The 72,089-nt window shown below is 39.4% G+C and overlaps 1 protein-coding gene, 1 long non-coding RNA gene and 2 other non-coding genes across 15 annotated transcripts; all 4 read left to right on the forward strand.

Moving 5' to 3' along the window:
• The first annotated feature begins 2,588 nt into the window (after window positions 1-2,588).
• LOC128604610 (uncharacterized) lies at window positions 2,589-34,353 on the forward strand. 4 transcript variants are annotated; one of them, XR_008385220.1, is made up of 12 exons: window positions 2,589-4,413; window positions 16,451-16,568; window positions 16,835-16,996; window positions 17,099-17,217; window positions 17,418-17,543; window positions 21,403-21,589; window positions 23,899-23,987; window positions 24,132-25,015; window positions 28,863-28,982; window positions 29,093-29,273; window positions 29,386-29,548; window positions 30,959-34,353. It is a non-coding gene; the product is annotated as an uncharacterized LOC128604610 (long non-coding RNA). The 4 variants fall into 4 exon arrangements; XR_008385219.1 differs by lacking the exon at window positions 30,959-34,353 and having other exon boundaries at window positions 24,132-24,797; window positions 24,872-25,015; window positions 29,386-29,689; XR_008385218.1 differs by lacking the exon at window positions 30,959-34,353 and having other exon boundaries at window positions 24,132-24,797; window positions 24,875-25,015; window positions 29,386-29,689.
• trnal-uag (transfer RNA leucine (anticodon UAG)) lies at window positions 22,061-22,142 on the forward strand. The gene has a single exon. It is a non-coding gene; the product is annotated as a tRNA-Leu (tRNA).
• trnas-acu (transfer RNA serine (anticodon ACU)) lies at window positions 22,647-22,728 on the forward strand. The gene has a single exon. It is a non-coding gene; the product is annotated as a tRNA-Ser (tRNA).
• Window positions 34,354-37,825: 3,472 nt separating the features above from the next.
• Window positions 37,826-54,772, forward strand: LOC128604608 (piwi-like protein 1). 9 transcript variants are annotated; one of them, XM_053619743.1, is made up of 10 exons: window positions 37,826-38,398; window positions 42,427-42,489; window positions 44,041-44,092; window positions 44,286-44,350; window positions 46,488-48,323; window positions 51,154-51,270; window positions 51,709-51,823; window positions 51,938-52,119; window positions 52,561-52,617; window positions 53,496-54,772. In XM_053619743.1, exons 6-10 carry the CDS (start codon window positions 51,188-51,190, stop codon window positions 53,638-53,640), a joined length of 582 nt encoding a protein of 193 aa, XP_053475718.1. In that variant the 5' UTR covers window positions 37,826-38,398; window positions 42,427-42,489; window positions 44,041-44,092; window positions 44,286-44,350; window positions 46,488-48,323; window positions 51,154-51,187; the 3' UTR covers window positions 53,641-54,772. The 9 variants fall into 9 exon arrangements, with proteins under 9 accessions (XP_053475718.1, XP_053475715.1, XP_053475716.1 ...); XM_053619736.1 differs by having other exon boundaries at window positions 37,829-38,398; window positions 44,286-48,101; window positions 48,189-48,323; XM_053619735.1 differs by having other exon boundaries at window positions 37,829-38,398; window positions 44,286-45,424; window positions 45,503-48,323.
• Window positions 54,773-72,089: the final 17,317 nt, after the last annotated feature.

Raw genomic sequence — 72,089 nt, forward strand, 5'->3', positions numbered from 1 at the left:
CGTTATTATCTTACTCAGAGTAAGGTCAATAATTAGATTACTGCTGTCCATGTAAACATAGTCAGTGTTGCGCAGCAGTAGTGTAGTAAAACTGAGAGTTGAATTACTTCACAAACAGTGATGGTAACACCTCATTGCTGAGAAATATAATGTAACTTTTCACCAGCAAAGCTATTTTTTTTTGTTAAAGTTGCAGACAGCGCCGGCAAGAAGTGTCTGTGTGTACGAATGTGTGTTCACGAATGTCTCTGTATGCTCAAGTGTCTGTGCGTGTGTGTGTGTTTGTGTGTGCATGTAGGCTGCGCGTTGATTTAGAAATGCTCACAGTGATCAAACTGACTGGAACTACCTGTGCAATAAACGGTTATAATGCACACCTTCCAGCCAATCAGAATCCAATATTCACACTGACCATGGTATAAATGTAATTAATGCTTAAGATTCATAATAACCTTACGATATGTGTTGCTTTCTTCCAATGTTCATAGAAACCTCTTCACGGCTAATGCTGCAGAGATGGAGGTTGAGGGGACCATGAAGAGGTGGCTCCAGCTGGCATCAGATCGAGAGTGCGGGCGCAAGAGAAGACTTTTGAAAACTTTTGCAAAAAGAAGGTATTTAGAGTGTTTTAACTGTGGTGTCTTTGTTAATTTGTTAAAATGTTCATATTATAGTCTATTTTTGATTGTTTATAAAAGACCTTGCTGTTTTTAAATGGTTGAATTTGTGTGTGTGTGTGTGTGTGTGTGTGTGTGTGTGTGTGTGTGTGGGTATACAGTTGCGGTCGGAAGTTTACATACCCCTTGCAGAATCTACAAAATCTTAATACTCTTAGCAAAATAAGATTGATCATAAAAATCCTAAGTTTCTTATTTAGTACCGCCATGAATAAACTATTTCACATAACAGATGTTTACATATAGTCCACAAGATAATAGCTGAATTAATCAAAATTACCCCATTCAAAAGTTTACACACGTTTGATTCTTAATATTGTGTGTCGTTACCTGAATGATCCAGGACTCTTTTTATGTGTTATGATAGTTGTTCATGAGTCCCTTGTTTGTCCTGAGCAGTTAAACTGCCCACTGTTCTTCAGAAAAATCCTCCAGGTCCTTCACATACTTTGCTTTTCCTGCATATTTTAGCCCTTTCCAGTAGAGGTTATATGATGTTCCGTTCCATCTTTTCACACTGAGGACAACCGAAGGACTCGTACATGACGATTCCAAAAGGTGCAAACATTCACTGATGCTCAAGAAGGTAACAGCATGCATTAAGAGCCTGGCTGTAAACGTTGTAAACAGGATGATCATGTAAATTTTTTTGTCTTCTGGGATACTTCTTCTATGCTGTATTAACCATCTTTCTGTAATAAACCTTTTTCACCTCAGAGGATGAGTCTGCGAGTGTTGTCTAATTTCCACGACACAACTCAGTTTTTACATTTTTTAATTTTTTTTTTAAGAAAAATAATTAAAATTCAATAACCTTTTGACTGTATGAGGTACCGGTAAATGAGAAAAAACATAGTACTACTTTCATAAAATGTCATGTGCAGCTTGATGCTAATTATAGTAATGTATAGTAATTCTGAGTCTTGAACAGTAAACTCTCAAGTGTCATTGTCATGTCACAGCAAACCAGCGACTCCGTTTCCCAGAATGCACCTCAGACTACAAACATGGCAAACACAAACTACAACTCCGAACCAACACACCGACATTGTTAACCTTCTCCAGAATACTAATCAGACAAACCTGTTACCAATGAACCCACTGCATTAGAGAAGGAAATACTGGATGTGAAGTGTATTAGTGCTAGTGTGTGTGAATAGACTATCAGTTTAGATACTGACCCTGAACACTCCTAACATGCAGTCCTTTCTTGGGGTGGTGCTGAAGTTGGAGTTGAACTGGTAAGAAAGATATTAGAGAGAGGCTTCTTTACACTCCTGAGGATGTTCAATTAGAACCTGCACCAAACTCACCTGATTCAAGTCATCAGCTAATTAAGCGGCCTGCACGAGCTGAGGTGGGTGCTTTAGAGCAGATAAAACACCAAATGTGTTGGATAAAATTTCAGAGCCTGTGTTCTAGACACATGATTTAGAGTGGAGACTTAGGCTTAGACCTGAGCTTTGGAGTTATTCTGATTATAGGTTTCAGTGAGGAAGTGACTGAAGTTAAGGAGAGGAACTGAAAATAAAGTTATAGTCTTTCTGAGTAAACAGAATAAGGCTATATTATTGTTCCCGGGGGAAAAAAAAAGAAACTCGTAGCAGTGCTGATGAAATACATATACATAACAAAAACTGCTAGGAAAAAAAACTCAGAACATTTGCTTAGCCTAATACGTTTTTTTCCATCTGCACAAAGTTATTTTAGCAGCCGCTTTTGCAATAAAAAGACTTAAAGTCGAGGGTCCCTGTAAGTATCTACGGGGAGAGAGAGAGAGAGAGAGAGAGAGAGAGAGAGAGAGAGGAGCAGTGAACCATTGACATCATGTACAGAGTTAGCATGAAGGTGTGATCGACAGTTTTTAGAAATCACTTCCTAATCCTATGCTAAGATGAATACTACTAGGCTACTACTCTAATAATAATAATAATAATAATAATAATAATAATAATAAGGAGAAGAAGAAAGATATAGATTAAAGGGTGAGGAGTAAAATCAATATAAAGTGGGGCTGTTTTGTCTTCAGCAAGAATACCTAGTGCTAATAAGTAATTTGTCAACAACATTGTATATATCTAGTGCCTGGTAATCAACCTCCTCACCTGGTGAGAGGACAGTCCACTCATCCTCACATTTCACACAGTATGAATAATAATGATAACAAAAGGAAGTAAAGCTAAATGAATGTTTTAACTGAGAGCAATACTTTGTACCCATATTTCCAATTGTATAGTAGATTGCACACAGTTTTTGCTTGTTACGTTTAGACCCGAGGGGATTGCAAACTTCAAAAGCACCATCGTCATTATAACATTCTTCCTCAACTTCCTCAAGCAGATGCTGAGGATCATCAGCCATAGTCCGTTGTAACACAGTGTGTTTATGCTTTTGTTAAATATGACATCTAAAGGACTCATACTTTAAAAAGGTCCTCTGACAGTCATTAAGACCACAAGTTATTGAAAAATTTGCCTCATGTGCATGAATGAGACCAATGTGCTGGATTAATTTGACAATCGTTCTCCGAGAGCATTTAGGACAACAGAATAGGCGAGGCATTTTTGGCAGATATTACTGTAAGAGATTGATTACTCTGGTAACTGGAGTAGGTAGAGGCTTGTCACCATCCACAGTAAGTTTCAATACATATTGCTGAAGAGAAATCAGAGTGTTCTTCAAATGAGATGGATATGTTGAATTGAAGACAAAATAAGCACAAAATGAAGCAAGAGCCCTTTCATCCACACCGCTAGCCCAGCAGATCTCTATCCCATCGACTTTGATGACTGCAGTGACTCTTCTTGTAAACACAGTTTTGCAGTCAGTGACTTCTGGTGCTTGTAGCGGTAACAGCAGACTTTCTATGCCAGCGACCCGCCTTCGAGCCTCAGCTTCATTAACTGTTTTTTTTAAGTATTGGGTTTTTTTTCACTGTAGAAGTTCACTAGAACTGTAGAAGTTGTAGAATAAATTCCCCATGAACAACACTGACTGGAGCACATGCCAATTAGAAAGATTCAGGTGATGGACTATTAGCAAGTTATTGTCATTCATTTGTATAAATCCAACAATTATTATGTTTTTCACTATTTAGCTGTCTTTTTACTTTAAAGGATCTAATAAATTGCATATATGAAATGATTTTATTTACAAGTATCATGTTTGTGATTTTAGATTATTCGTCATTTAGTACAGCTTCTGAACATTAAATCAAAACAGACTTGTGATTTGATGACATAATGCTTATTTATTTAGAAACAGAAGTACCTAAATACAAACATGCTAAATACTTTATATTTTTATATATAAATAACCAGGTGAAAAAGAAGACAACCTTCCAATTGTGAAACTGGTTATTAAAGCCCTTAATTAAGTGTATTGTCCATGCAGTGTGCACAGATGTCCTTCTCATCTAGGGATAAAATGTTCCGCTGGCCCTTTAAGAAGCAGGAACGTGAGTTCCCGTTCTGCCCAGGAGTATCGCGAGAGTTCACCTGCGAGCAGCGCGATTTACAACGCGATGCAGGTGCTTCTTATGAAGTGTGAGAACCGGGAAGTTCTTGTGCATGAAGCAAGACTTTAAGTTTAAAATCACAATGGAGCCACTGAGCAGTGAGACTAAGTATACTCGTCAGGCTTACATCTGAAGACCAAACATCTGTGGTGAAGTTCATCGCGGAGTGGTTATGAAGAAGCTCGTGAATATGATCTGCCATACGGTTGTATAACTCCGGTAAGCAGACGAATGTGAAATAAAGCCGACTCGGTAAAGTGTAGCGAGACTCAAGGTGTATTACCAGTCCCTGAAATCCCATGTCCTTCACTACAGAGCATGGTTGATCATCAAGCGCCATAAACTCCAATACTTTGAGTAATTTCTAGAGTTTTTGTGCTGTCAGATTATCAGATGTTTTTAAATTATTGATAGATGAAAAATAACCTTTCGGTATCGGCCGATACATCGGTGCATCTCTAGTTAAAACCAAGAATATAATGGGTAATTGCATATTTCATTTTAATTGACTCCTTTTTTTTTTTTTTTTTTTTTTTTTACTGAAGCAGCCTTATATGGTCTTGCATGTGTACAAATATTATATTTGTATGTGTATGTTGTATTTCGTACTGTCGATAAGGAAAGGGAAAAGGAGACAGACTCTCATTCTTGGTTGTACAAAACCACACTGTAACTTCAATTCAGTTCCATTTTATTTGTATAGCACTTTTTACAATGGACGTTGTCTCAAAGCAGCTTTACAGAAACATATAAACACGGGATACAGATTTTAAATGTGTGAATTTATCCCAGTTGAGCAAGCCGGTGGTGAAAAACTCCAAGATGTTAAGAGGAAGAAACCTTGAGAGACCCCTGGTATAACTAGAAAATGTTGAAAAATTGAAAGTCCCAGGTATCCCAAGGGTTCCTGTATAAGGCTGTCCTTAAACTTTTCCTGTATAAGGCTGTCCTTAAACTTTTCCGAAGTGCAAGTTTCTTCTACGTCCCAGGTATCCCAGGGGCCCAATAGCTAATAACCTAATGCTTAATTATTCAGAAACAGAAGTAAGTAAATACAAAATGCTACTTTGAATTTTAACTTGGACAGCGTGCTTTCAGTTGATGGACGACCCCATTTATTTTTTTGATGAGCTCCAGAAGGGTGTGGGTGTATGTATGTATGCATATATGTATGTGTGTGTGTGTGTGTGTGTGTGTGTGTGTGTGTATGTATGTATGTATATGTATATATATGTATATGTGTATATATATATATATATATATATATATATATATATATATATATATATATATATAAAATGATTAGACAACTATATTATATATTTTTGAATTTAATATATAAAATAGTTTTATTCACAAGTGTCATCTGTGATTTTTATTCGCCATGTAGAACATTTAGATCAAGCAATGTCCAGAAATAGGTGTATGAATTTTCTCACAAAAGTCATGTTGACCAGTTTTGTCTTGTTTTACCTCTCTTGCAACTTCAATCATTGGGCACCAGACTGGAGGCAAATAAGACCTTGTCTGTAAACACTACAGCAAAATTAAAGGTTAGTCACTCCTTTAAAGGACAGGAAATTTACAGGATAGGCACTTGACTTTTCCCACAAAAGTTATGTTGTCCTGAATTTTTTGAAGTGTCCAGAAGTATATGGACGGTGTTAAGGGTCTGGGTGTTGTGAGTGGCAGAGCAGCTACATCGTTGCAATCCATTGAAAGTCAATCTTTTGTTTGGGAGCCCTGGCTACATGGGTAGCCCTCCTGGACCAAGTTCCTCTGGATGTTCCAGGGGGACACGTCAGAAAATAAGAAGAGGTTTTTTTTTTTTTTTCTTTCTATCATCCAAGGTGCGCCAGGGGCAGAGCGTTTAGACATGAACCCCCGGTATTCAATTGAATTCCATTTTATTTGTATAGCGCTTTTTACAATAGACGTTGTCTCAAAGCAGCTTTACAGAAACATATAAACATGGTATACAGATTTTAAATGTGCGACAGTCAACACTGGAACCAGCAACAAACAGGTCATTACAAAATTATGGATAGACGGAATGTTAGAAAAAGAGCAGTAAAAAAGGTCAATGTAATGCTCACTTCATTTGGATGTCATTTAAGAGAAAATGATCTTGGTGCTGCAGTGCGAGATGACGAGATAACTTCATCTGATATCCAAAATGTTGCTGGTGGCACATATCATTATTTTGGTATTCTTAAAGCTTTGTCCAAAACCATGGAAAGAATCTGGTCTTATGTTCTAGAGAAGTATGAATTCAAACTTCAACTGAGCATGGATGGCTTACCACTGTTTAAAAGTTTGTCTTTGTAGTTTTTGGCCCATTATAGGGTTACTGCAGGGTTATACTAAGAAACCAGTTGTCATTGCTCTGTTCTGTGGTAAATCAAAGCCAACATCACGAACTGACTATTTGAAAGATCTAGTCAGTGAACTGCAAGGGTTAAGCAAGGGATTTGCCATAAATGGGAAGCAATTTTTCCTAAAAGTCGCATCTATCCTGTGTGATGCTCCAGCTAGAGCTTTTATAAAGGGAATTAAATCACATACTGGTTATTCAGGTTGTGACAAGTGCATCCAATCTGGTGTGTACATCAACCATAGAATGACCTTTCCTGAGATCAACAGCCCACGTAGGACTGATGAGTCTTTTATCAACATGTCTGATGAAGACCATCATACTGAAACATCTCTTTTAAAAGCTGCAGGAATTGGCATGGTATCATGCTTTCCACATGATTACATGCACCTTGTATGTCTTGGTGTTATGTGAAAACTGCTGGACTTATGGCTTGCTTCAGGGTCTTTATGTTGTCATTTGTCTGCTCGCCAAAGTGTTATGATCTCAGACACACTTGTTAGCTTGAGACGTTATATTCCTGAGGACTTTGCTAGGAAACCCAGGCAATTCTCAGAAAGACTGAGGTGGAAAGCAACAGAATTGCGATAGTTTCTGTTATACACAAGTCCAGTGGTTCTTCTTGATGTGCTGTCAGAACCAATGTACAGCAATTTTATGTTATCTGTTGCTATCTTTATACTCTCCAATCCACTCTTTGTATAGTTCTTAATGACTTTGCTCACAGTTTGCTAGTGTCATTTGTAAAGCATTTTAGTGAGTTGTATGGTCCTGAATTTGTTAGCTACAATGTACATGGGCTAACCCATCTTTCTGAGGATGTCAAAAAACATGGAAGCCTTGACTTCTTGTCTGGGTTTCTGTTCGAAAACTTCCTGGGATGAATAAAAAAAATGATGAGAACTCCACACCATCTCCTATTACAGGTTATACGGCGACTCTCAGAAATGGACTGTTTCATGGTAACTGCTGAACATTTGGATATGAAAATTGTCTTGAAAAAACAACATGAAAATGGCCCAATTCCACCGGATTTTAATAAAGTTGACCAGTTCCAGGAGGTTGTTCTAGGTAGCACTAGAGTTAATCTATCATGTATGGGAGATAACTGTCAGAATTGGAGGCTGCATTGGTGTAGTAATGAATATTCTTCAATGTCAGGAGAAAGTAAAGTGCTTAAAAGACTTATCTAAATGAAAAGCTTACAGCACCTAGTAGTCCCATTCAGTCTCTCAACCAAGTACTAACCAGGCCCAACTTTGCTTTGCTTCTGAGATCAGGCTTTGTCAGAGTGGTATGGCTGTAAGCAACAGATGCCACCAAATGGGGCCTATTTAAATAGTGTAAGCAAACATCTGACTGACTGATTGATTGATTGATTGATTGATTAAGCTTCCCCCAAACCTCTATCCAATCTTCATCCCAAAAGAGGATGTTGTGCAGAGATCAGGAAAACACTTATCCAATTAAAAAGCTTACAGCACCTAGTATTCCCATTCAGTCTCCCAACCAAGTACTAACCAGGCCCAACTTTGCTTTGCTTCCGAGGTCAGATGAGATCAGGCTTTGGTTTTTTTTTTTATTATTATTTTATTTATTTATTTTTTTAATTAAGTATTCAAAAATTCCATTAAAAACATATTGCAGCATAAATACTTTTTCACGTTAAAATACATCAGAATGTACATTATTTTTTAACAATAAATCCTAACTTTATAAACATTTATTATTTACATCCATTGTAATATCAGTTTAAAACACAGTCAGTCCTTAAAAAATAAATAACACTTATATTGCTAATATGATAAAATTACCCTTGTTGTCCTGGCACTTTCCATTGGAAATCATTAAAGCATTAGTTAAAGTAGTAAATGACCTTCTACTGACCTACGATCAGGGTTGTGTCTCTCTGCTTGTGTTACTCGACCTTAGTGCAGCTTTTGATACTATAGATCACACTATTCTCCTTGATAGATTAGAAAATGTTGTTGGTATTAAGGGAACAGTCCTCTCCTGGCTCAGGTCTTATCTGACCGATCGTTATCAGTTCGTAGATGTAAATGGTGAATTCTCCATGCGTACTGAGGTTACTTTTGGAGTTCCACAGGGTTCTGTTTTAGGCCCACTGCTCTTTACTTTATATATGCTACCCCTAGGTCAAATTATTCGTAAACATGGAATTAGCTTCCACTGTTATGCTGATGATACACAGTTGTATGTTTCAGCGAAGCCAGAGGACAGACAGAAGCTTAGTAAAGCTGAGGATTGTGTAAAGGACATTAGACATTGGATGTTAACTAACTTCCTTCTACTTAATTCTGATAAAACAGAAATACTTTTATTAGGCCCACGTGTAGCTAGAAGTAATCTTTCTGATCACATGGTTACTCTGGATGGTCTTTCTGTTTCATCATGTGCAGCAGTTAAAGACCTTGGAGTGATTATTGACTCCAGCCTATCATTTGATGCTCATGTAGATAATATTACTAGGATAGCCTTCTTTCATCTCAGAAATATTTCTAAAATAAGAAACATATCGTCACTACATGATGCGGAAATACTAGTTCATGCATTCGTCACCTCTAGATTAGATTACTGTAATGCCTTACTGTCTGGATGTTCCAGTAGGAATATAAATAAGCTCCAGTTAGTCCAGAATGCAGCTGCTAGAGTCCTAACTAGAACTAGAAGGTACGACCATATCACACCGATATTATCAATACTGCATTGGCTCCCAGTAAAATCTCGCATTAACTATAAAATACTTTTATTAACCTATAAAGCACTAAATGGTCTCGCGCCACAATATCTAAGCGACCTTTTGGTTTTATATAATCCGCCACGCCTACTTAGATCAAAAGATGCAGGCTATTTGACGGTACCTCGAATAGTGAAGGCTACAGCAGGGGGAAGAGCTTTCTCTTATAGAGCCCCACAGTTATGGAACAGTCTTCCTATTAGTGTTCGGGACTCAGACACAGTCTCAGTGTTTAAGTCTAGGCTTAAAACGTATTTGTTTACTCAAGCCTACCCTGACTAGATTCTGTTCTACTACTTCGCAGTCATAATAATCTTTTTTCTCCCTCTCTCCTTTCGCCGAGCCCCACATGAATTTATGGAGATACTAGAGATCCAGATCCTTTCTGCCTCTGGATGGAGCTCAAATCTTCTTTAATTCCAGACTGCTGGGACTACGGCTGCTCCTAAGGCCATACAGACTTCATATGAATCCATAATGAACTTTTTCACACTATCTGTTGTTACCCAGATGAGGATGGGTTCCCTTCTGAGTCGGGTTCCTCTCAAGGTTTCTTCCTCTTAAAACATCTTAGGGAGTTTTTCCTTGCCACCGTCGCCACTCAGTGGCTTGCTCAGTTGGGATAAATTCGCACCTTTAATATCTGTATACCATGTTGATATTTCTGTAAAGCTGCTTTGAGACAATGTCTATTGTAAAAAGCGCTATACAAATAAAATTGAATTGAAAAATTGAATTGAATTAAACACCTTACATACGTCTGGCGTAAAAACGTTATAAAATTCATCCATTTTATCTTCTTGTTTAAAATAGAAAAACAAACATTCTATATATTTTTCCACTTTTCTTTTAAAAACACGCTCTACATCCATTACAATTTTTTCTCTTTTTGCCACAACTCTTCTCTCCCATATTGCACTTAACATCACAAGCAGATTGATCAGTTTATTGTTTTTACACTTTTTATCCACTCCTAACATGACGACTTTATTCCATTCCGTGTCTTTCTCATTTTTTTCCCCTTTCAGATGTTCAATTATTTTCTTACATTTCACATTAAAATCTTTCAACTCTTTGCAGTGTAAAAACAAATGTAAAAACCCTTCTTCATCATCATTACATACTTTACATATTGCATTTTGCTCCATTCCTATTTTGTTCAGTAGGAAGTCTGTAAATATGACTTTATGTCTGATAAAATACTCTAGGTTCTCTAATTTCGTTTCTACAATCGTCCCTTTCATGTTATTCCATATACTTTCTTCTTTAAGGTCATTGAATTTCTGTTGCCAGTACTCATTTACAATAGGTTTTTTTAAAAACTCCATCTCTAAAAAGGCTATAAAACATTTTCACTGTACATTCTTTAAAAGCAAGCAGTTTTTCTCCCACCTTCACATAGACCTCTCTTCCTGTTCCCCCCTCTTCCATGCTTTCAATTCTCTTTATCCACTCTTTGGGTATTGCTTTTTTGATGACATCATACTTGTTTATTATTTCTTGTCTGCTAAAATCCTCTTTCTCCTCCTCCATTGCATCTACTATACACTGTACAGGTAAAAACCCTTCTTTAAATTCATATAAAACATCTCTAACGCTTGTGATTCCCACCTCCCACCATTTCTTAAAAAAAAATCTCTTTTCCTTGATTTAAAATGCTGTTGTTTAAGAATAAAGGCTGAATTAAAATGTTCTCTCTGCCTCGGGGTTTAAAATGTACATTGGTTAAAAATTTCCCCCAGGCGCTCATCATTTCCTTATAAAAATCTGGTAACCCTTCCATCATCCAATTCTTTGTTTTCATCCATAAAATATTATCTCCCAAATTAAAATTCCCACATTTGTTTATAAAATATTTCATTGTTTTTTTTTTTCCCATGCTGCTTTATTTTCATCATCCATATACTTTTTTATTATTTTCACTCTCAAACTGTTTTTCCTTTGCTCAGCAGCCATTAAATCCAAACCCCCCCCTTTCCACCGCACCTATTAAAGTATTGTACGCGATTCTTGGTGGCTTTCTGTCCCATAAAAAAATCTAAAAAACATTTCTTCAGCCTTCGTTCTGACCACAACGGCATAGATGACACACACAAGGTATACCGTAACTTAGACACCATCAACACATTTAAGATTAAAACCTTCCTCAGTTTCCAAAGATTCGGTCTTCTTTCAATACCTCCTAATGTCTTCCCACATGGTTTCCCTTGCTTTCTTTTCATCCGTCCCAATTAAAACACCTAAGATCTTTATTTCTTTTGTTTCTTTGAAAGTAAAATGATTTGTTAAATCTGTAACCCCTCCAGATCTCATATACACTGTTTTTTCTTCATTTACCTTACCTCCTGAGCCCTTATAAAACATCTGTACAACTTCCATGACCTTTTTAACACTCTCCATTTCTTTTACTATCACTGTGGTATCAGCCGCATATTGAAATATTTTGTCCTTTTTCTTTACTTCCTTCAACACCTATTCCTTTTATTTTTTCTTTTTGCTTTATGGCTAGTCCTAGTGGTTCTGATACGAGTGAATATAAAAGAGCTGATAGTGGACATCCTTGTCTTATGGATCTTTTTATTTAAAACACTGTGTTAAAAACCCATTACATTTTATTCTCGTTATTGCCCCTCTATATAAAATTTTAATCCATTTAATAAAATTCTTTCCGAAACCAAAACTCTTTAAAATTCCAAATAAATAATCATGTTCTACCCTGTCAAAAGCTTTTTCAAAATCTAAAGTAATTACATAGCCTTCTTTGTTTTTGAATTTCATGTATCTGATCATATCTTGTATGCTTAATGTTGTGTCTATGTCTTTTCCTTTTACCCCGTACACTTGATTTGTTTTAATTATGCTTGGCATTACTTCTTTTAATCTGTTGGCTAAAATTTTTGCTAAAATCTTTAAATCAGTGTTGAGCATTGTAATCGGTCTATAGTTATTTAGGTCTACCCTTTCTCCTTTTCTTTTATATATCAACTTGATCAACCCCATTCCCATTCTTTGGCTCATCTCTCCTTTCTTAAAAACCTCATCATATACTTCTCTCAGGGTGCTAGTTAAAAAATCCTTAAAAACGATATAAAACTCACTCCCCAAACCATCTATCCCTGGACTTTTCTTTCTATTTAATTCGGTTATAGCTTTTTCAATCTCTTCCTCTCTTATGTCTTGATCACATTCTTTTTTTATCTTCCTCTCCTACTTTTGTTTTTATTTGCTTCAGTAGTAGTGCTTTTTCTTCTTCTTTTACTCCCTCTGAATTAAATAGCTTTTCATAATATGCTTTTATTTCTTTCAGAATTTCCTCATTTTTTTCTACTACTACTTTCAGCTTTCCCTTTTCTCCTTTCCAGATCGAAAAAAAATTTTGTGCACTTTTCTCCTTCCACCATGTACTTTGCTTTGCAACCTTGCACCTTGATATTTATTTTCTTCCATTTCTTTCAGTTCTTCCTCTATTACTTTTAATTTTTGTATATCTTTTTCTTTCTCATTTGATTCTTTTTCCCATCGTTCCCTTATTTTTCTTTCCTTATTCTTTTTGCTTTTCTGTATTTGTCTGCAATATTTTATTGTAAATTTTTTCACTGCATACTTCACATTTTCCCACCATATTCTTTTATCTTCCACATACATTCCATTTTCTTTTTCGTTTTCAATGATATCTTTTATCTTTTCAACATATTCTTCATTCTTTAAAACCGCTGTGTTTAAGACCCATACCCCTGGCCCTCTTTTCACTGTACTCCAGTCTATTTGCATAAAAAGTGGCTTATGATCACTTAGGCTTGTTTCTTCATACCTCATCCCTTCTATAAAACCTTCTATGTTCCTTGTACATAAAACAAAGTCAATTCTTGTTTTGCACATAAAATTCCTGACTATCTGCCTCCTTGAGTATTCTTTTTTCTTTTCATTCCTTTCTCTCCATATGTCAATCATGTTATTTTCATCCATCAGTGATTTTAGCTCTTTTCTCCCAGTGTCAGTTTTAAAAACCATTCCTTCAGCCATATCCAATTTACTAAACACTGTATTAAAATCCCCCATTATAATAACTTGATCGTGCTTCTTTAAAAACCTTCTTAAAAACTTAAAATACTCTCTCTTTTCCTGCTCCCCTGTTGGTGCATGTACGTTGACCACCACCACTTTCCTCTCTTCATATTCTATCTCTACCGCCATACATTTCCCAAATGTGTCCTTATACACTATTTTACATTTTATGTCTCTATTATCTTTTATTAGAATTGCTACTCCTCTGCCAAACTTATCATCGCCATTGTTATAAAATATTTCCCCATTCCATCTTTTCCTTATTTCACTTATCTACCCATCTCTCCAGTTAATTTCTTGTAATACAATCACATCTTCCCTTTTACACATTTCTTTCACTTTTTCAAATTTGTTTACATTTAAAAGTCCTCTTGCATTAAATGTAACAATTCTTAAAACCATAAAACAGAGGAAAACATACATCAAACTCATCTTTTCAGTCAATCCCCTCCAAGTCCTTTAGACCCTCATACCTGTTTTCATGTTTAAGCGCATCCTTTTTAATAACTCTTTTTCTGGCAGCTTCCAAGCTTGGCATTACCTTTATCGATAGTCTTCTTTTCATAGTTTTCACTGTTTTATCCTCCATTTCTTCCCCCTCTTCACTTTCATTTTCAGCACGTTGTTCATTACTCCTTTGTTCTTTTTGTCCTGCTCTGTCCAATGCACTTTCCAAAGTTTCAGTCATGTCTATTTGTGTCCAGATTTCTCCCTCTTGTTCTTTTTGCACGTTCTGTTTGTCGCATTCATCCGTCTGTGCTCCATTTTCTGTGTTTTCTGCTATGTCACTGACCTGTGTTCCTCTGGTTTCTTCTTCTTGCTCCTTCTCGCCGTCTCCTCCATGCCTCTGCCCGTTCATCTGCTCCTCTTCTCCCTCCTCGCTCTCCATCCAGCATTCACACTTTAAAAACTTTCTGCAATCCGGGCACTTCACCGTGTTGCAGTCTCTTGCAAAGTGCCCCCGCTCATCACATTTATAGCACTTAAAATTAGGGCAATCCTTCACCACATGATCCGGGCTCATGCACAGACGACAAGTTTTCACCTGGTGACGGTGCATCACCCGGAAGTACTGCGGTCCTTCTGCCGTTTCCATCTTAGTGCTATACGGGAGGGACGTCACCTCTCTCGGGAACCTTGTTTTTACAAATCTGGTCCCGTCCTCGATGTTCGTGCCCGGATACATTCTCCATTTAATTTTTGAGACGGGGATTACTCCCCATCCCCCCAGCTTTTGAACAATGACCTCATCATCCAAATAAACAGGCAGATGCATGAAGGAGACGACATAATCCCTGTTGTGTAGTCTTTTCACTTCACAGTTTATGCCTTTTAATTATCAGTCCGTCCATTAGGTTTTCTATTTCCTCCTCTCTTTCAAGTGTCACCTCATATTCTTTTAGCTGCTTTGGTCTCACCGCTAAGATTTTCCCCTCTCCGATTCTTTCCGCCACCGCTTTAATGATGTCCTCTGCTCTGGCTTCTTCCACATTTCCCAGATCCACAGTCACCGTTGCTTCTTTCATGTACACTCTCTTTTCGACTTCTTTCCTTTCCACTTTCTCTTTTCCGTTGCCATATCGTTGTCGTTTATCCGGTCCGTATTCATGTCCACGTCGTGTTTCTCCTGCCATTGCCATATCCGTTGCCTTTAAGTCATCCATTTTAAACAAAAACAAACAAACAAACAAAAGACGCAAACTAAGTTTAACCTCCCCCCCAAACAGCCTGTGCTGCTGGGAGGATTAAAACAAACAAACAAAAAAAACAAAACACTGATGAAAATAAACAGGTATTTAAACTCAAAACAAAAAATAAACACACAGATTTTGGTGAACCTCTCTCACCTACTGCAGCCAACACACTTCTTCTCTGGTGCTACTCACTAGCGCCGTCGGAGTGGTATGGCCATAAGCAATAGCTGCCACCAAATGGGGCCTATTTAAATAGTGTAAGCAAACATCTGACTGACTGAGTGACTGACTGACTGACTGATTGATTTCCTTCATTTGTACACAATCTGTCTGACTGTGGATTGGTGGAGTCCAAACACTTCAGATATGGTTTTTTGAACTTTTCCAGCCTGATGAGCATCAACAACTCTTTTTCTGAGATCCTCACAAATTTCCTTTTTTCATACCATGATACACTTCCACAAACATGTGTTGTGAAGATCAGACTTTGATGGATCCCTGTTCTACAAATAAGACAGGGTGCTCACTCACACCTGATTGTCATCCCGTTGATTGAAAACACCTGACCCTAATTTCCCCTTCAAACTAACTGCTCATGCAGACGCCAACAATGTCTGCACCATGCACGCTTCCTTTACGGAATGCGCTTAAGCAAAGTCTTTACAAGAAAAATAGGATCCAAACCCACATGGGCTGTGCACAGCGGATTGGCAGTTCGTCCCCTTAACCTCTTGCTGACATAGCTCACGCATATGAAATTACATCCCAGTGTGTGGAGCAAAAGAGGTTTCGGTGCAGGTTCTCTGCCACTGTCGTCTGGACTGTGGAATGCGTTCTGCGTTGACGGACCTCCAGAGACGCAAGAGCCTTACAGCAGCTGTGGCCAAAAAGCATTGAAATACAGCCCACGGTTGCGGAACATGCAGCCACAGTGCTAGCTTTTCACATTTCTCCATCTCTATCGAGGATATTCAGCTGGCTTGCCGTATTCGAGGAGAACGTGCTTAAATGACAACTCCGTCTAATATACACAAAGGCTCTTTTAAGAGTCACTTCACTTCATTATTGTTGCAATGTAATAATGTATGATACATTACCTTAATCTTTGAAATTTCAACTAACATTAGAAATACATTTCTATTCTCATCGCTGCTCCTACACAGCAAATTGAGCAGAGTTAAATTTTTGGTGTTTATGAACAGAATCATTCTAGCTCTACTTAGAATTGATCTAACTCTGTATGTTGTCTAATCTGTTAGATTTCACACTGTACCATGAAACAGTTGGTGTCAAAATGGAGTGTTATAACTGTTTTCTAGAAATCAACTCTGATAGTGTCACCCCTTTGGTGGAACGCACCATTAGGAGTGACTGATCTAGATCAGACTGAGCGACTTTCCAGTATCGGCAGAAGATGGTCGGTGAGGAGGCATCATCTTCAGTCCTGGATTTGTTCCCTCGTTTCCTTGCTGTATCTGGATTGGTAAGAAAATCTTTAGCTTTGGAAGTAGTTTTGAAAAGGAAATTTTCTCTGTAGTTATTAAATGAGTTCACTGGTACAGTAGAGAAAGGAGTTGTTCAATGATCACCGTAACACCAACAGGCCGGTCCAAACTGAGAAATTCAACATTCTAATCTTTTATATCCCAAATGTATGCATAAATAACACAGCAGATCTTAATTTTTAGTATTTGACCTTTCATCCATTTATGTCCGTTATGTTTAAACCTGTATAAACCTTCTTTATAGATCGACCAGGATTTCTCCATGATGTTTGGTGATGAAGTGTCTCAGAAGTTCCTGGCAAAGTGGTCAACATTCTTCAAGCCAAAATCATTGCAGACTGCAAGACTCTTAAGAATATGGGCGAGCTGCTGTGAGGAACTGAACCTGAACCTGAGGACTACAATGGTCAGTATAAACTGTTTTGTATTTTAAAAATGTTCCAGTCTTTAAAAAAATAATTAAAGAGAGATCATTAAATTATTTTGTGATGTCTTTACGATGGGACAGTGATGTGTCCTCAATCCTTTTGCTGCTGCATCTGTTCCCTCTAACCTCAAGAGGCCAGAAAAAAAACATCCAAGATCAGTTCAGCTCAAGCATCCAGCCATCTTGTGAGCTATTTTAAGGTATGCAAAAGTTAATATTTAAACATCAGATCTTAATTTTAGAAACTCTTGAGGTGTAGACTATTTTGGGATTCTGAGACCTGCATCTCATTTTGCTTACTCCACCTGCAAACAAGATGTGATGGTTCTAGTGATAATGTAAAAAACATGCAAAGAGTTTTATTTTCATATTTATTTTATGTCCCTTTGCTGACCTTCAGGAAGGAGCCAGTGTGACTACCTTCATTGAGAGTGCTGACACAAGACAACCATTCCTCCTCTGCATCGGTGAGCAAAAGAAGGACATCAGAAGTTCTACGTTATTATCGACCAAAAGGCGATCCCATGTAAGGCACACACATCAGTGGCAGCTTTTGATGAACTGTTCAAAGTTCACTATGTCTTCAGTTTCTCATATGATGAAGCTCTTTGTTATTTCTACACATTGATCCAAACCACTATTTATAACATCGATGTCGGAAGAGCAATGTAGAGCCTGCGTGTTAAAGAACTTCGAGCACGATTGCTGCAGCAAGATTAACAGCCTTGAAGATGTTCACATGTTTTGTATGTAAAGCACACCTCAGAACTTGTTTGGTTCTTTGTCAACATTTAAAATTTCAACATGGTTTATATCCTAGCAAAAAGTTACATTTAAAATGTGGAGAGCCAGGTCGCCCGTTATCATTTTGTACTTGTAGTGGCTTCCGAAAACACCTCAGCAAGGTACATAGTCACACTATGGATCAAGAGATTGATACTAATCAGGATCTTTCCACTCGGGGAGAATATGAGGCGGAATGTTCAAATGATCGCCCAAATTCTGTTGCCACTTTACATACTTCACAAAGTTCTGTTGTTACAAGTCAGCTATCTTCAGTGTGTGGATCAATTGTTGCTCATTTGCAAGCATCAGGTCTTTCTGAAAGTGCTGTCCAAACAATTGTTTGTTCAATTTAAGAAGTTGTTAATGATGATAAAATCCAAGCACGAGATGCAGTTCTGAAAACTGATACTCCTGAAAGTACAAGTTCAGACACTTGTAGAAGAATAAAACACTGTTTTGATCAATTAGGTAATCCTTTTTCAGCATTAGACACTGAGTCAAGGAGACATAAATATTATGATGAGAAATGGGAAATAGTTCTTGGGGTGAGAATGGATTTGCGCAGAGATAGAACTACAGGCAGGTTCCCGTAACGGACAAGTGCATGTATGTACCCATTCTGGGTACACTGAAATCCATATCCAAAAACGGTCAAGTTAGAGAGAGCTTTTTACAGGACAAACAGAGTGGAATTGGAGTTTACAAAGACATTAATGATGGGTCGTATTTCCAAAACCATGTTCTCGCAGCACAAGCACGCTTTTCAGATTATACTCTATTACAACGATTTTGAAACTGCTAACCCTCTAGGTTCCAAGAGGGGGATCCACAAACTTGGTTGTATCTATTTTACTCTTTAAAAAAAAATAAAATAAATAAAATCTTCCATCCAAGTGTAACTCTGTACTGCTTAATGTACATCTTGCAGCTCTATTCTACACGGAAGATCTTAAGACGTATGGTTTTGATGTGATACTAAAGCCCCTTATTGATGCCCTGGAAATCTTAGAAACCAAAGACATACAGCTTCCTTGTTTTGAACCACCATTGTTTGGCTCAGTAATTCAAGTAACAGGAGATAATTTGGCTTTAAATGGCTTGCTGGGAATCTTACAGTGCAACTAATTTCTGTAGGCTTTGTTTAATTAGTAAGGAAGAAGTTCAATCTATATTTACTGAAGGTCATTCTGGGTTAATTTTCCGTTCCAAAGAGGTTCATACTGAACATTGTAAGGCACTAAATGAAAATCCTGAACTGCGGTCAATATATGGTGTCAAAAAGTCATGTGTGCTCAATTCATTACAGTATTTCCATTGTACTGATAACTATGCTGTTGACATCATGCATGATCTGCTAGAGGGTGTGGTACAGTATGAACTTAAACTGGTTTTTGAGTACCTTGTTAAACAGGATACAGAGCTTTAATTATGGTTACACAGACCGTAAAAACAAACCAAGTGGGCTAAAAATGGATGATGAGGGCAAGCACCTGGGTTTGAATGCCATACAGTCATGGTGTCTTCTGCACAACACTCCACTGATATTTGGTGGTTATTGAAAGGAATAACAATCACTGGAACTTTCTCCTACTTTCGATACAGATTGTCAATATAGTGTTCTCCTACACCATAACTGATGGGATGATATGTTACTTAAAACATCTGATCTGTGATCACCATACTCTATTCAAAGAATTGTTTCCTGACAAGAGGTCGATTCCCAAGCGTCACTTGATGATGCACTATCTGAGATGCATAAAAAAAATTGGCCCTCTTATCCATATGTGGTGAATGCAATTTGAAGCTAAGCACCATATTTTCAAAAGATGTGGTAAAAATTTCAAGAATCTCATTAAATCATTAGTAAAGCAACATCGTCAATTGATATTTAACTGTGAAAATGATTGTTTTAGAAGGTTTGAATTTGGTCCTACATCAAAAACCATCTGTAACTTGCAAGGTGGGGAAGAACTCAGTCAGACATTATATTTAGAAGACTGTTTAAGTGTTACAAGTACAAAGTGGGTCAGACTTTATGGTACTGAGTATCGGGTTGGTGTGTTCATATGCACTGGATGTACCTATGATCTCCCTGTGTTCAAAAATATATAATTTTTATATATATTTATATATTGATGATATAATAATATATGAAGAGTGTATTTAAATTACAGGAAATTATGAAAGCACTAGGTTCTATGATGACCACTTCAATGCATACTGTATAGAAGATAACCAAATGGATGAGTTTTCTGTCATCTCTGTGAACGAACTGACACACTTTAGGCTATTTGACCAGCAGTGCTCTAATGAGAATAATCAAAGAGAGTACATAGTGCCCAATTGTTATATTTAGAAAGACTTGACCTGAGGGGTCAGTAATGTTAATTAAAATGTTATTTTAATTTTCAGTAGCATATTAACGCTTTATAGTGTTCGAGGCAACTCATTTAATAGTATGCAATTAACACTGAGATTTAATGAATTACTCCTATGAGAATTAATTTCTAACACTACACACTGGTGTTGAGAAACTAACACTTGAGTAATGATTAATTTCAACTATACAAAGAGTTGATGTGAACTCTATTAAATTGTTAAAATGACACTGTGGAGTGTGGACCCCTCCGGACACGTTAAAAGTGTTGAAATGAACTCCAATAGAGTGGATTTGTTTCTGTGGATTTTGCTGTGTATGTATATTTTATAATGTTAAAGTGCACACCTTGATTTCTATTATAACATTATTAATGTATTTCTAATGTTATTAGACATGTCATTCTCATCACTGCTCATAGGTAACTTAGTGTTCCCTAGGTGGCCTCATCTATTTCACTTCGAGAATATCCACAAATAGGGAAGAACATTACCTCTATCTTTGTAACGTATACAATAATGATCATGGACGGGTTAAAAAGGGGACACAGTAATATTAACCATGTAATATTTCTTACCCCACTCGGGCCTAACTACAAATGTACACTTATGACAGAATAACGCTGCTGGGAAATTGCCGTTCCCGAGGTAGGGCACACGAGGGCAGTCAAGCTCCATCCAGCACAAGACACAATGCTGCCTGGAACAGAAGGAAGATTTGGGCTATTGTACACAGACACAGCTCATCAGCGTTATTACTGTGCATTGTCTAGTTTTCACATAAGGACAATACACGGCTCTTCTGCACTGTTCATCATCATCTATAAAACAAACAAACATTATGTAATATACATAGCAGTATATTTATCATAATAAAGTTCACTCATTAATAAAGAATAATAAACATTTCTATACCCCCCATGTTGATAGAAATATAAAGCATTTTTATATATATAAAATATGTAATGTGTCCCCTTCTCTCTGTACCACGTTCTAAATATTCAAACAGCCCAAGAAATAAAATTAGCTGTTTTCTGAGACGAAGAAGTGACTCTTAAAAGATCCTTTGTGTATATTAGACGGGGTTGTCGTTTAAGCACGTTCTCCACGAATATGGCAGGCCAGCTGAATATCCTTGAGAGAGATGGAGAAATGTGAAAAGCTAGCACTGTGGCTACGTGTTTTGCAACAGTGAGCTGTATTTCAATGCTTTTTGGCCACAGCTGCTGTAAACCCACCCGCATCCTAGAGATGAAACTGTTCTGTAATGAGGGATGGGCTAAAATTCCTCCAAGCTGACGTGCAGGACTGATCAACAGTTACCGGAAACGTTTGTTTGCAGTTGTTTCTGCACACCGAGGTCACACCAGATACTGAAAGCAAAGGTTCACATACTTTTGCCACTCACAGGTATGCAATATTGGATCATTTTCATCAATAAATAAATGACCATGTGTAATATTTTTATCTGGATCCTTTAATTAGGTTCTCTTTATCTACTTTTAATACTTGTGTGAAAATCTTATGATGTTTTAGGTCCTGGTAGTGAAGATGTATAGAAAGTTCTAAAGGGTTCACAAACTTTTAAGCACCACTGTAAGAGGGATGTAAGGTCATAGTAGAAGAGCTCTTCTGCAAACACTACCGGTGTGACCGTGGACCATGGGTTCTTAAGCCTAGACAAATCGCGTCCAAAAGACCACGCCTTCGCTCTGTCTTCAGCTGGAAATGGTTAGATGTCTCCGCCAGAGCTGGTTAAGCGAAAGGCACTTGAGTCTCACAACAGCCCATTTGTCGTGCCCATGCCAGATTTCTTGTTGTCCGGTGGAATGACCTGGTCACCTTCTTACCACAAATGGGTATACCAGCACCTTGGCCTGGGGTAGTGTGGCCGAGTGGTCCAAGGCGCTGGATTTAGGCTCCAGTCTCTTCGGGGGCGTGGGTTCAAATCCCACCGCTGCCAGGGTAGTTAGCTTATGGTGGTTGATGTCTTGTCTCCAAAGGCTTTACGCAGGTTTTTCTGCCACGCTTTCATGCTATATACCATGTAGCGTGCTGCCTCACGAACGTCCCAATTCATGCCCCCTTTTTCCACAGTCGTTGTGTATATCCAGGTAAGAATAAAAGTTACATTTCCATCCATTCATCTTCTATACCGCTTAATCCTTTTCAGGGTCATGGGTAAAAGTTACATTTTCCAAAGAAATTTAACTCGCTGAGATGGGCAGTCCATAGGTAGTCGGTACCTAGCCGCCCAAGGATTGGATTGCATTGCGACAGCTCAACTAGGGAATTGTCCCGTTCTGTGAGACCTTTGGGCCGTCTCGCCGCATCGTCACCCTTCAGTTTATATGACAGCACAGCTCGTACCTCAAGACTTGACTAAAATCTATTTGAGAAGCAGTCATCTAGTCAGCTAACATTAAACCCTAATTTGCATAGTTTTCGTTAAACGCAGTAGGCCTTGGACGAGGTGGCCGAGAGGTTAAGGCGATGGACTACTAATCTATTGTGCTCTGCACGCGTGGGTTCGAATCCCATCCTTGTCGCAAACTTGTTACTTTGCCTCCTCTTTACAACAATGGCTGGCTTTGTTGCAACAATGTCTGTCTCACGCCTACAAACAGAAAGCTTTGTACAGGTCCCTGAGCTAGCACTAGAGAGGGTGGAGAAATGTGAAAAGCTAGCACTGTGGCTATGTGTTTTGCAACCGTGAGCTGTATTTCAATGCTTTTTGGCCACAGCTGCTGTAAGGCTCTTGCGTCTCTGGAGGTCCGTCAACGCAGAACGCATTCCGCAGTCCAGACGACAGTGGCAGAGAACCTGCACCGACACCTCTTTTTTGCTCCACACACTGGGATGTAATTTCATATGTGTGAGCTATGTCAGCAAGAGGTTAAGGTGATGAACTGCCAATCCGCTGGGCACAGCCCATGTGGGTTTGGATCCTATTTTTCTTGTAAAGACCTTGCTTAAGCGCATTCTGTAAAGGAAGCGTGCATGGTGCAGACATTGTTGGCGTCTGCATGAGCAGTTAGTCTGAAGGGGAAATTAGGGTCAGGTGTTTTCAATCAACGGGATAACAATCAGGTGTGAGTGAGCACCCTGTCTTATTTGTAGAACAGGGATCTATCAAAGTCTGATCTTTACAACACATGTTTGTGGAAGTGTATCATGGTATGAAAAAAAGGAAATTTGTGAGGATCTCAGAAAAAGAGTTGTTGATGCTCATCAGGCTGGAAAAGTTAAAAAAACAAAACAAAACAAACATCTCTAAAGTGTTTGAGCTCCACCAATCCACAGTCAGACAGACACAAACGAAGGAAATTCACGAGCATGGTTACCCTCCCCAGGCGTGGTCAACCAACAAAGATCACTCCAAGAGCAAGAACATTGTATTTAAAAAAACAAAACAAAATTGTCCTGTGTATTTGTAAATATGTTTTATCTAGCTTGTATTTGTAAATGTTTTAAAATCTTAGTCCTTATTTGCAATACATTTTCAATAACTTACTATAACACACTCTGCATATATTATTTAGATAGTTATTTTAATTTTGACCAACTGTTAATTTCACATTCTTCTTTAACAGTTAATTTTACACACTGAAAGAGTATCGAAATAGTAAATGTTGACAATGCTGCTTTTAAAAAATACATAGATACAATATGTAACAGATAATATAATATAAATATTTGAACCGATGTTTTTACGTTAGGTTCGTCCGACCCTCCTCCTGGATTTTCCGCACTTTCTATTGGCTAGTCAGTGCTCTACACCTACGTGTGACTGGCCCCCGCGTGGCAGGTGAGAATTCTACCACTGAACCACCAATGCTTATCTTAACGGATCAACGACAATGCAGAGTGTGCTTTTCATTAAGTATTGTTCTGATTAAACAGTTTGGTTTCAAAATAGAAAAGAGCATCCTAAGTCTCTTGTGTATTTCAGCAGCATGCAGTTCGTCTAGTTTGGGCAGAAATGATAAGGTTTGTAATGTTCTTTTGGTGAAGGCTTAACGTTCAAAACTAACACCTGGTCTCCCGCGTGGCGGGCAAGAATTCTACCACTGAACCACCAATGCTTATCTTTAAAAGCTAAAGACTTCCCAGAATGTGCTGTTCAGGTAAGTATTGTGGCACTTCCACAATTTGGTTTCAGAATTGAAAAGGAGCATCCTAAGTCTGTTGTATATTTCAGCAGCATGGAGTTCATCTAGTTTGGGCAGAATTGATAAGGCTTGTAAAGTTCTTTGGGTGAAGGCTCAATAGTCAAAACTCTGCTGTACATTGGTCGGGAATTGAACACGGGCCTCCTGCATGGCAGGTGAAAATGTTACCACTGAAACACCAATGCTTATTTTAAAGAACCAAAGACTTTGCAGGGTGCGATTTACAGATGAGTATTGCGTTCCTTCAGCAATTTGGTTTAAAATTCTAAAGGAGAATTTCTTGTATATTTCAGCAGCATGGAGCTTGTCCACTACCCTAGTTTGGGCAGAATTGATGAGGCTTGTGAAGTGCTTTGGGTGAAGACTCCATATGCAAAACTCTGCTGTGCATTGGTGGGGAATCAAACCCAGACTTCAAAGACTTTGCTGAGTGTGCTTTTTTTCAGGTAAGTATTGTGCTGATTCAGCAATTTGGTTTCAGAATTGAAAAGGAGAATCCTAAGTCTCTTCCATATTTCAGCAGCACGGAGTACCCTAGTTTGGGCAGAATTGTTAAGGCGTGTAAAGTTCTTTGGGTGAAGGCTCTTGCACCACAAACGTCTCCAAAACTCAGTTGTGCGTTGGCCTGGAATCTAACCCGGACTTCACAGAGGGTGCTTTTCAGGTAAGTATTGTGCTGACTCAGCAATTTGGTTTCAAAATTGACAAGGAGCATCCTAAGGCTCTTGTATATTTGAGCAACATGGACTGTGTCTGCTACCCTTTTTTTGGGCAGAATAAATAAGGCTTGTGGAGTTCTTTGGGTGAAGGCTCAATATTCAAAACCCAGTTGTGCATTGGCGGGGAATCGAACCTGGCCTCATGTGTGGCAGGTCAGAATTCGACCACTGAACCACCAATGCTTATCTTAAAGGATCAACAACAATGCAGAGTGTGCTTTTCATTAAGTATTGTTCGGATTAAACAGTTTGGTTTCAAAATAGAAAAGGAGCACCCTAAGTCTCTTGTATATTTCAGCAGCATTGATAAGGCTTTTAAAGTTCTTTGGGTGAAGGCTCAATATTCAAAACTCTGCTGTGCATTGGCCTGGAATCAAACCCAGACTTCAAAGACTTCGCAGAGTGAGCTTTTCAGGTAAGTATTGTGCTGATTCAGCAATTTGGTTTCAGATTTGAAAAGGAGAATCCTAAGTCTCTTCCTTATTTCAGCAGCAGTCACACACTATATTTCCAGATACTGTATAATATAATATCTCCTCTCTGCTCAACACGCATGTAATACAGTCTACATACCGTAGAGCAGTGTTTTTCAACCACTGTGCCGTGGCACACTAGTGTGTCGTGAGAGAGCGTCAGGCGTGCCGTGAGAAATTGTCCAATTTCACGTAGTCTTAAAAATTTTTTTTAATTAAAATTTATTAATTATTATCTGCAAATAATAAGCCATGGCTGAGTGTCTGTGCTGTAATATAGTGACTGGCAGAGTAAAGTAATATTCATCTAGGTGGCAGTAGGTAATTGCCTCCTACCTTCTTAGAGACAAGAGAATTAGTGACGCATGCGACAGGTCGTGGTGGCAGTGATGGAGAAGTTTTTAAAAAGGAAAAATGCAAACTCCAAACTGGGCCCTGGACAAGATTGTGACCCAGGTGAAGGGCCTAGTATGAGTGGTGGTAAAAAGAAAGCAAAGACGGTGACCTCGAGGCAATACAGCGAAAGTTATCTTTCATTAGGATTTACTTTCACCAGCTATGAGATGACCCCGACTCCATTATGCTTGGTGTGTGGCGAGAAGCTGTCCAATAGCGCCATGGCGCCAAGCAAGCTTAAACGCTATCTCCAAGCGAAACACCCTTCGCTTCAAAACAAGCCGATGGACTATTTTGTTTGCCTGCATGAACACACCGAAACAGGCAACATTAATGAGAAAAACCACAAAGGTAAATTAGAAAGCCCTCAAAGCTAGTTGCTGAACTTGTAGCTAAATGAAAGAAGTCCCACACTGTGGCAGAGACGTTAATACTACCTGCCTGCAAAGACACTGTCAACGAGATGCTCGGCCCTGACGCGGTTAAAGACATATCTAAACTCCCGCTCTCAGATAACACAATCGCCAGACGTATTGATGACATGTCTACAGACATTGAAAGCCACGTTTTGGAAAAGATACGCATCAGTAGGAAATTTGCGTTGCAACTTGAGTCTACGGATATTCTCAGCTCTTGGCCAATGTGCGTTTTGTGGATGGAGATGCCATTAGAGAAAACTTCCTATTTTGTAAGGCACTGCCAGAAAAACCAACAGGAGAGGAAATTTTTTGGGTCACATCAGAATATCTTGACCAGGGAGGACTTACGTGGGAAAATTGCACAAGTGTTTGCACTGATGGAGCTGCAGCCATGGTCGGGCACACCTAAGGCTTCGTTAGCAGAGTGAAGGAAAGAAACCCAGATCTTATTGTTACACACTGTTTTCTGCACCGTGACACCTTCGTTGCAAAGACTTTACCAGCAGAGCTAGTTCCTGTGTTGGATGATGTTGTGCGCATAGGGAACTTTGTAAAGACACAACCTTTGAAAAGTCGTATATTTGCATCTTTGTGTGAGGAAATGTGAGCGGAGCATAAAGCCTTATTGCTCCATACGGAGGTCTGATGGTCGTAGCGTGACAAGTTGCTGGCCCGTGTATGAGCTGCGGGAGGAACTTAAAGTGTTTCTGACAAATGAGAGGTCTGATTACTCAAATCTGTTTGCAAGTGATGAGTGGTGTGCAAAGCTGGCATACCTGGCAGATATATTTCATCATCTGAATGAACCGAACACACGATTGCAAGGCCGAAATGAAAACCTGCTTACAAGCATGGATAAAATAAATGGATTCCATTTAAAGGTGCACCTCTGGCAATAACATGTGCAAAGTGCCAACCTTGAGATGTTCCCACTCACAGAGGAACGGCAAGATCACCCTGCTGCACTGTGCGAGGTAATAGGTAAACATCTGAAAACTCTTGAGGAGAAGTTGTCATTTTATTTCTCTTCAGCCTCCACTGAATGCCTTGACTGCTGTTGGAAAGGACATGACTTTACAGGAGCAGGAGGAACTAACTGAACTGAAACAAGATCGTGGTTTAAAGCTAAGATTTGCTGAACTTCCTTTGGACAGTTTTTGGTTGACTGCTGCCAAGGAATTCCCAATTCTGGCCAACAAAGTTTTGACATTGCTCCCATTTTCCACAACATGTGTGTGTGAGCTGAGCTTTTCAAGCCTAACTGCTATAAAAACTAAAAACAGAGAGAGGCTGCAAGCTGTTGAAGAAGAGCTTCGTGTATGCCTTTCTTCAATTCCTGCCAGGATATCGGCTTTGTGTTCATCTAAACAGGCCCAGGTTTCACACTGAGTGAGTATAAATAAATTGAGAAACTATATTGTAATTATATATACTGTATTAGGCTACAGAGTGTCATTCTGTAACATTTTTGGTTGGTGGTGTGCCACAAGATTTTTCCAATGTAAAAAATGTGCCATGGCTCAAAAAAGATTGAAAAACACTGCGTTACACTACACAATTTAAGAAGCTACACTTACTTCTGCTTCCATTGTAACACTTTTCAGTTTTGGAGCAACAACAAAAAAATGTTGGAACAAAATAAATCTTATTTTCCATTACAGGTTGCAGGTATTCGCGGGTGCAATGCGACACTGTTCCACACACAAATAACTCTTTTGAATGTTTAAGTGACTAAAATCAGAAAGTGCCACCAGCATATCTGACAAAGATGACTCATGAACCAGTTCTTTAATCACTAGCTGAAAACGACGTATTGAATTTACACAAACTTCAATTAACAAATACAAAATTCTACTTTCTCATGAATATGGTATAGTGCATTGCTTAATCAGCAGTTTTTCTTAGAAAGACAAGATATTTAAATTGAATGAATTTAATGAAACCACACATCAAGCTGTCTTTTCTAACAGAGCATTAAATTTAGCATTAGCTCCCAGTTTCAGAAAGTTCTAGCCAAACATTCAGGGGGAAAGAATCAGAACGAAATGTAAAAAAAAAAAAAAAAAAAAGCTGTGAAAAAAAAAAAGCTGTGAGAATCAGCGTTTGTCACAACGATGCCAAACGCTCTGCGTCTCCCGACTATTTCTTTGGGATTGTTCCCAAACTGAGAAATCAAGGTTCTTCAGTCAAGCTTCCCCCACAATCAAGCTTTGGAGTTGACTCCATATTCCCAATGAATACAGAGTCGACTCCAAAGCTTGATTCCTTTGAATCGACTCTATTCCCATTACCTGGTATCTATGAATTGACACCAGGTATTAGGAATCGCCCTGTTAATCATGATAATGATCCTATGTACTTAATATTGCGGGTTGTTCCCCTAACCTTTAATTCGAGATTTGTGCTGAATCGATTCTTGGAACAGACTCACTCAGTGTTGCAGTCGATTTCAGAATATTAGCAAGGGTTTGAATCGTTATCATTTCCCCTGCTTCCATTTGTAGGAAGCTGCCTTAATCACGATGAACCCAGGCTACGCAGGCAGGACCGAGCTCCAGGACAACCTGGAGGCCCGCTTCAGATCCGTCTCCATGATTGTGCCCGACCACGCAGTCATCACAGAGGTGTGCTCGGGTGCCGTCATTCATTACATTATGTAATGAACGCAATAACAGATGTATTCTGGCGTATTACAGAACCGTTTCCACGTTGAACCCGCTTGTTCACGTTGTAGGTGGACTTGTGAGCTGAGGGCTTCAAGTCCAGTGAGACTCTGGCGAGGAAGATGATTCAGCTGTATAAGCTGTGCAGCAAGCAGCTTTCCCGGCAGGACCACTATGACTTCAGCATGAGAGCCATGTTCTGTTATCGCCATGGCCGGGTATGTCCGTCTACGAACAGGGTGAACATATTAGGTAAGATTAGATTCATTCGTTGTTTTTTCTAAGTTGTTAATTAAAACTATCTATAAATGTAACAGATGTCTTGCTGGAATAAATCGAGCGTGTGTGTATATGTGTGTTCCAGGTCTCTGAAGCGAGAGAACCCACACCTGAGCGAGAACGTGGTGTTGATTAGAGCGCTACGATACTCCAACCTGCCCAAGTTACTCAAGGATGACGCAGAACTTAAAATAAAATAAATTGATAAATAGTAAAGAATGCCAAAGCTTACATATGGAGTATCAAAGGTCATTATCACAGGATCACTGGAATCAGGCACTAGGAGGAAATTCCAGGACAAATTAGGAAATACAGTCAAACCTTGGATTGCGAGTAACTTGGTTTGCGAGTGTTTTGCAAGATAGACAAAAAATTTGAATAAATTTTAACTTGATATACGAGCGAGGTCTTGCAATACGAGTACCTGTAGTACGTATATGCTGCTTTGTCTGTCGAGCGTCACGTGATCACTACTGAGCTGATGGTTCTTCTCTCACATGCTCGGTCTCAGTCAGCGTGCCTCGTTGACTTGTATAGTCAACATCTGTGTGAGCGTATACTGTTTGCTATAGTGCTGTAACTGTTGTGACTGTGTAGTAACTGTACTGCGACAATGGCCCCATGAAGAAAAAATTTGAAAAGGAAGGCGATAAGAAAAAGGAGATGATTATGGTGGAAGTTAAGAAGGAAATCATCGAGAAGCACAAACAAGGTATGCGAGTAGCTGAGTTGCGAGTAGTCAGTTGTCGATGAAATTGTGTCCTTGGGAAAGACCATGGGACTGGACGTGAATGAAGACGACATTCAAGAGCTGGTGGAGGAACATGGCCAGGAGCTGACCACCGACGAACTGATGGATCTGCATCACGAGCAACAGCAAGAGGTTATGGGGGAGGTCTCGTCTGAGGAGGAGGAGGAGGAGGAGGAGAAAAGACGGAGAAATCCCTCACTTCAAATGAGATTAGGGAGGTGTGTAAAATGTGGGAAACAGCGCAAAATTTTGTAGAAAAGCACCACCCGAGTAAGACTGTAGCAGTGTGAGCAATGAATCTGTTTAACGACAATGTAATGTCACATTTCCGCGGAATCCTTAAAAGGAGGCAAAAGCAAGTGTCACTGGATAGGTCCCTTGTTAACGTCGTACAAAAAGAAAAAGATTCCGGCGAGCCAACAGACAGCAGTGATTCCATTAGTAACAGTGAAAGTCCCCCTACACAATAATGAATAAATTCGATTACTTTATATTAAATTTAAGTAATAAAAATATAAAATGGTATTTTGTGTTAATCATTATTATGTATATGAATATTTTTGGGTTTTGGAACAAATTATCTGGAGTTTCCATTATTTCTTATGGGGAAATTCGCTTTGATATATGAGTGCTTTGGATTACGAGCACGTTTCCGGAATGAATTATGCTCGCAATCCAAGGTTTGACTGTACAATTAACTGACATTTGCAAATTCTTTGCAACTAAAAAGCTGTAATTATATACTATATAACTTTTTTTTAAAGCATTTAAAGTATATAACATTAGCACCTTGTAATGTTATACCAGATGAAAAGTAAAGAATCCTGGAACATCTGAACATCCATAATCTGAAAATCTTGAACCTAGTGTAAATCGAGTCAATCCAATCTTTCTTGTGTGCGTTTAGCGGTATTCTGTCGGACCTCTTTCCTGGTGTGGGCGTCCCCGAGCATGACTACGGCGTGCTTCAGTCGAACATCGAGGCAGCTCTATGCGCCCGCTCCCTGCAGCCCGTCTCCAGCATGACCGCCAAGGTGATCCAGCTGTACGAGACCATGCTGGTGCACCAGGGCGTCTTGCTGGTGGGCCCTACAAGAGGCGGTAAGACCACGGCGTACCGTGCCCTCGCTGACACACTGCGCACCCTCCACGAGACAGAGGGCTGCGAGGTGAATCCCTTCTACAAGCCCATCGAGACCTACATGCTCAACCCACAGTCAGTGAGCATGGACGAGCTGTATGGTGAAGACGACCCTCTCACACTGGAGTGTAGTGCCATCAAACCGTCCCTCGGCAGTGACACCGCCGACACGCACAAGTGGGTGGTGAGCGACGTACCTGTGGACGTGCCTGTGGATTGAGAAAATTACCGCCATGTTGGACAACAACAAGATGCTCTGTCTGGCTAACGGTGAAAGGATCAAGCTCACACCTTCTACACACGTTATTCGAGGTGTTACCCATCAGACACAGATAGCACTGGTCCTAAAAACCATCACAAACAAGCCCAAGCATGTCATTTCCAAGAAGATTTTTTTTTTTACATTAAACGTGTTCCTGATGGAAAGGTCACACACGGACGTATCTTTAAGACTTCACTCTTTCACACGCCTATAACGAGCGATAAACGCATTCGAAGCATGTTATAAAGCCTCCGTAATGCATTATGCATAGTATTTCAATTAATATTATTACAATAACATGCACTACACTACATTATGCATTATGCACAATAGATTTGAAGTCTTGGCTGACTCTGGACCAATAAGGGAACCTGCAAATGTAAGTGAAAACCAAATTCAAGGTGTCTCAAATCAAAAACTGCTGTAGATTTAACCTTGACAAAATATTTCAAATTGTTACAGGCTCTACATCATTCAGAAATTCTGGCGGCCACAACACCGGCTAATCCTTATCCACCAAGTGTGTTCAGACAGGTCACAAAATCTTTCATTAAACTTTCTCCAAACCAGTCAACACTGGAAAAGTTCAAACAAAACAGCACAGTGGATGGACAATAATATAGAGATCTTAAAAGAACACTACAATGAAGTAATAGCAACCAATTTGTCTGAAGTAAGAGAATTGGACATTCAGGCTTTCAACAGAGCAGCAACCTGGAGCAAAACAAGATATAGAAAGAAATTCACAGCGAGTTCAGCACAGACCCTGAAATCAATGTTAACAGAAATGCCAAAAAAGTCGCTCACCCCATTGGCTGAATCCTTCAATGACCCTGAATCGTTTCCACCTCTTAAACCGAGTACGCAACCTGTTATGGGTTCCTATGCGGGGACCGTAAGGGAAAATAGGGGGTTCGGTAGAGAGGGGAAAGCCAGACTTTCATTAACCCCAACACAGGCTGGCCCTAAAGGAAAAAGGGGAGAAAGGAACTTAAAACAACATGCAGAACAAACAGTAGAAGTGCCTATGGTCACAGATTTAACTAAGGAACTACAAATAATAATGGAAGAGAAACCAGTTAGTTTACCATCAACCTCTACTCTACTGAGGGAGGACCTGGAGAGCAGGAAACAAACCAAGCAGCTTGAACCATACAGCAATGTAGTGTGTTAGGAAAGTGGTTTCAGTGGTATGAAGACCTGCTGGAGGAACTTGCAATCAGAGATGTTCCATCACATCTGTGGAATTGTGATGTATTTGTCCTGTAAGACCAGTTTTACTCTACCCGTGTGGTTGGGGAGGTGGGTAAGCCCTGTGTAGAGGTTACTGCTGGGGAGAAAGGAGAGACCACGACAGTCCTTCAGCATTCAATGCAGCGGGAACGTTTAGGGTGTGCTGTTGTCAGTGCAACTCATTGTACCACGAGAGCTGTGGAGAAGATGTGCTTTCTATTAAATGAAATATATTTACGGTGTTGCTGCTATGGCACACTCAACACAATAGTGTCAATTTACTGTTAAAATTAAAATGATTTCAGTCAAAATTACCCGTTATCTTTTTATATTGGCCCATTTTAACTGAACAACCGGCCCAATTTGCCTGAACATTGGACTGAACATTTTAAGAATTCATGCTGGTTTTATTTTCTAATTTATTTGACTTTTTTTATTCTATGGTATGCTGGTATGACAAGAAATAAATGATAAATGCTACTTACCTTTTAATGGTGTTTTCAAACTCTCTGTGTGTGTTTTAACATAATCTGTTTACAGTGAATTCTATAAAAGATTGGGTATGAATGTGGATTTAAAAATAAACAGCTTTAATCTCTATGATTACATGAACACAGTACACTAAGTAAAAATCTCTGCATACAGGTGGACTGAAAATGTGGAGATGGGAGGCAGGCTCAAAAATCACTTCTTTATTTTCCTTCACTATTTCTGTCTCGTTTCAGGAATTTTATTTCACTATGCACATATCTAGACACACAGCTGACCTGTTGCTGTCCTGTGTCTGTCCTCTCTCTCCTCCTTTTATCCTGCTCATTGAAACATAGAACACCTGTTATGAAATCCTGCACAGATGTAGATCCTTACCACTCACTTTTCCCTGGCTCCGCCCTCCATTCACAAACCGGTGTTCAACCAAACCCCGCCTCCACAAATAAGTAGTAGGCAACTTCTATATTTCCCAGTCTACCTCATTTCCCTGCTTATTATGATGTTTCATAAAAACACCATTTAATACACATAAAATCCATCAGTCCATCATTTAACCACCAACCCATCATTTAACCATAGGTGTGAGGTGTTTCATGCATCTCTTCCTGTAAATCCCTTCACTTTTCCTTTCTTCACTTACTGTATTTCCAGTCTTTCCCAATTAACCTGAACCATGTTGTCTGGAATTACCAAACCATGTCTGAAAATGATTCAACTATAAACATATGTACATGACAGATTATTAACCCTTATGCTTACTGTTTACAGTAATTACATACACTTTGTTAGTGTTTAGTGGTATTGCCTGTTCATTGATTGAACTTGGGGTAGCCTTCCACAAGCTTCTCATGATTTGCTGTAATTTGTGCTCATTCCTCCTTGCCTTGCTTTACATTTTATTTTTCCCCAATAACCTGTGTTCAATTCCCCTTACTCGCCCTACTAGGCCAAAACCAGTGCGCACTTGCAGCATGAGGAGACGAGTGTGTAGTAGGGTGTTGTTTTTTTAAACTACTGTATTTTCTATAGTTGCTACCTAAAATGACCTTTAATACAGAGGAGGTGGACTATGGGGAGGTGCAATAACAGTACCGACATAGAGGTTCTCTTTTTTTTTGGTGTACAGACAATACTAATGTTTCCTCTTCGTTACTTGACAAAGTTATTATTTTAGCTGTCGAACACAGTATACTGGAGAAATGAAAGAATGAATATGGATATTATTTTATTTCCACTCCAATATACTGTGGTAAAAATATATATTTTTAAAAACAATAACTTTGCCAATGTCCAAATATTTATGAACCTGACTGTATCTGCTGGGTCTGCAAAAATAATGTAATTAATAAAATTAAAAAACAGCTTGGATGGTCATGCCAGAAAATTCTACTGAGCTTCGTGCCACTGCAAAATTAATTTTTTTAAACTTATGGCTCAACACTAAACCTACCAAATGTTTCTCACTCCCATTTTCTGTCCACCAGATCATTTAATAAATAAGCTAAAAATCTACAACAGAAACAGAAAGCAAAGTTAAAACCAACAATTTCTTTTCAAAGGTTATGTAAACATCTCAAAATATACTGTACCTCTGTTAAACATTTCACAATAATCAGTAGGAATAAGTGGAACTTGTACAAACTGTACATGAACATGGTCAGAAAGATTCCAACAGGAATTTGAAATGTGAACCTTCGATTAAAACTGGAGTACGTGAGTGAGGGGTGCGCTGCTGTTAAGGTATAAAGTTAGCATGTTTCCATAACTCCATGCCTGACTAGCACCCCAGCCTCGGTGCACTTTGTCGATGCAGCCACCTCTTTCTCACACTGAGTGACGAACTGTTCGTAGAGGTAAAGGCTTTTCCAGCTTTCAATGACATGGTGCTGCTGCACTCTGCTGCCTTTAACTACACCAGTCATGGTATCCTGGGGAATGATCATCACACTTCCCGGAAGCTCCCTGATGGATACGTGCCTGCCTGTACTCGTGGGAAAGAATGTTGTGTTGAGTAAGGTGTTTACTGTGGAGAACACATTACAGAACATGTTTTAAAACACATTTTGGATGTCAGCTTTAGACCTCATTACTCTGAAATTCCACGAAATGCAAAAGTAGCAAGATTCAATATCAGTCCTTACAGGATTTCCAGTTTTTTTTCTGATTTTTGCAGCCATAAATGCGTGATCTCAAAATGTGCGATGCAACCTGTGGAGTTTATTATACTTTTTTGTGGAAACCTACTTGAATTGGTGAAATTTTTAAGTGCATGACATAGTTTTGAACGGTCTTTCGCAGTGATGGGGGAATCAGAATCAGATTTATTGTCAAGTACGGTGGGTTTACATGTACAAGGAATTTGTCTCGGTGTACTGGTGCTTAACAATAACAGTACATACAAGAAATAATATAATATTAAAAAGAGAGAGTTAGGAAGTTATGTTTTGGAAGGTTTAGGAAAATAAAAATAAAGACATTAACTGTACATTAGTACAGTATGTGTTGAACACAGCAGTCTGAGTTGTGTGTTAATGTAACGCATATGAAACAACAATGTGGGGTTGTTCGTTAATGTGATGTGTAAATGTTCATGGAGGCGGATAAGAGACCATGGTGGGTCTTCAGTGTTGTTAATGAGGCCAGTTGTCGATGGGAAGAAACTGTTTTTGTGGCGTGAGGTTTTTGGACTTGATGGACCGCAGCCTCCTCCCAGAGGGGAGTGCCTGGAAAAGTTTGTGTCCAGCGTGAGAGGGGTCAGCCATAATCATGACTGCCCACTTCAGGGTCCTGCAAGTGTACAGGTAATGAAGGGGTGGCAGATTGCAGCCAATCACCTTCTCAGCAGAGCGAATGACATGCTGCACTCTGTCCTTGTCCTTGGCAGTGGCAGCAGTGTACTAGATGGTGATGGAGGAGGCGAGTATGGACTCACCATACTCATGATGGAGGTATAGAAGTGCACCATAATTGTCTTTGGTAGATTGAACTTCTTCAGTTGCCACAGGAAGTACACTCTCTGATTTTTTTAATGAGAGACCTGATGTTCAGCTCCCACTTGAGGTCCTGGTGATGATAGTTCCCAGGAAGCGGAAGGAGTGCACAGTATCGACTGGGGAGTCACACAGGATGATGGGGGCAGGTGGGGCTGGGTTGTTCCTGTTTAAAAAGTTTAAAATTTAGAGGTATGCATATTGTCCTTCAGTCATTCCATGACACACTGTAAGTGAAACGCTAGAGTGGCTATAAAATAGAAACCGAATCAATGCACACTGTCCATCACCATTAACCAAAAAATTAAGGTTTTTAAGAAAACAATAAGACTTTATGAAACAGATTCTTGCTTGAATCTAATGAGATTTAATTCGGGCTTTTTTTTTTTTTAACATACTCTCAGTTCATAAAGTCGGAGCTCATAGAAAAATATGAGTTCTGGTTATACTTTCATGTGCATTCACCTCGTAATTATGACATTTTCAACAGGAATTGAAGCCACATTATGTGAGTGTAGTCAAAAGCAAGCAGGAAGTTGACCCCAAAAATCTTAAGCTAGGAAAAATGACATGCTTTGACTATTTTTTTTTTTTTTTTTTTAATGAGGTCATGACAATTTGTATATATGTGTCATGACAAATATATACCACACATGTATCATGCATATATGTATAAGATGTACTTCTGTAAAGTTAGTTAAAATCATACACAGATGTTTATAATTGAATAATTTTCAAGCTGTCCAAAATTCCCAAATATGATTTGATCATTTTAGATAGCATGGTTCAGGTACATTGGGGAAAGTCTTAAAATACAGTTTTAAAATACAGTACAAGCTGAGAGAGGAAAAGTGATATACACTGATCAGCCACAACATTAAAACCACCTGCCTAACATTGTGCAGGTCCCCCTTTTACTGCCAAAACAGCTCTGACCTGTCGAGGCATGGACTCCACAAGACCTCTGAAGGTGTGCTGTGGTATCTGGCACCAAGACTTTAGGAGCAGATCCTTTAAGTCCTGTAAGTTGTGAGGTGGGGTCCCCAGGTATCTGATGTCCCACAGATGCTCAATCAGATTGAGATCTGGGGAATTTGGAGATCAAGTCAACACCTTGAACTCTTTTGGTACATACTAACCACTGCATACCAGGAACACCCCACAAGACCTGCTGTTTTGGAGAAGCTCTGTCCCAGTCGGCTAGCCATCACAATTTGGCTCTTGTCAGAGTCGCTCAGATCCTTAACCATTTATCCTGCTTTCAAAACATCAAGTTCAAGATCTGACTGTTCACTTGCTGCCTAATACTGTGTATCCCACCCCTTGACAGGTGCCGTTGTAATGAGATAATCAATGTCATTCACATCACCTGTCAGTGGTTTTAATGTTATGGCTGATTGGTGTAAATTTGTCATGACAAATAATATTCATGTATATAATGTATGAATAAGATGTACTGCTGTAACAAAAGAAGCATAAAGTTAATTCAAATCATGTACAGATGTTTATAATCTAATCATTTTCAAGCAGTCCCAAATTCCTAAACATAGCTCAATAATTCTAGACAGCATGGTTCAGGTACATTGGGAATGTCTTAAAATACAGTAAGTGGAGAGATATAAAGTGAAGGGATATAATGTATTATTATTATCATCATCATCATCATCATCATTTTTGTGTTACGCTGGTATGGCATGAAATAAATGATAATGTTACCTTTTAGTGGTCACTTTTACTTTATCTGTACACAGTGAATTGTACTGGTTTCTCCCTACATGTGACAACAATCTCCCAAATTCTTCATATCTCTGGGCTTTGGGGTAGGGTGGCAAGACGGAAGCCTTTTATAACCAAAAAGTACATAAAAATACATCCAATCTCCCCAAACCATGTGAAATAATGTGTTATGATACCTGATAAGACCAAAATTCAACTTTTTAGCCTAAAAGTTACAGCTTGTTATTATTAATTGGAAACGGGCTCTCTCGTGGCTCCACCCACCACGCACGTTCGAACCAATCATATTATCCTCCCTGGTGTCCGTGGGCGTGGCTAACCGCGTCGGTCTGTTAAAGGTAGCAGGTTGTACATGGCGAGCGGTTTACTCACTGAGGGCTGGTGATTGGTGTAATGGAAGCCGTCTCTGAACCGCATTTAATGACGGAGAACTACAGAAGTGGAGAGAAAACGCAGCACTGAGCAACTTGTAGACTTCAAACCCGACTGTAGGTGGGTAGGTGAACGCGTTTGGCCTTATTTATTCGCTAAGCTGCTAGCTTGTTAGCTCTGCGGCTGTTTTAGTATAAAGTACTAACTTGAGTTAACTCGGTGGGATTTTATTTAGCGCCGGATAAACGGTGAACTAGTTAGTTTAGTAAATCTGACGCTTCTCGGGAACTCGTAGTTTATCCGCCTCGCTGTCTGGGTGACGCAGAGAGCAACTGTTTACCAAGTGACTTTATTTTCAGTGCTTTTTGAACTGTCTCTTAGCCCTAAATAGTTCCGCGGTATTTGTGTGGAATTGGGATGAACGTCTAGTTAAAGGGTTGATGTCTCGCTGGCGCAGTGATTTGTTCTTTAGGAGTGTTTTTCTCTTGAACAGCTCTCTGTGTGGAGACTTGAGGTAGTTCTGTAGTCACAGGTGCACAAATCAGTCACACAGCTCCAGCTCCACCTGCGCCTCTCGCAGGGAAACGGGTTCTGTGCACTGGCTCCGTCCCAAATCACCTTGTATGGAATCTCTATCTCTAGTGCACTAGGTGCGGTAGAGACTCCGTTCGTTCAGACCGTGTGTAGTGTACCTAGATACGCAGTCGTGCAGGATTTGGGCACAGGCCACGCTAATGAAACATCATCCATCTCAAGTAAAGTTGCTATTGTTAAACATTTCACTAAAACCTGTATGGAAACGTTGCTGTTCAGTTGTTCTATAAGCGCAATTTCAACCAAATACAGTGGAGTGTAAAAGTTTGTACCCCCTTTTGGTTTCTTTTGGACGGAAGGGTGTTAAATGTCCTAAACACTACAAAATTTGACTGCAAGTAGAAGTTAATTTTATTATCAGACTCAGATATCCATGTTAATATTTTTAATACTGCTCATTAGTGTTAAATGACTTGATTTTTGTGGTCAGTAAACTGATTTTGTGTTGATTTTGATGTATGTTTTGGATCACTGTCCTGCTGGAAGATCCAACCACGGCCCATTTTAATCTTTCTGGCAGAGGCAGTCAGGTTTTTATTTAATATCTGTTGATATTTGGTAGAGTCCATGATGCCATGTATCCTAGCAAAATGTCCAGGTCCTCTGGCAGAAAAACAGTCCCAGTACATTAAAGATCCACCACCATATTTAACTGTGGGCATGAGGTACTTTTCCATATGGCTACCTCTCTGTGTGCTTCAAAACCACCTCTGGTGTTTATTACCAAAAAGCTGTATTTTGGTTTCATCTGACCATAGAACCTGATCCCATTTGAAGTTCCAGTAGTGTCTGGCCAACTGAAGACACCTGAGTGTGTTTTTGGATGAGAGTAGAGGCTTTTTTCTTGAAACCCTTCCAACAACTTGTGGTGATGTAGGTGACTTCAGATTGTCGTTTTGGAGACTTTCTGACCCCAAGACAGAACTAACTCCTGCAATTCTCCAGCTGTGATCCTTGGAGATGTTTTGTCCACTCGAACCGTCCTCTTCAGTGTGTTGAGACGATATAGACACGTCCAATTCCAGGTTGATTCATAACATTTCCAGTTGACTGGAACTTCTTAATTATTGCCCTGATGGTGGAAATGAGCATTTTCGATGCTTGTGCTATTTTCTTATAGACACTTCCCATTTTGTGAAGCTCAACAACCTTTTGCTGCACTTCACAGCTACAGTGGTGCTTGAAAGTTTGAACCCTTTAGAGTTTTCTATATTTCTACATAAATAGACAAGATTTTCAGACAAGTCCTAAAACTACACAAAGAGAACCCATTTAAACAAATGTGACCAATATTATACTTGGTCATTTATTTATTGCAGAAAATAATCCAATATTACATATCTGGGAGTGGCAAAAGTATGTGAACCTTTTGCCTTCAGTATCTGGTCTGACCCCCTTGTGCAGCAATAACTGCAACTAATCATTTCCAGTAACTGTTGATTAGTCCTGCACATGGGCTTGGACATCAGTTTTGGCTATTCAAAACCAATAACTTTATTGTTCTTTAACCATTCTTTGTTTTGGGCCATTGTCTTATTGCATGCCCCACTATCTCTTGATTCAGTTCAGTTCCTGGGTTCATTCTTGTCCTGTGGTTGCGGAACTCACCACTACACTAATTATAATCTTTCAGATAGCTTGGAGATTTAGTACGTGTAGACCTTCTCAGCTCAGGGTTTTCCATCCCAAGGAAAGTTTCTGACACAACCACTTCAGAAGTTCCTCCCAGTTTTTGTTTGTGACTTTCCTCAGAGAATGAAGAACCGGAGTCTTTTGTAGAAGGCACTGGAATGTCAACATCTGGCCGTGAAGTGTCTTACAACTCTGGTGCTATTGATGCATTGTGCCTGTCTCTCACCTGATCAATATGTCAGTGCACTACTTGCCCACTTCCCAATGCTACTGTGCACCATACAGGACCAGTCTTTTTCTGAACTGTTCCTGGAATAAAAGTAGGTCCAGAGCTGAAGTTCCTAGTATACACTGGGTCACCCACCATAAGATATCTTTCCTTTCCATGTTGGTCATGGTACCATTTTTGTCTCAATTGTTTGTCTCAATGAGACCCTGTGTAGACCAGTTTCCTTCCACACAGCAGTTTAGTGGCTGATTTGCCAGTGGTCGACTGTGGCGTCGTTCGATAACTGAACAGCACTCTGGCTAGCTTTTTCAACGGACTCTCCAGCACTCTCTTTCCTCAGGGTTTTGAATGTTTGAACGGCCCTTTCAGCCAGACCACTGGAAGATGTGTGGTAGGGTGCTGTGCTTGTGTTTAATTCCGTTTCTTTCCATAAACTCTTGGAATTCAGCACTGGTAAAAAAAAAACAAAAAAACTGCTATGGTCTGACATCACTACTTCTGGTATCCTGTGTTGGCTAAAGGTTTGTCTTAAGCACTGAATGGTAACTGTGGATGTAGACTTGATTAACAGATAAGCCTCTATCCATTTTGAGAATGCATCTACCATGACCAAGAACATTCTACCCATCCACGGTGCACTGTAATCAATGTGAATCCTTCTCCATGGCTGCTCTGGTAACTCTCACGCATGCAGTGGCGCATTTGCCGGAGCGTTTCTGTTTTCCTGACAGACTGCACACGATTTGACCAATGCTTCCACCTCTGCATCCAAGTGTGGCAACCACATATAGCTACGCACCAGGCCTTTCATCCTGGTAATTCCCGGATGGGTTTCGTGTAGATGTCTTAGAAGAGCCGCACGCCGCGGATGTGGAACCACTATGCGAGTCCCCCATAAAACAAAGCTTCCCTGTATGCAGAGTTGATCCTATTTCCTTACATATTCGGGATGTCACAATACAAAAAAATCCTAGTCGTCGGTACCGATACCACCAAAAGTACACGATGCTCAGTACCATGGTGTGGTTTTTATTTAAAAAAAAGAGAGAGAATTAAAAAAAAAATTATAAAATTAAAAACACCTGGAGGGCATCCTCCTCTGGCTGATACTGGCAGAGAGAGAGAGAGAGAGATATTTTAGTTCAAACACTCTGACCATGACTAATAAGTGCTAAGGTGCACTCCTAAACGCACACACCCCTTATACTCTGAATGCAAGCATTAGTTTAAATTCACTGATATGGTGGCAGGATAAAAAGATTTATTAAAAGCATGAACATGTGAATAATTATTAGTGACATGAGGCTACATTTAGCTGACAGGACACGGGCTGAATGGAGATGCATGGTGGTCCATTAGGAGGTAGTTTATAACATTGCAATGCGTTAGCGTTTAACAAATAACTGGATATCGCAAACATTACATGGAGCATAATGTTAGCTGATTTCACGGCTACAATGCCAGCTGTCTCAAACATAATATAGGACCTGTCTTTCGACTGTAATCCTATGGCATTAATTTTGTGACCTAAAAATACCTCTACTTCTCCCATGAACTCACACTTGCTCCTTCTTTGTCTCAGTCCACTCTTTTCTATCCTACTCAGTACCTCATCCAAGTTCTGCAGATGTTCATTATACCCTGAGACTAAAATGTCATCCAGATAAACTGTGACGCGTGTGATGTCTTGCAGAATCCCTTCTATTGTGTGCTGGAAGATCGCTGGACTTGAAGCAACTCTAAATGGTGGCCTGTTGTAAGTATATAATCCCTTGTGCATGTTGATTGTAACATACTTATTGGAATTTTTGTGCAGCATTATCTTCTGATGCGCATGGGTCATGTCCAGTTTGGAGAATTTTTCCTCCTGCCGACTGAGCAAATAAATCTTCTACCTTGGGAATTGGATACTGCTCCACACTAGAGCTGGATTTACTGGGAATTTATAATCCCTACAAATTGGGATAGAACCATCAGTTTCCTGACTGGAACAATGGGAGCTGCCCACTCTGCAAACTGCATTGGTTCAATGATCTTGTCTTCCACCAGCCTCTGGAGTTCTCTCTCCAGCAGTGGACCCAACTCTTCTTTGAACACCTCGGATTGTCTCTCCAATACGTTAGCCAACTTATGTCCTGGTACATTTGCTACTGTATTTACCAGCTGATGCAACAAATGATTTCTGTAGGCCCCCCCCCCACATCTTTGAATGTTGATCTTTACTGATGATCACTCCACAGCCTGCATTAACTTCAAATACCACCTCCATGCTATTCACTTCAATGGTTTGTGTGATAGGAGCAGCCCTAGGTAAGTCAAACTAAACAGAACCCTTACCTTCATTACAGTGAGAGAGAGGCCTTTAGTTGCATAGATGTTACCCTGGCTCCTTTATGACCTTACAGACTACTACTTGTCTTGCTCTTGGAGTGATCTTTGTTGGTTGATATGTTCTGGGGAGGGTAATGATGGTCTTGAATTTCCTCCATTTGTGCACAATCTGTCTGTGACCAAATATTATCATTTTGTCTCGTTTGTTTAACTGGGATCTCTTGGTCTACTTCTAGGACTTGTGTAAAAATCTGATGTTTTGGGTCATCTTTATTCATATATATAGAAAATTCTGAAGGGTTCATAAACCTTCAAGCACCACTGAATATATCTTGGCCTCACTTATTGTTCTGAATGAGTAAGAGAATTTGGCTTATGCGTTACCTATCCCTGTGAAACAGGAAGTCATGGTTGAACAATGTCCTGTTCCTAGTTTCCCAAGTGTACAAAAAAGTAAAATATCAAGGGGAATATACTTCAAATACATTTTTCATGGATTCATAGGGGTGCCAATAATTGTTGTACACCTATTTAACATATTTTTTTATAAACTTGTGGTGTTTGCAATTGTTTATCCATGAGAGCAGAGTATTTTTGTGAATATTTTTTTGAACAAAAGGTTTTCTTCTTTGCTCATATTTACCAAGGGTGCCAATATTAGTGGAGGACACTGTACATGTCACTCTCAAGTGGAAACCTCATATGACACACTGTTACTTTTCAGGAAATAAAAACCTGTATTTTGTGAAGTCAACACTGTTACAGTTGGTATTGTGGCTGTATATAAGGTCGAACACATCATTATATTAACATTTTACCAAAATGAAGCTCATTTAACTGCATGTTTATTCCTTACATAAATTAAACGCAAAGCATGTAGGGGTTCTACATGCATATAGTATTTGCACAATCAATAACCTATTAGAATAATACATTGTGGTATATAAACTGAACTTTGTGTTTGATGTGTCTACAGTGTCCAAAGCCTGTGGTGGTGGCGGCAGTGCATGGCGTTTGTGTGGAAGCAGGTCTGTTGGGAGTATTAAGTACCATCATCTCATACGCTCGGCAAACAATATGGATGGAACTTTCCAGAGTTGTGGTGTCACTTTTCCTGCAAAGCTTTAACCATCAGAGTTATCTTTTACTGGGGCTTTTAGCTGCAGGAGACTGAATTACTAACAGTTATTTTTTTTGTGGATCTGATTTCTTCTTTCGCAGGAGTGGATCTAATCACAGCCTGTGATATTCGTCTGTGCACGCAGGATGCCTGGTTTCAGGTGAAGGTATGAGGAACATTAACTTGCCATACATTGCTTGCTTACATGTTTACACCAAGATCTGTAAACAAGTTATTTTTGTCCATATGATCACGTATAGAGATAGTAAGTGATGAGAAGATAAGAATGGGCTGATTGTTCTGACTTGTATAAGCCCCTATGAAAGTTGACCACAAGGGGGCACACTCTGAACAATTATTTACATTTGCAGTTTGTTGAAGATTAAATAAACCACAGTGAGCATCAGATGTCTGGTTTTAATACAAAGTGGACTATTTTATGATATTACCATCTTGTCATTTATCAAAGAAGAACTCCAAAACCTGAAATTTGTTCATTTTTAGACAGAAAAATTCTGCAGTGTAGCTGTTCTAGTGGGCTTTCCCACTGGAAGTTTAGTCCAAAACAGAGCAGTTTGCATGAAAAGTTGGTAATGTGACAGTCGTAATGTGGACTGGGAAGTGCACTGCGGTACCGAACCCGAGACTACCTGTAGAAGGTGGTCCGAGTTCGGTTACACTGGAACTGAATGTGAATTGTCCCATGAATGTGAACGTAACTTGTATCCGGGTCCGCACTTGTTCAGGAAGTAGAGTAACTTGTGGTCATGACGTGTCATGACATGTTTTGGCCTAAATCTGCAGTAACTTTGAAAAAGTGGAAGCTCCTCTGAATATTGTGGTTTCTTTATTTTGCATTAATTTCTGTGATCACAAAATGGTGAAATTCTGGACTGACACATGGAAGATATGGAACGATAACAGAAGAATGTGACTTTGGGTTGTACTGTGGTTTTTTTTTTTTGTTTTTTTTTTTTTCTCCCCCCCTTCATGTAGCTTAATTATTTAGTATAAATGAAGGCAAGTGTGTTCTGTTCTTCATCTCTGCAGTCGTGTGTTCCCTGATAGTCAATGATTGCTGGAGCTCTGGAAATAGCAGGTGAGATTGCAGGCCGGAGTCCCGTTGCTGTCCAGGGAACCAAAATCAACCTCCTCTACTCCTGAGACCACAGTGTAACTGAGAGCCTAGACTACATGTTAAGAATCTGCTTAAGACATGAATAGCATTTTTAGCCTCAAGGTAGACCCATGCACACACAGTATGGCCACAAACAAAGTAGAGCGGTCGAAATCTGAGATTTCTCCTCTGCGTCTCCAGGCTACTTGGAACATGAACATGTTGCAGACACAGGATCTTATGAAGTCAGCGCAGACAGCCCCGGAAAAGAAGAGCCCGAAAGACGTGCCCTTCTCCAAGCTTTAAAGGAGAAGATCCAGGGCTGTTGAAGCTGTGGTGGAACTGAGACTTCATCATCCACATATCTTTAATTCTTCTTGCTAAGTCTCAGTTTCTTTTTAGTCTTTTTATTTTTAGACTGGTCAAAAGACTGATTAGTGGAAGTGAAATGATGGCTGAACTTCTAATTACTTGCTTTATTATTTGCAGGTGCTTTGTACAGTAAGACAGGGTAACTAATACTCAAAAGCTTGTTTTGTGTGTTAACATGTACAGTAGATGTACATATTTTTTCTGGTCCTGTGTGACTGTAGAATGTAGTGCAGTTAACACATTAAATTTCCTTGGATGCTCACTTTTAACTCGGAGGTCACAGTTTGCCCAGACATCTTTTTTTTTAAATCCGTCAATCCGTCACCCACATGTCATTCTGGGGGACGAAGAGGAGGAAGCTGGACAGATAAATTTATTTATTTATCTATCATTGGTGTGTTTCCTCAATCGAGTGCAGAAAGAAGAAAAACAACACAACTGATTTAAAATAAAAATATAGAAAACAATCTAATGTAAGGTTCTGATCCGGTTTGCTTTCAGCAGGAAGGCTGTCCTCTTTCCTGTTGCTCTTTCTCTTCTATTAGTCCATTTGTCCAGTCTGAATCGGTTTGATTTGTTTTGAGACGATTCGGAGTCAAATAATTTTCTAGTGAGAGTCGCACACTTCCAAACGAACTAGACTGAGATGTGTATTTGATTCTCACTAGAAAGTGATTTGACTCTGAATCAACTCGAAATGAATCAGTCAAACTGATTCAGACTCGATAAAAGGACTATGAGATTATATATATATATAAAAAATAAATAATATTCCAATGTTTTACTTTACAATTCTTGTGTGTGCGTTTTTCAGGAGAACGAGAAACTCCTGACACGAGTACATCCTGACCATTGGTACTGTGTACACATCAACATACACGCACGTCTCCATGCTGGACATCTCGGGAGCTTTCACACATGGTGCTAGGAATATCCTGGGACAGAGAAACGCATCTCCTAAGTGAGCGAGTTTAGCGTCAACTGGTGAAATTTGCTGTAGCGTGAACACTTCGCCTCTGTGAGCTTCACTCTCCGCCAGGTTCACTGTAATTAGACATAAAATGTACATAATGTTTTTTTTTCATACATTTAGGACTTAAGGTTTTTTACCCTTCGAGGAACAGAAATGATCTTTTGAGGCAGCTTCATCACTACCTGCTCCGTTTGACTCAAAAATGTAACGACCGGTTTCAAAAAGTCACGATGTCTTCAGTTCATGTGATTTTACTGTTTAATTTAAACAGGAAATGTGAAATATTTTTGTTCCTTTGTTTCCTCTACTGTCTTTTTGCTGTGATCTTGAACACTGTGGTTATTTTTTATTTATTTATTTATTTATTTTTTAAAAAATAATAAATAAATGATCATTCTAGTTCTCACTTTCCTTGTCCTAATTGTCCTGTATCTGTTAAGTCCGTTTCATCTGTGGTCTTTGTTTGTATGAATACTTGTACAAATGACATGTAGTCCATATTTTGAAATGATTTTATTCATGATTTTGAATTTAAGTAAAGATTCTTTAATTCTGTATTTTGTCATTTAATTATCATTAGAAGGCAGAAGATCAGATTAAAGCCACGGCTTCTTTACCTGCTGGAGCTGTAAAACTTTCAATAAACCAGTCAATAGATCAACTGAATAAATGTAGATTTTTAATTTACTGATTAGATGTATTGATGGTGTTGATAGATTATTAAGATTTTTTTTATTGATCTTGAACAATCATTCAGTTAAATTTTTTTTTTTTTTAAATCTTGATAAATAGTTGATTAAATAAATGTAGTGTAATGTACTGAGTCAAATATGAAAACAACTAAAATATATTTATATCTGTGTATAATTAAAAACCTCACTTAATACAAGAAATTCATATCCTAAATGTTGCAAGTGATTAATCTGATCATTTTATTCACCTGTTTATTTTTTACTTTCTAAATAATGAACAAATGAATGTTCTGGATTCATGAGGAATGTTTACATTTTGTGTCCAAACTCAAAAGTTTATACAAAGTGTATATTTATGCTAATAAAGCACAAAGAACGTTAAACCTCAACATGACTACAATCATCAATGAATTAAATATTAATTTTAAAAAATTAAATTGAACAAGAGTAAGATAAAGTATATTTTTAATTAAAATTTAATTAGAAAGGAGCACTTTTAAAGTGGATTTGATTTAAAATAATGATAAAGCTGTCTTTTTTATGTATTTGTATATCTTATCCTGTATCGTGTTTAAGAAGAAGAGAATAATGAAGCTTTTTATGAAATAATATTTGGGTTTATTTTATTTTATTTTCTCCTCACGGATTCAAATTTACGTCAACGTCCGTTACGTTGGTGACGTCACCGCGAGCGCGAGAAGTCGAAGTGAGGAGCAGAAAGCGGTGTTAGTGTTAGTTCTGGCCCGTTTGGACCCAAACTAAAGTGAGTTTATTCGCTTCTGTGTAACCGAACCCGTTCTGTTTTGTGCTGTATTGTGTGTAGTTAACGGTGTTAACACCTGTGTTTCAGGTGTATCAGTATGAAGCAGGCGGTGACTGCGCAGTGGTTCACTTCCGGAGCTCGGTTCACTAGTGACCGAATCACCGAGGAACCGACCCAAGATAACTCACCCCCGCACGGAGAAGAAGAACAAGAGGAGAAGAAGTGAGAAATAACATTTTATAACTTTTTTTTATTCAGTCCTCTGGTTCAATATTAATGTTAATATTATACAAATATACTAGCGGTGCTAGCTTTTGAGGAGGCAGTCTAGTCCACGCATGCGCAGTGTCATTAATGAGCAAGCTAATCGAAATGAGATTAGCAAATAGGTCGATGTTATTTTTGATTCTATTTAAAACGATGAATTCACCTTGTCAATAACTGCCCAGTCTGAGAATATTGCATGATTTACTTTTATAAGTGGACGTGGCTGAACGACATTTAGCTTCACTGGCTAATTAGAGCTCTTTTATTACTTTAATGGCTGAGTCATCCGGCTTCGCGCATGCGCAGTGTGGGTTAAGGTGCTATAGTTCTCTTCTTTTTTGTTTTAACGCTAAAGGTGCATTACCGCCACCTACTGGACTGGAGTGTGGGCAGTCGCTTGGCAGAAAAAATCAAATAAAATGGGGGGGAAAAAATAAAAAATTATACCAAAACAGTACTACGTAAATAAAGAAATAAATAACTATATACTAGATATTCAGCCACAGTTCTTGTATACTAACTTACAACCACTGCATATAGACACGTGTATAACCTAATAGACCTATATAAGATATAACCCAGCACACCTATACTATAGCACTTGCATTGGAAACATACATTACCGTCAAACGTTTAGACACATTCGTTCTTTATTCACCCCCCGAAAAAAATAAATCCAAAATAGATCAAAATAATTTAGGATATAAATTTTTAATTTTTAGGATCTTCAAAGTAGACGCCCTTTTTCCAGAAATGTATTCTTGGCATTTCTCACTTGATCTCAGGGAAATTCCTCAAGATATGCTTTTTAAACAGTAGCTGCGTTTACGTGGACAACAATAATCCACTCTTAATCCGATTAAGACCGTACTCTAATTAAGAAACTACCATGTAAACAGCAATTTTTACTTACCTTAATCTAATTAAGGTCATAATCGAAGTAAGCAATAATCTAATTAACCCTCTTACCCCGTATGGCCGAAAAACCGGCTTGCCCGTCTTTGATCTATTCCCGTAAGGACCATAGACCGGCTTGGTCGTCTATGCCAAATCCCCGTAAGGCCGATATAGAGGATTTACAGTGTAAACGTTATCCCCGTAAGGCCGGTGTACCGGCATTACTCTGCTATGATTCCTTACTTATTTAATTATTATTTTTTCACCCGGAAGGTTGATGACGTGACGATGTGATTACGTTATTACGTCGGCATTACGATGAAGCTGATCCAAGCGTGAATATTGGTGTAATAGTAGAAGTGAACTAAAAATGCCAAAGCGAAAAGCTAATCGTGTTCCAGCTAAAGTTACACCTACAGTGAACACAGGTACATCTAAAACAGTGAAAAAAAAGAAAAAACATACACAGTTACACAGGCGAGAGCGAGGATTCTAGAAACCGAAACTGATAGAGACGCAGTCTCTCCTGATTCAGACCCTGATCCGTCTTCATCTTCAGCATCAACCAGTGCGACTGACACTGCAGGTGTCTGGAGTCATAACGGGACCATTTCTGTGCATTCGTGAAAACACTACCTGCTGGTCTGATTATCACCAGAAACTTGACTTTTGGCGCTAAAATGCATTTATTATTTATAAAGGTATTGACCACGCTGATGCTCGTATGGTACTTCTAAATGAGTAGAAGGATTTTAGCGAGCATTTTTTCGTCATTTCTCTAGTTAAGAATTGTGCTCCAAGTTTAGTAAAAACACTGAACTGCTTCATTTTCAAAGTAATATTACACAAATACATTATTATAAGTTGTTTCAAGGCCTAAAAATGTTAAAATTAAAATGTTGATTTTGGCCCAGGAACTCAGGGTTGGCGTGCTGTTTCTCTGGGGAATATAGGGTTATGGGACATAATACTGTGGGAACTTAGGGGTAAGAGGGTTAAGACAGGTGGAGTACTCCTGTTTTAGTCGCATTATGGACGTGTATTACAGACATGTAAACACCTTAATCACATTATGAATGTCGTGTGGGAGTTTTCACCGCATTTTGCGACAGGACACGATCACGCACAGCAGTTTTATGTTTTACGGCGAACAAGAGAGTTCGGCTGTGTCCCAAATCGCATACTTTCCTACTACAGGCCTGTAGTGGGGAAAAATACATGTATCTCGGCTACTATATAGAAGGTAAGTACGCGATTTGGGAGACACCCACCGCTTCAAGCAGTTGTCTATTAGCACGTATAGCATGACAAATAATTAACTGCACTTAAAGCGTTCGTAAAAAAAAACAAAAAAACACTCAAAACTGTATATGGTACCATAACGAAGACGAACTGTATGTTGATACGTGAAATTCTGGAGGGACGGCGTGGCGCGGTGACGTAATGACGCGGGCTGTTAATCTAATTATGTTCTAAAACATGTAAAACGGGAACATGACAGGAGTATTCTAAAAGCGACTCATGTAAACACCTTAATCACATTATTATCTTACTCAGATTAAGGTCAATAATTAGATTACTGCTGTCCATGTAAACGTAGTCAGTATTAAAGGAGCCTCATTTCACTGCTGACTTTGTTCCCGTCTTAATTTCTTTGTGGGATATAATATATATTTTTTAGGAATACGATCTGCAGATCACTGATAGGAACCAGGTTTTGCTGGTCAGTCACGTTAGGAGGTTGGGTCCTGCAGGAGCTCCTCCACCAGGACCTGTCTTACTCATCCCGGAGTTTTGCTACCTCACAGGTCTCCCTCACAGAGCGGGAGAAACACAGCGCTTAATCACTGTCTGCTTCTTATCGCACTAATTGTTGTAACTTGCTCAGGTCTGACTGATAAGATGTGCACGACTTTAACATCATGAAGGACCTTTCCACTCACACCAGACTGACCCCAGAACAGTGGGAGAACCGCCTCAACAGATTCATCAACAACATGAGCAGGTACTGGATAAAAGCGACTGCATTATTAATTCAATTCTGCGTTTGTCTGTATAGTGCGTTTAACAGCGTACGATGTCACAGAGCAGCTTTACAGAAACTTATACATTCTTTACATTTAGAAATTTATCCTTAACGTGCAAGACAGAGACAAATTTTACAAAAGAAACATTTGTAGCATGCATATAAGGGATGTGTATTTACTTTACAGAGACTATCCCGGGCAACACGAGGCTGAACATATAGCGTGATGGTTTTTCTGATTATATCATTCTTAAGTTTAATGATAGATATACACTACCGATCAAAAGTTTGTGGACACCTGACTGAAATGTTTTTCATGATCTTAAAAGCCTTTTGATCTGAAGGTGTACGATTAAATGTTTGAAATGAACGCTATACCAATTTACACTGCTGAATTTTTCAGTGAATCTCTTCCAGGAATGCCAGTGTTCAGACTACACTCAGCACATGGGGTCTAAGCTTTGAGAACAAGCTGCTGAATCTGACTGGAAGAGTTCTTCCTGTTGAAAGGATCCTACAGGGAGCGAGAGCAGTAAGGGGGACCACAGAACACAGAGAACACAGAACTGTACACGACACGTGTCGCACTCTTGCTGAGTAGAGTTTGTGTGTGCGTGTGTGTGTGTGTATGTGTGTGTGTGCGCAGTACGAGTACAACCCATGTGACGCGGATTGGTCTAAAGAGATGCGAGGTCTTCCTCTGATGACCAGCATGCCTCAGGAGATCTGGCTGTTGTCCCATACGCGCCGTGACGCTGACGTCGCTCACTCACTGCTGCAGACCCTCAACAAAGTGCCCGTGGGCATCCACCTTCAGAGGCCGGGAATGTGAGCCAACACACTTGACCAGTGTTTAGAAAGAAATTGTAGCCTGTGCCATTACTGCGTCCTGGGCTCTTTTTAAAATTCACTCCTCGTGAGCTTCATGAAAGGGACGCTAGTGTGTAACACTGTTAATTTCAAATTATTAAAGCGGTCCTCGTCAATTAGGTAGTGCAGAACTTTGCTCTCATATTGACTGTATTCAGCTGCAGTCCATCAGTTAGGTACAAACGTTTCAATGGTCTCGGCAAATAAACGTGTTTTCCGAACTACATGCTCTAAAATGAAGAGCTTCTCAACAGCTTTTCTTTCATTCATAGCGGAAGGCAGTGGTTACTGTGCGTAGTGTTTTATTTGAACCAGAGCCATGTTGAGCAAGGATCATGTCTTAATTGCAGCATTAACACTTTTTATCCCCCCGCCATTTCATTTTTTTTCTGTGTGCAGGATGGAGTACGATGACAGGAGGCTCTGCAGCAGAGAGTGGGGCAACAGGTTCAGATGGTGGGTCTCACACACTGGGTAGAATCAAGTGTGACCATGTTGTTTGTTTAGGATTCAAATATTAAAGTATTTTACTATGCTGTATCCGTACTTTTTAGGGGTTATGTATAGAAAATGTATTGTATTACTTAGAAAAACCATACATGTGACTAGTAACGTAACGACCATTATATTAATTATTTGAATGAATTAGTAATGCATAATGAATGAGTAATGCATTGATAATCTTTCTACATATAGCAGCATGCTCATGGTTTCTATATTTGTTGATATTTTTTAATCCCTCGTATATCTGCATATTGTTACCACTACAAACGATCAGTAAAGATTATGAATCCAACAAGAGTTTTTCAGCTCAGTGGTGGGAAATTTCAGAGACTTTTAACACTACTTCCTGCATCTCAGGATTCTTTACTCAGGCCTGAGCTGGTTCTCTTAATCTCACACAATCTTCTCTGTATTTCTAATTTCCAGTCGAAGGACAGAATCACAATTTTTTTAGTCTTGAATCCTCTGAACGTTGTTTTCCTCGCTGCTACCGCCACCTTCATCTTCCTCATAAAGGGTCTGGGCCATGCTCTGTATGCTATGTGCTCTGTATGCTATGTGCCACTGCTCTGTAACCATGAGAGCACCGTCCTTCTCTCAGGTGGTTTTCAAAGTGTGCAGGGTATGAAATGCACTCTGGGAGGAACATCATGCTCATAAATGACCTTGTTACACTGCAGTCTCTTTGAATTCCGACTTTACACTCAGGATGAAATACTCACACTGCAATCTGACGGAACGTGGGAGAAAAAGCGAGCAATTTTAGAATTGTCGCTTCAGTTAAGAAGCGCATTAAGACATGGCTTTTTGTTTTGATTTCTTTTCCTCAGCTGCACTGAAGGTCTACTTCAAATAGGACGAATGTTTGCCGTCACGCATGGTGGCGTATCGAGATGGCGTGGGCGACGGCGTGCTGCTGAGCGTAGTCGACTACAAAGTGCCTCAGTTCACGCAGTCCATCAAGGCCATGGGTGAAGATCACGCGTGAGACTCGACACATCTCCATAAAACAGATTTGACGCACGCTTTTTGGGTTTTCTCTCAGCCATCAGTGTTTCTGTGTGCAGGCCCAAACTGACCGTGTTGGTGGTGAAGAAACGCATCTCTTCCAGATTCTTCGCTCTCCTCGACGCCAGACTGAGCAACCCTCCTCCCGGAACAGTCATCGACGCCGAAGTCACGTGACCCAAGTGGTGTGTTCAGGCATAGTTCATCGATCTTTTTCTCTTTCCCTGGTGGTCTTTCTGATCGCAGCTTCAGGTTACGTTCGGTGTGTTTTAAACGCTGATGGCTTGATTTGTCAGGTACGACTTCTTCATCGTGAGTCACAAAGTGCGCTTCGGCAGTGTGGCCCCCACTCACTACAACGTGGTGTACGACAGCAGTGGCCTCAAACCAGACCACATGCAGAGACTCACCTACAAACTCTGCCACATGTATTACAACTGGCAGGTAAAATCCACACACACGTGTTCATACAAGCCCACTTTCTACACAACCCCAGATCATGCTGATTGATGATGTAAGGATTGAGGATGTGGTCATTTTCTTTAATCGCACGTCTATCATTAGAGAATCCGCATCGTGTGATCAAAAACGGAGAACGTGCATAAATTTGTTACAGAATTTGTCCAAGATTTTATTGGGAATGTTTCGTACAGTGTTGACGATCTAAATAGCTTAATTTAGCTTAAAACCGTGTAATTGCAGGGTTAAAGATACGAGCTATACGAGATCAAGGCTGCGATCAGAGCGTCCGTATGCTCGATGTTTACAAAACCGCAAGAACGGAAGCGAAATGCTATCAGTCAAACACGTCAGAGCTAATGTATTCTTCTGATGGCTGAAGGAAAATTTTACTTAACGGTTATATCTTAAGGGTGAGCTGAGGTTGTGTATAATTAGTTTAGTAGAGAGAGTGTGTAAGAGAGAGAGTGAGTGATGTAGAAAAAAGGAAATAAAGAATTAACAGGTGCTGTGAATTGAGGATGTGTAGAAAAAAAGTATATTTAAAGCAGATGAATGAGTGTATTAGAAGCCGGGAAAGGTGAGGTTTCCTTCGTGTGTTTCCTGGAGGATGTAGTAGAGGTGTGTGTGTGTGTGTGTGTGTGTGTGTGTGATTTCCTATATATATATATATATATATATATATATATATATATATATATATACATACACACGGTTGTGTGTAGTTTTAGAAACATCTGGGACTTGAATTTTCAGTGTGCACATGATAGATGTGCTATACAATGTAATTTAGAAACAGGTGGATTACACTAATATTTTACACTAAATATGAAACTTATTCACTTCGACTGAACATTAAATGAATCTCAGAACTGAGACAGTATTAAACAGTCAGTAACAGTGGCCCCTGTGAGAATCAGAACCTCAGGTTTAATCAGTGTTGTGGAATGTGATATGATAAAATCAACAAGTTAGTATATTTTACTTGTACTCTAAACCGGTTATCTAGGAATTGTTGTAGGGGAAAAAAACTACTTGAGTCAAGCACTTTCCTTTAACTGGAGCTGAAACTTGTTGTTAAAGCGTTTTTGGCCTTTTGTCAACCCTACGGTGCACGTCCTCGAGGCACGTTCACTATTCACGTTTTCCTACAAAATGTCACCTCCTGTAATAACACGAGCACTGCTTTTTTATTCATTTAAATATTTTACATATACGGATTATATACTTTTTTATACATTTACAAAAGGCTGGTGTAGATTTAAAATGCTCTGAAAGTTTTCACCAAAGGAACAGAAATTATTATTAATTTTTTAAACCGGTTTATGACGCTCGTGAGTGTGGCTCTGTGACATATTTAACACCTTCAGCAAGACTTTAACGCGAACATGCTTTAAACCGGTATTTCCCGTCGCAGCACGCGCACAGGTTTAAGATTAGCACGCACACACTTATAATATTGTCACTACAGATCCCATGGAAATTAATGCTACTTTTAAATGGTTTTACTCTTCACCTTATAAATCTGAATTTCCTGCAGACGATACTAAAGTGAATGCATTTCTTCAAGACCTTTGTAACCCTGTTATTGATTCGAATACTGCCATGCAACTGGACTCCCCACTGTCTCTTGAAGAAATTTGAAATTCAGTTAAAACTATGCAGTGTAACAAAGCTCCTGGCCCAGACGGGTTCCAATTGAATTGTTTAAAGCATCTATTGGAAAAATTTTTTATTATTAATGAAACAACAGTAGGGGAATACAAAGTCGTACAAAAACACTTGAATCTATAAGACAGTAAAATCAAAATTCTGTATCTTATATCAAAAATCAATCATACATCTAACACATCAAGTATCCTTTTTAACAGACTTAACAGCTTTAGGATTATTCTGTATTGACATTAGAGAGTCGTAAAAAAAATCTTTAAGTCAGTTCCATTTTTTTGCCTCTGGTAAAAGAGTTAAGCCTATCCAGCAGAAATTTTCATAGCAGTAGTTACCTGACTGACATGGACTTACAGTGTCACAGGAATTCCATTTACAGGTTTTAAGCGACCTTGTCATTCACAAACATCTGCCAAGAAAATTAATCTATCATGGTACGTTGTTTCCTGCTCATCTACATTGACAGAATGAGAGACACTAAATTTAAGTTACCTGTTTAAAAATATAATTATAAAATACATACACGAGAGAGAGATCGAGAGAGAGAGAGAGAGAATAGAGAGAGGGAATAAAGAGAGAATAAAGACAGACGGGATAGAGAGAGAATAAAGAGAGGGAATATAGAGAGGGAATAAAGAGAGAGAGGATAGATAGAGAGAATTAAGAGAGGGAATAGAGAGGGGGAATATAGAGAGGGAATAGAGAGAGAATTAAGAGAGGGAATAAACAGAGGGATGATGAGGGAACAACTGTTTTTTTGTGTGTGTGTGTGTCTTTGTGCTTGTGTGTCTCTGTGTGTGTGTGTGTTTTACTGAGTAAAATAATTAAATATTTGATATTTGAAGCCAAATATTTTACTCAAGTACTTTTTATTTAACCACAACAACAAAAAATTCATCTCCTGTCTTCCACCTCCTCCTTCTGAAAAGACACAGACGAAATAGAAATCACATGCTGCAAGGACACAGCCAGGTTCTCTTTTACACACACCTGAGAGGAGATAAACGAGCTGAACTTTCTAATCTTACATTAAACATCCGACAAGCAGCTTTCGGGTCACAGTGAGATATTAATGACAAGTGGTAATTTGTTGCTTTGGTGGCATGTTATGTCTAGTGGATACCATTAAGAACCAATAATGGTACTGGTTTTAATGGTTAACAAATTAACACGCGTTCTCCGTTTTTGATCACACGATGCGGATTCTCTAGTGATAGAAGTGCGATTAAAGAAAATGACCACATCCTCAATCCTTACATCATCAATCAGCATGATCCGGGGTTGTGTAGAAAGCGGGCTCGTATGAACACAGGTGTGTGTGTGTAGTGAGTGGGGGCCACGCTGCTGAAGTGCACTTTGTGACTCACGATGAAGTCGTACCTGACAAATCAAGCGGTCAGCGTTTAAAACACACCGAACGCAACCTGAAGCTGCGATCAGAAAGACCGCCAGAGACAGAGAGAAAGAATGATGAACTACGCCTGAACAGACCACTCGGGTCACGTGCCGGAACGGTCACGTCGATGACCGTTCCGGGAGGAGGGTTGCTCGGTCAACGATTTTCATTCTCGATTATTATCAACTATTATGGATTAGATGTTGCGGCTCTATTTGCAACACATTATACTAAGAATTGTGTGGTATTTTAAGATGTTTGTTCAAGGTAATCCAGTTAATACCCATTGCAGTTCTTTATACTTCTTTATAGTTCTTTATACATGTGGTTATTACTCAGATTATAAATGTATTTGAGTGAGGACATTTATCACCTGTGTGCTTTTTCTGCATTGTTATTAGCATATGTACTGTATGATTTAGTAAAATAATCATTAGCCATTACGTTGTTATTCTGATTACTCTGGGTGTGTGTGTGTGTGTGAGTTCATGCTCTTGGGTGTGTGTGCTGTGTGCTGCACTTCCTCTTTTTGGTCAGGCCCTAGGCCTTGCTGTAGTTAACTTTTAAGAGACATTGTCTATAAGGAAGAGAGCGTGACTCTGTTCTTTCCCTTATTCTCAATAAATTCTCATTCTCCATATTTTATTGCCCATGTGTTTTATTTCTATCAAAAATCTTATCTAACACTGATAACGATCGGTCTGATGAGACCTGAGCCAGGAGAGGACCGTTCCCTTAATGCCAACAACATTGTCTAATCTATCTAGCGCAGAGGTGCCCAAACTTTTTGCTGTGAAGGGCCAAGTTTGGCCCGCAGGCCCTAGTTTGGGGACCTCTGATCTAGCGTGTAGCGGAGCGTTGATTCGGTCGCCTGATTGAGATCTGTCGGATCAGACGGTGATCCAAATCTAACTGATGTCTGTGCGAGGTTATTGATGAAGCTCGGTGCAGTAGCTGATGTGAAAGTACATTTTATGCGGTGGCGAGGTGGAAATATGATCCATACGTATTATGAACGAGATAAGAATGATCGGAGACAACTTCAGACTGTGGAAGTGTTACAATATTTTCTATATTTAATCCATACGTATGAGGTCAAGAGTGTGACCACCATTATGATAGGCCCGATTACGTTCAGATTGATCCCTACTGAATCTAAGATGGACACAACCGCTGTTCTCAGAGGGTCTTCCAGGTTATCAAATTGAATATTAAAATCACAGACGATTAATGCTTTATCTACAGAAACAACCAGGTTTGAGATAAAGTTTGCAAATTCACTAAGAAATTCAGTATATGGCCCTGGGGGTCTGTAAATAATAATTAGAGGAATTGACTTATTTTTTGTGGCTACATAAGTTATGCTGGTATAAAGAATTTCAAAAGAATTAAATTTATAACTAAGTTTTTGTGTGACTCCTAGATTTTTTTCTATGGATGAGACCAACACCTCCTCCTCTACCAGTTGAACGAGGCTGATGTACATAACTGTATCCAGGAGGACTGGCTTCATTTAATGCTATGTACTCGTTTGGTTTAATCCAAGTTTCCGTTAAACACATTAAATTACATTCCTGATCAGTAATGATGTCGTTAACAATAAGAGCCTTAGACGCAAGAGATCTAATGTTTAATAGTCCTAGCTTCAGATTAAAGGTGCTGGATGTGCATTCAGTATGATCTAATTTTAGGTTAATTAGTTTACTAAAACAAACATTTTGAAATTGACGCTCCCAGAACAGATTCCAGTTATTAACAAACAGCAGATTCTGTTCATTACACTGTGAGGGAAATTATTAATTTTTACTTTCAAATAGTTTTGTTCTTGTTCTGTTTCATTCTCATGTGAGGATAACGACTCAGAAGGCCATGTGATGTCACTGAGATCAGAATGTTTATCTGCTTACAGAGACACAAACATGTTCTTCTGTTCAATGTTCGTCTAAACATCATCTAAGATCCTAAAACAAAGCCTGTTTGAACTGCCTCAAACTGCTTCTTATCGGTACACAGAATGATGTCACGCTCTGAGTTTCATATATATAGTAGTGGTTTCGTACAAGGACTTCAGAGCACTCTCATTATTCTGTCCTGCTTTATTCTATCCTGTATTAACCATCTTTCTGTAATAAACCTTTTTACCTTCAGAGGATGAGTCTGTGAGTGTTGTCTAATTTCCACGACAGGAACAACGCACTACAATGTACACAATGAACACCTAAAGCCCTGTTCACACGGGGACGGGTTCAAAACGGTCTGTTTAACGCCCCTGTCACTGTCAATGAGTTTTCACACTCGGGCATAAAACACGTGGCGGAAAAGCAGCAAATGTAAAAAAAAAATAAATAAAAAAAAATTGGAAATGGAAATAACGAGTGGCTCGTGTTTTTGACGCGCTGCATAAAAACTGGCCGCCCAATGAGATTTGCGCTTTTGTTCACGTGCCCGGAGCCGGTGAAGTTACATAAAAGTACGACTTGATGGCGCTCAAGTACAACACTGTCTTACAGACGAAGAAGCTGAACAAGAAGACGCAAGCACCCGCCATTTTAGTGAGCAAGTATGTGCATAAGTGACCTATCAAAAGTCAATTAAATTAAAAGATTACAAAACAAAACTACAGCTCACACTAAAATACATAAACACACACTCACAATAATATAGAACATTAAACCTTAAAGAAAAAACTAAGCAAAACTGCCTCATGAACACAGCAACACATACACACAAACACAAGATGGTGGTGTTGAGTCGCCTCGTACAGCAGAGCAGGGTGGGGTTTGTAGCTCCGATATATAATTTCTAACAGACCTTATGATCTGTGTGGCGTTACAAAACTAAATTACCGAGTGCGAATGTTTCCTCTACAACTTCAGACTGAACTGAACTACATTCGCTTCATACAGATTTCAGTTTTTCACTTTATCACACCTGCAATCCACGGATACACAACTATAGCCGTTTTAAAAACGTGCATTCAGTCCGGTTTCTCGTTTCTACTGTACTTCTATATTCCAATTTATTTAACTAGGCCTGTAAAAAGAAAAAAAACAAACACTTGGAAAATGGTACTTCTCAGCTTAATTTGATTGGTGAACAAATACAGTGGTCTCAGTTGATCCTAAATGTTTCTTTCCCAACAAAATAGAAGGTTTAACTAAGAAAAAATTTAATTTCTCAGAGGAAGTTATTCAATGAACTAACAATGAACTATTTTGGCCCTTCAAAGCTATTCAGTGATGAATGTAGCCACCCTTCTTTTCAATAATCACCATGAGCCTTCCATCCGTTGAATGTCAGTTTCTTGATCTGTTCATGATCCATTTTAGCTGAATGGAGCATTGCCCTGCATAAAGATCATGGTCTTCTTGAACGTTGCTGACTTCTTCCTGTACCATTGCTTGAAGAACGGATCTTCTACAAACTGGCAGTAGGTTTGGGAGTTCATTTTCAGTCCATCTTTAACCAGACGGAAAAGGTCCATCTGCTCCATCTATAGTCACTCTTATTTCATCGGTCCATAAAACCTATAAGGAATGGTCTTCAGGTATTTCTTGGCCCAGTCATGATGCTTCAGCTTGTAAGTCTTATGCAGTGGCGGTTGTATTTCAGCCTTCCTTACTGTAGCCATGTCTCTGAGCACTTGCCACCTTGTATTTCTGGACACTCGTGGAAGGTTGCAGTTCTGAAACATGGTGGCGGTGCTGGCTAATGGGTTCTCTCACGATTTATTCTTCTTAAGTCTTTTGCAGTCAACTAGCGCCTTTTCTTCTCCGCAGTTTTTTGCCCCCTGTCGAGTATTCATAACAAAGCATTTTTGTTGGGAGGTCACACCTCAATAATTTTGCGATCGTCAGTGTGCTGCAGCCCTCTGATAGGCATTTTACAATTTCTGACCTCTTTTTTTTGGCCCATTTTCCTGAATTGGAGAAGCTAATAATTATGCAAACCTTATATAGGATGTTAATCACTTTAAGGTGTAGTGTTTCTATGTGGTGTTCTCCCAACAGGTTATTTTGTAGACCTTGATTTTGTTTGATAACGAGCTTGGCTTTCATTGGTTGGCTTAAAGGAGGGCGGGGCCATGACTACTCTACTTTTTTCCCCTTCGTCTTCTTCGCACTCTTTTTGATTATACTGTTCTATCTGCTTTTCATGCACAAGTATGTCCGTGTACTATTAAGGGGAAAAAGTGCATGTGCAAGGAGATGTATTACAAATATAATCTATAATATAAACTTACACACACATTTTTACCAGACAACACCACAGGCTGTCAAAATGGCTGACGTGGCCTGTTTTATCCATGTTGGGCAGAAGGATAGACTGTTATTGTAACCATAATGCAAAGTGTGAATGAGCGAGCAAAAAAACACTGATAAGACCGATTTGAAAACTTTCCAGGCTGATATTCTAACGAGCACGCTTGACCTTTGTTGATGTGAAACTCTCAGCCTGCTATGGTACTATTTGATTATATCTTTTCATGTGACAACACTGAAGAAATGACACTGTGCTACAATGTCAAGTAGTGAGTGTACAGCTTGTATAACAGTGTAAATTTGCTGTCCCCTCAAAATAACAACACACAGCCATTAATGTCTAAACCACTGGCAACAAAAGTGAGTACACCCCTAAGTGAAAGTCATTTTACAGTTCAACAAACTCTCCTCCAGCCCCCCAATGCTGAGCCACCCACAGAAGACAACGTGGTGTAACCTGTGATACATCTCCCAGCCTGAAGAGGGAGCACTGCTCAACGCATACGTGCTCTCAGTGGGGGGAGGGGAGGGACATCTGCTTTGTGACCAAGTCAGACTTTCTGTGAATATTTAACCGTTTGTCCTCATTCTCACTAATACGACTGTTTACAATATTATTCATATGAAGTTGGAAACTGTGCAGAGGTTTAATGTGTTTCTAATTGAAAGTACAAACTCTGAGACAAACTATTCATGCATTAGTGCTGCTCCAGCTTTTTAGTGTCCATCACACTTTTGTGTGAAAGCATCGCTGTGTGCACCATTAATCCAGAGTCTGTGATTAGATTATCCACATCATGTTCAAATAAATATTTCTATAGGAAACGCTTTAGAGCGGGGAAGCCTTACTGTGGTCCTGTAAGATTACAGTCCAGTACAGTTTGGGAATTTTCCTGAATCACACCCGATTTAAGTCCTCGGGTCATTAGGTAGGAGTGTTAGATGAGAAATCATCACACTGTGCATGATCACAGGAATTCAGGACCAGAGCCAGGCTCCCCTGATTTATAAATTAATTGTTGATGATCACCTTAAAGTAATTCCCAGTGAAGATTTATCATCTTTTTACAAGCATCCTTTTCACATTTTAGAAAAATAGAAATCGCAGTGATTTGTACATTTGTGCTCTGCATTTCTTTCAGAGCCGTGGGACTGAATTGTTGTGTATATAGGCAGTTTTTTTGTGCTCTGAAATTGAACAGGACTTTTGAGAAGATAGCTGCTCATGGTTTAATTCACTTTTAAAAAGGGACTGACAATATGAAGTGAGCGTACATGTATCAAAAGGTGGTTGTGTTGAAGAAACCTTGTTGACCAATCTTTGCTAACTTGCTCTGTCTGTGTGTGTGTGTTTACTGGTACAACAGTGGTAGCAGATTTTCAGAGCCGAGCTTACAGTAACGAAGACGCTCAAGTGTACTTGTTTGGAAGATGTAGAAACTCAAGTCTTACATGTTAGCACAAACATGTCTTTTTCCTTTATTAGGGAATTTGTGCTTTTGGACATTTTTGAAAGATATCGTGCTTGTGAAATGTGCTTTGCGTGTTATTCATGTTCAACTGGTTGTATCGGTGTATCTTTATGTACACTTGTAGCAGTGTAGCTACAGTACAATAGATTTCGTTAGCAGTCATATCAATGGTCATATGAAGTGTTTGGGCTTAGATTTGTGTCTTTTTGAATCATTTACACTCTATGGCACCTTTTTACGGTTTTGCTGTATGGGCTGTGTTCCAATTGATCCGTGTTTGATCATTTCCTCCCTTCGCTCAAACATTGTGTTTGAAAAGGCCTTCTTAGTTGAACGGTTGTTTTCCTCAGCTTTGGATTTAGCTGTAGGGCCCAGAGGTTTTTGGAGTTTGAAGAGGAGGCAATAAAAGATTTGGAACACAGCCCTGTTTTCCTTTCCGAGGTTCCCCGGCTTTTTTCCGTCACCCGTCACCTCCTAGCCGAGCTCAATTCTGCTGCAGCTTTTTAGCCACAAGCTGCTGGTGCTTGACTTCTGAGGCCTTATCCTGTTAAGCGGCCGCACTATGGCAAAAAGGAGAGTTCAGTATGCTGACTGTATGAGCTTCAGTTGAATGTGTATGTGGTCGAACTCTTGGTAGGACAGTCCAGTATATTACAGACGAACACAGACAAAAACATCCACAAGGCTTCTACTAAATATTGTTGAATGTCCGCTCGTATGCAACTCTCCAACAATGTCACGTCCTATCGAGAGTTTCAGTCGATGTTTATAATCTAACCCAATGAGATTTTTTTACTCTGGTGTAATTTTCTTGACCACTTTAACGCAGCATCTCTGGTGTTACTTTTGTCAAAAATGTAGAACACCAAAGACAAGGCAATGACGACGTGATCTCGGTACTTCGTATGTTTTTGCCTCAGATTCTGGCGACTGTTCAGACTCGGTTTGTAGCGAAATTTCAAATTCACAAATGCCTTGAACAACGTACATTTTCAACAATCCGTTTAAATCGACCGGTCCATTTCCGCTGCACGGTGGATTTGAAGGATGCACTATGATCAGTGTGGCGATGTCTGGGAATCGAGTTACTGAAAAGGCCACGAGTTGGAGGTTACATTTAGTTTCTAAGGACATCTGGGCTATTGGTGTCTTTTGGATAGGAACTGCAAAACTTTTTCTATAAGGGTGAAAACAGATGCATGCTTAGATTCTTTATCTGTAGACAGTTTATCTTGCTTACTGCATTGACGTATGAAGTTTGGACGGGTTCTCTAGAAAGAGATTAACATGAAGGGGGAAAAAAACAATAATAAAAAAAAAACTGAAAGTGAATTTGTCTTGGATTGTTTTATTTTTTTTTCTCCATTGGGATGTCAAAAGCTTCTTCAACTTGGCCACAAATCTAACAAAGTCAGGTACATTGTCAAGTATTGCCCCAAAATACCTCTATGGTAGATAGATGTGCTCACTGATCACTTGTACATGTGCTCATTCATACAATTATCCAATCAGCCAATCATATGGCAACACCACAATGTACAACATCAAGCAGGATCAGATGAAGAGCTTCAGTCAATACTCACATCAAACACCAGAATGTAATACAGTGATTTTATCCGTGGCATGGTTGTAGATTCTAAATGGTCTGGTTTGAGTATTCCAGAAACTGCGGCTCTCCTAGGATTTCCACACACACATACTTGTGTGAAAAACATCCGGTAAGTGGCAGTTCTCGGGGTGGAAACACCTTGTTGACGAAAGGAGAATGGCTAGACTGGGTCAAGTTAATAGGACGGCCATGGTAACGTCAAATAACCTCTCTTTACATACATGGTGAGCAGAAAAGCATCTCAGGATGCACAGCATGCCAAGCCTTGAGAACAGTAGAAAACCTCATTGGATTCCACCCGTGTCACCCAATAACAGGAATGTGAGGCTACACAGACTGGAAAAAGAGCCGGTTATTCGAGTCTTCAATAGTCCCGTTTCGGTGAACCCCATACGTCGTGCTGATGTTACATGCTTTCAAAAAAAGAAATGAAAAGTTTTTCAGTGTACATTAAATCAGATATTCCATCGATCTTACACAGGGTCACCCTGGAGTCTATCTCAGGGGACTCGGGGCACAAGGCGGAGGTCACCGTTGACGAGGTGTAAGCCCATCATACAACTGTTCACACACTACGGACAATTTACAACGCATGTCTTTGGACTAGGGGAGGAAACCAGAGTACAACCTGGGGGTGTGAAGCAAAGAAGCTAACTACAAAGCCACTGCGCCGACCATGATACTCCAAAAACTGTATTTTTATTACAGCCTCTCTTTAAACTTGATTTTGCCCATTTTCTAAAATGTAAAAGCGTAAATACAAAAACGTTTGTAGGATTATAAAGGATTATTGACTGGTTTAACTGCAGTTAATATTTTTGCAGTCTTCTTTGAGGGTTACACATTTGGCTCCCTTAAACAGTACGAATCTCCCCATGCTCTTCAGCAAAAAACTAAACAAATAAACCAAAATAAAAACACCTTTATCCAGCACAACACGTGAAGAAACCAGTAACTTCCGGGTCATAGTCAATCGAAAAAAATGAATAAAATGTTCAAATGAAACCTGGACATTTGACCCGTTTTCTAATCGCTTATTTTTAACTTGAGCGTGAGATTGAAAGAACGGAAAACGACTTGTTTGTTTTTTTTTCCCCTGTTTCGTTTTGGATTTTTAAATGAATAATAAAATAACAAGCCATTTTTCCATTTTCGGATAATTGGATAATTGAATATGAAAAGATATGATAAGATGATATGATACACGGATTCTATTAATTCACTGGTGTCGAAATTTCATTTCCAAATTCAGTGGATTTTCACATTCAGATCTTTGTCTCGGTTTTGCTTCCCTATCAGTAACGACACTTCATTACCAGTTTGATTTATTCAAACGATACCGGTGAAAAGTCCACGAGGCAGGAAAGGCCGTACAACTCAACATTTTTACACCTTCATACAAAAACATGACAAATTGACTGTTTATTCAGTGCTTCCATATATTAGCAAGGTGAAAGGCAGGTCTGTGAGAAATGAATAATACGGACATAACTATCACGCTTCAGTGTGATGACAGAGCGGACATAAAATGGAAAGTAACTAATTACTTTTAACTACATTAAATTGTAACTACAAAAACAATTCTAGATTCCTTTTCAACACAGTAGCAAAATTAACTAGGAATAAAACCACTACAGAGAGAAACACTCAATCATTACATAGCAGTGAAGATTTCATGAAATTTTTCATCGATAAGGTTGAAAATATTAGACGTGAAATACAGGCCATTAAATTAAAACCGGACAGTACTGTAACAAACCCATTACATGACAATGTAGCAATATCAGATCAATGTTTAGAGTATTTTGCTTCGCTTAGAGAGACCGAACTAGCTACATTAATCTCTTCAGCCAATTCATCAACTTGCATACTAGATCCCGTACCTACATGTTTGTTTAAACAGATTTGTCCAGGAGTAATTGAACCACTTCTAAATATAATCAATTCTTCCCTAAGCACTGGCTATGTACCTAAATCACTTAAATTAGCAGTTATTAAACCCTTGATTAAAAAACCTGATCTTGACCCGTCTCAATTGTCCAGCTATAGACCAATATCAAATCTCCCCTTCATCTCTAAGATTTTAGAAAAGGTTGTAGCAAAGCAGTTATGCTCGTACTTAGATAGGAATAACATTCATGAAATGTATCAGTCAGGGTTTAGACCTCATCATAGCACAGAGACAGCATTAGTTAAAGTAGTAAATGACCTTCTACTGACCTACGATCAGGGTTGTGTCTCTCTGCTTGTGTTACTCGACCTTAGTGCAGCTTTTGATACTATAGATCACACTATTCTCCTTGATAGATTAGAAAATGTTGTTGGTATTAAGGGAACAGTCCTCTCCTGGCTCAGGTCTTATCTGACCGATCGTTATCAGTTCGTAGATGTAAATGGTGAATTCTCCATGCGTACTGAGGTTACTTTTGGAGTTCCACAGGGTTCTGTTTTAGGCCCACTGCTCTTTACTTTATATATGCTACCCCTAGGTCGAATTATTCGTAAACATGGAATTAGCTTCCACTGTTATGCTGATGATACACAGTTGTATGTTTCAGCGAAGCCAGAGGACAGACAGAAGCTTAGTAAAGCTGAGGATTGTGTAAAGGACATTAGACATTGGATGTTAACTAACTTCCTTCTATTTAATTCTGATAAAACAGAAATACTTTTATTAGGCCCACGTGTAGCTAGAAGTAATCTTTCTGATCACATGGTTACTCTGGATGGTCTTTCTGTGTCATCATGTGCAGCAGTTAAAGACCTTGGAGTGATTATTGACTCCAGCCTATCATTTGATGCTCATGTAGATAATATTACTAGGATAGCCTTCTTTCATCTCAGAAATATTTCTAAAATAAGAAACATATTGTCACTACATGATGCGGAAATACTAGTTCATGCATTCGTCACCTCTAGATTAGATTACTGTAATGCCTTACTGTCTGGATGTTCCAGTAGGAATATAAATAAGCTCCAGTTAGTCCAGAATGCAGCTGCTAGAGTCCTAACTAGAACTAGAAGGTACGACCATATCACACCGATATTATCAATACTGCATTGGCTCCCAGTAAAATCTCGCATTAACTATAAAATACTTTTATTAACCTATAAAGCACTAAATGGTCTCGCGCCACAATATCTAAGCGACCTTTTGGTTTTATATAATCCGCCACGCCTACTTAGATCAAAAGATGCAGGCTATTTGACGGTACCTCGAATAGTGAAGGCTACAGCAGGGGGAAGAGCTTTCTCTTATAGAGCCCCACAGTTATGGAACAGTCTTCCTATTAGTGTTCGGGACTCAGACACAGTCTCAGTGTTTAAGTCTAGGCTTAAAACGTATTTGTTTACTCAAGCCTACCCTGACTAGATTCTGTTCTACTACTTCGCAGTCATAATAATCTTTTTTCTCCCTCTCTCCTTTCGCCGAGCCCCACATGAATTTATGGAGATACTAGAGATCCAGATCCTTTCTGCCTCTGGATGGAGCTCAAATCTTCTTTAATTCCAGACTGCTGGGACTATGGCTGCTCCTAAGGCCATACAGACTTCATATGAATCCATAATGAACTTTTTCACACTATCTGTTGTTACCCAGATGAGGATGGGTTCCCTTCTGAGTCGGGTTCCTCTCAAGGTTTCTTCCTCTTAAAACATCTTAGGGAGTTTTTCCTTGCCACCGTCGCCACTCAGTGGCTTGCTCAGTTGGGATAAATTCGCACCTTTAATATCTGTATACCATGTTGATATTTCTGTAAAGCTGCTTTGAGACAATGTCTATTGTAAAAAGCGCTATACAAATAAAATTGAATTGAATTGAATTGAACTAATAAAATACAAAAATAGATGGATGATTCACTTTGGGGGGAAAAAAACAAACAAAAACCTTCAAGTAGCTAAAAACTGTATTGAAATGTTAAAATATGAAAGGGAGTTGGCACAGAGGACCACAGGGAAAGATGAACATGACGTGTAAGGACAAATATATTAATACTTCTCTTTTTTTTTTTTTTTTTTTACATATTTACAGGTCAAATACTAGATCGTAAATACTATGAATTCATGCTGCAGACATGCTGACTATCATTCCAAGATCCATTTTTAAGTATTAATGATTTATAAAATGTGACACTAGGTTACTTCTCTATAGTTAAAAAAAATTGCAAACAGGAATGTGTGTGTGTGTGTGTGTGTGTGTGTGTGTGCCCGCTTCATACTCATCCACTCCCTACTTGTGCCTGAGAGTGTATTCATTGAGTAAAGACAGCGTGTGCTCTTAAATGTGTGTGTGTGTATTTAGACGGCAGTGTGAAGTGGTGTACCACTATGTGAGGAGAGAGAAGTATGCTCTTAACATGAGGAGATGGAGCAGGATGACGTGGCCTCTCTCTGGAGCTCCTCCACGTTCTTCACGAAAAAACAATAACTCTCTCAAATTCTGATGGAGTGGCATCTACATAAGAATCAACAAAGCACACAAACATCAGTTCCGTTTTGGGACACCGATTTTCTAAATCATTCCATTCGCTTTCTATTTATTTATGTATCATTATTAAAAGATCAATCATCAAGCCGGTGTAACAACCTTAATCTTTATCGCTAGCTGCTCCTGAAGTGTTTTGGAAATCATTTCAGCCACGTCATGTTCATTCACCGTCCACTTTATTAGGATCACCTGTACGTTCATGTAGTTTTCTAACCAGCCAATCATGAAATATACAGGAATATAGAGGAATCACAAGAAAACTCCATTTCAACACATTTAAAAAAAAAATCTCACAATGTTGGATTTGAGTTTGTAATGCAGTGAGCACAACCAAGGAGTGCATTTTAAAAAGAAAACTATTTATTTCTTACAAAAGTATTGGAACATCAAGGCCAATTCTATTGCTTTTGCTATACAGTGACATTTGGGTTTGAGATAAAAGACGAATATGAGACGATAGATCAGAATTTCAGCTTTCATTTCCTCATGTTTACATCTAGACGTTGTCGCGACGGGCAGAGAGCCGGCGCACACAAGAAGGAAATCGCTCCTTCTCCAACTGCCGCACCGGCACGACGTGGGCAGCTTCGTGCCGAACATTCCGCCAGCCGGAAGGACCGCCGCGGCGGGGCGGGACTGACGCGACACCGGCCAGCGATTGGCGGACCCAACGGAGAAACTCCATCACTCAGGCGACGGCGGAGGAGGATAAAAGGGCGCGCTTCCGGCCGTACAGGAGAAGAGAATACCGTAGTGACAAGACGGACTCCGTGCGTAATTTCCAGCGACATAGCGACATAGCGACATAGCGAGCCGCAATCACCGAGCACGACGGTAACCTCACGCTTCACGCTAATCTCTCTCTCTCTCCCCACAAAAGGTGCGAGCGCGGACGAGATCGCCGGGTGGTGAGAGTCCCACCTACGGAGGACGCCGGCCCGGGAAAACCCTCGCCCCCGTCTCGGGAATCCCGCCTCGGGAATCCCGCCTCCGCCACGAGTAGGCTACACCGGCAGGCACGCCTCCACAAGCCCCGCACTCATCCCCTCACAACCCACTCACTTCACCCTTGCACCAATAAACCACCGTTTGTGAACGTTCTTCTGCCTCCTGTGGGTCTGTACGCCGCCCTTCCCCGGGCTAATTCCTCACAACGTGTTAAACAGATTAAAACATGGCAGCTTTTTTTTTGAAGCCACCCTATTCATTAACTGTTCAAAAATACTGGAAGGAGTGACTGATGGGTTTTTCTTGCTGCCCAGGTGTACCTTGTTAAATTGACTGTAAAGAATGAATAGCTCTGAATGTCTTCTCTTGGTTTGAGCCCTGGGTTTCACCTGTGGAGACAGCATTTGTTGTTAAAAAGAATAAACCGACATGAAGACCAGAGAGCTGTCTATGGGAGAAAAGCAAGCCATTTTGAAGCTGAGAAAAGAGGAAAAACCGGTCTGAGCCATTGCACAAACATGGGGCATAGCCAAAGAACAATTTGGAACAGGGCTCCAGGCAAAAAAAAATTATCCAGGAGCCGTTGGCTCCTAAACCCAAAATATTTTGGCGCCAAATCAAATTTTCAGGAGCCAAAATAGTGTTGTCATATGACATATGATGATATTGTTAAATGGCTACCTCACACTGCCTTTTCTTTCCCCTCTGTACTGTCTGCCTTTGTTTACTCTGCCTCCCATAGTTTACACAATGTATTCTTTACATACACAATATGTGTAATGTTCAGTACATCATATTGAATCATATTACCGTAAATACTTAAATGTCCAGTCATTTGATTATTTTTTTCACTTTCTTATTCAACTATGTACAATTAGTTGTTTCCTGCTTATTCAGGCTCAGAGTCATGTAGGCTGCATTGAATTTTATTTTCAATTCCCTCATCTCTTCTTCAGCGACTTTATCACTAGCACATTGCACTGCTTTCACGATTGGGGTGGCACGAGGGGCAGACCTAGCAATGACACAATCCCTGGCGTTCTTATGTTTTTTTACTGTCTCCATGCTTCTTCACGGTTTCTTTTTTTAAATGACTCGAACTGGTAATGAACTCTGTTTTACCAGCAATATCTTGTCCTGCTTTAGCACAAAAGGTGCAGTACATTTTCCCTTTGTCATAACGTAACCAGGCGTACTCTTGTAGCCAAGCTGATTTAAACTGTCTTGTCTGGATGAGAGCCGCAGGGACGGGAGAAGACTCAATTCGCTGCGCTTGGCTGTCATCATCTATAAAAGATTGCACACCGATTGAAACGGGCTGGGATGACTCAAATGTCACTTGAGAACTTTCACTGGTCGAGTTGGTCTCAACATCGTTGGCATCTGATGTAGAGGAGGCAGGGTTTGGACAGGCAGGGAATGAGGAAAAAGTGATATTTTTCTTCTCAGCTGGCTAACGTTAGTTAACTACGCAGTTAGCTAGCCTACATATAACAGATACAGTCAAATTCCAACGAACTAAACCACATCAAACTAAATTAAACACCTTTAATAAAGTTCACTTCCAACTTTTTAACCCGATAAACGCGACGTTAGACGTGTTTCTGTTCATCTATGGAAACCATACAGGAGTGCAGGTGATAGGGCAGGTACACGCATGTGCAAGAGGGGATGTGAGTTCAGTAGCCTAACACAACAAGACGTATGGTCATTTCTATTTAATTCGTTTTTTAATTTTGTTTGTGGGTAACGGTGGCCACTGGCGTCTGGCAGAAAAAACATGGTCGCAAAATTAAAAAGTTGGTCGCATAGCGACCATTTTAGTCGCCATCTGGAGCCCTGTGGAATGTCCTGGAAAAGAGAGTTAGTTCTCATTATGATCTCTTACTTTATAACATTAAAATAAAACAATAGTTCCCTCACAAACCTCTCTTTTTTCCCCCCTAACTCTTGAAATTAATAAGACTTACAATGTTACTGAGAAACTGGAAAGTGCAATGTCCTCTCTGCCGTGACACTGGAGACTACTTCCATAAAACTTGCATAAATAGATAACTTATAAATCTTAACTAGATCACAATGATCATACGTCTTTTTCTTTAAGTAACATCTT

This window comes from Ictalurus furcatus, unplaced genomic scaffold (genome assembly GCF_023375685.1).
Source record: "Ictalurus furcatus strain D&B unplaced genomic scaffold, Billie_1.0 ctg3, whole genome shotgun sequence".
In the NCBI taxonomy this organism is placed as follows: Eukaryota; Metazoa; Chordata; class Actinopteri; order Siluriformes; family Ictaluridae; genus Ictalurus; species Ictalurus furcatus.

Excerpts from the sequence above, each read along its gene's own strand:
- LOC128604608 (XM_053619743.1), top strand. The coding sequence starts at position 51,188 with ATGAAGGACCTTTCCACTCACACCAGACTGACCCCAGAACAGTGGGAG. Across the intron at positions 51,271-51,708 it reads TTCATCAACAACATGAGCAG|GAATGCCAGTGTTCAGACTA; the intron begins GTACTGGATAAA and ends AATCTCTTCCAG. Across the intron at positions 52,618-53,495 it reads TGGGGCAACAGGTTCAGATG|CTGCACTGAAGGTCTACTTC; the intron begins GTGGGTCTCACA and ends TCTTTTCCTCAG.